This window comes from Dendrobates tinctorius, unplaced genomic scaffold (assembly GCF_039654945.1).
Source record: "Dendrobates tinctorius isolate UK_male_01 unplaced genomic scaffold, ASM3965494v1 ptg000136l, whole genome shotgun sequence".
NCBI lineage: Eukaryota > Metazoa > Chordata > Amphibia > Anura > Dendrobatidae > Dendrobates > Dendrobates tinctorius.
The window spans coordinates 6,596,247-6,668,335 of record NW_027361804.1 but is presented as its reverse complement, the minus strand read 5'-3'; the positions used below and the strand labels follow the sequence as shown (position 1 = coordinate 6,668,335).

General features: G+C 45.5%; 2 protein-coding genes across 2 annotated transcripts; one reads left to right on the top strand and one right to left on the bottom strand.

Moving 5' to 3' along the window:
* The first annotated feature begins 34,146 nt into the window (after positions 1 to 34,146).
* PTHLH (parathyroid hormone like hormone) lies at positions 34,147 to 43,744 on the top strand. Its single transcript, XM_073544286.1, has 5 exons — positions 34,147 to 34,441; positions 38,153 to 38,227; positions 38,743 to 38,861; positions 41,010 to 41,408; positions 43,234 to 43,744. The coding sequence occupies exons 3-5, from the start codon at positions 38,761 to 38,763 to the stop codon at positions 43,241 to 43,243; spliced, it is 510 nt and encodes a 169-aa protein (XP_073400387.1). The 5' UTR covers positions 34,147 to 34,441; positions 38,153 to 38,227; positions 38,743 to 38,760; the 3' UTR covers positions 43,244 to 43,744.
* A 12,312-nt stretch (positions 43,745 to 56,056) lies between these two features.
* On the bottom strand, positions 56,057 to 63,183 carry KLHL42 (kelch like family member 42). The gene is made up of 4 exons (XM_073544240.1): positions 63,061 to 63,183; positions 61,304 to 62,138; positions 58,703 to 58,896; positions 56,057 to 57,052 (listed from the first exon to the last, which is right to left on the bottom strand). Exons 2-4 carry the CDS (start codon positions 62,095 to 62,097, stop codon positions 56,616 to 56,618), a joined length of 1,425 nt encoding a protein of 474 aa, XP_073400341.1. The 5' UTR covers positions 62,098 to 62,138; positions 63,061 to 63,183; the 3' UTR covers positions 56,057 to 56,615.
* Positions 63,184 to 72,089: the final 8,906 nt, after the last annotated feature.

The following is a 72,089-nucleotide window of genomic DNA, read 5'->3' as shown; positions in this document are numbered from 1 at the left end:
ATGTTCTGCTGTGAACATAATATGGTTATAAGAGATTTCCAAATCATTGCATTTGTTTTCTTTACAGTTTTCATTGTTCCAACATTGTCTCAGGATATGTTCACACACTGCATTTTTGCCTCGTTTTCTGATGAAAAAATGCAACATTTTTCTGCACCAGTAAAGTCAATGAAATTTCTTAAATCTCATGCACATGATGTGTATTTTTTTCTTGCAGATTTGACGTGGTTTCAAATCTACAGCTTGTCAATTCTTTCCCTGTTTTTCCAGCTTTGAATGGGAAAAAAAAACAATTAAATACGCACTAAAAAAATGAGACAAAAAAATGAATATGTTATGGCTATGCGGGCATGTCTCCATGATTTTTGCCCTGACACAGATATGTGAACAGCCCTATATTGTGTACCTGTGCTAGTCGTTGCAATCATGAAGAGTGCAGGTATGTGACACACTGATGTCTGAACAAGGCCTTACCTAATAGATGAAGGATTGCATACTGTGACATCATTCTTATATTGCAGGAATGTCTACATCTCAGCACATTTTTATTATTCCAAATAATTTCCTTACACATTAGCCCTTCGTCTTCTCTCTCGATGCACAGAGCGTCCGAGACTTTCACACACTGTTCAAAGTGAAGGACACTGATAAAAAAAAAAGTTCAAGATAATAAAGTGTGGATAACCATATGTTTGTGTTACACTGATTATGCCATAAAACTAGTGATCCCACAGTGGCAGATAGGATTTTATTGTATGACATCATGTTGGTGACATTGGCGGGTAACAGACCAGACTCATTCCGGCTGGGACTTTGTGACGGAAACCTTTGCCATTACATATTCAGTGAATTTGATTCTTTGGACTACTTATGTCAATCAATTATTCTGCATCTTAAAAGAAGCAATCCCATCAAAGCTTTTATCCTCCTAATATATCGCTGTCACCATGTTATACAGCACTGCGTATTTACAATTGCTCATTTTGCCTTTCTACCCAGCTAATTCTTCTCTATCTACGTAGAAACAGGAAGTCTCTTGACCCTGCATTTATCATTCCCCTCTTCAACTCCTGACCCAGCTGCTCCTGGACTTTTGCAGTGACTCATGTCTTGTGCAGTGATAATTGACCTCCTGTTTCTACATAGAGCTTAGAAGGATTCAGCTCTTCAGTTATTAATCACGTGATGTCATAGACCTAATAGAAAACAGAAGAATTAGCTGGGTAGAAGAGAAAATGTAAGTACTCAGTGCCATATAATATGGTGACTACAATATATGCAATATATTAAGAGGATAAAACTTTGATGGGAGGAGTGCTTCTTTAAGTATTTGCTGCAGACATTTCTGCATAAAAAACGTGTCCCTTGGCTGGAAAAATGAAGCATAAAAAACACGTGTTGCATGCGTTTTTGCCTTTTTTATGCATTTTTTCCTCAATTAATTTGAAAAAATTAACAAGCTGCAGTATTGAAACTGCTTCAAATCTGCAAAGGAAAAAATAAGCAACATGTGCAGGAAATTTCAGAAATCTCATTCACTTTGGTGGTATAGTGAAAGAGTGTTTATTTTTTTCAAAGGGAGAAATGCAACATGTGCACATACCCTTAACCCCTTCACCCCCAAGGGTGGTTTGCACGTTCATGACCGGGCCAATTTTTACAATTCTGACCACTGTACCTTTATGAGGTCATAACTCTGGAACGCTTCCATGGATCCCGATGATTCTGACATTGTTTTCTCGTGACATATTGTACTTCATGTTAGTGGTAAAATTTCATTCAAATAACTTGCGTTTATTTGTGAGAAAAACGGAAATTTGGCGAAAATTTTGAAAATTTCGCAATTTTCCAACTTTGAATTTTTATGCCCTTAAATCACAGAGATACAGCACACAAAAAACTTGATAACTAACATTTCCCACATGTTTACTTTACATCAGCACAATTTTGGAACCAAAATTTTTTTTTGTTAGGAAGTTATAAGGGTTAAAAGTTGACCAGCGATTTCTCATTTTTACAACACCATTCTATTTTTAGGACCACATCACAATTGAGGTCACTTTGAGGGGTCTATATGATAGAAAATACCCAAAAGTGACACCATTCTAAAAAGTGCACCCCTTAAGGTGCTCAAAACCACATTCAAGAAGTTTATTAACCCTTTAGGTGCGTCACAGGAATTTTTTTGAATATTTAAAAAAAAATGAACATCTAACTTTTTTTCACAAAAAAAATACTTCAGGTTCAATTTTTTTTATTTTACCAAGGGTAACAGGAGAAATTGGACTGCAAAAGTTATTGTGCAATTTGTCCTGAGTACGCTGATACCTGATATGTGGGGGGGAACGACTGTTTCGGCGCATGGCAGAGCTCAGAATGGAAGGAGCGCCGTTTGACTTTTTCAATGCAAAATTGGCTGGAATTCAGATCGGACGCCATGTCACGTTTGGAGAGTCCCTGATGTACCTAAACAGTGGAAACCCCCTACAAGTGACCCCATTTTGGAAACTAGACCCCCCAAAGAACTTATCTAGATATGTGGTGAGAACTTTGAACCCACAAGGGCTTTACAGAAATTTATAACGTACAGCGGTACAATTAAAAAATCATATTTTTTCCACAAAAATGATCTTTTCACCCCAATTTTTATTTTCCCAAGGGTAACAGGACCCTAAAAGTTATTGTGCAATTTGTCCTGAGTACGCTGATACCCCACATGTGGGGGTAAACCACTATTTGGGCGCATGGCAGAGCTCGGAAGGGAAGCAGCGCCATTTGACGCTTTGGGCTGGAATTGAGATCGGACACCATGTCGCGATTGGAAAACCCCTGATGTACCAAAACAGTGGAAACCCCCCACAAATGACACCATTTTGGAAACTAGACCCCCTAAGGAACTTATCTAGATGTGTGGTGAGAACTTTGAACCCCCAAGGGCTTCACAGAAGTTTATAACATAAAGCCAAACAATTAAAAAATCATATTTTTTCCACGAAAATGATCTTTTCACCCTCAATTCTTATTTTTCCAAGGGTAACAGGACCCTAAAAGTTATTGTGCAATTTGTCCTGAGTACGCTGATACCCCACATATGGGGGTAAACCACTATTTGGGCGCATGGCAGAGCTCGGAAGGGAAGCAGCGCCATTTGACGTTTTTGGCTGGAATTGAGATCGGACACCATGTCGCGATTGGAAAACCCCTGATGTACCTAAACAGTGGAAACCCCCCACAAATGACACCATTTTGTAAGCTAGACCCCCCAAGGAACTTATCTAGATGTGTGGTGAGCACTTTGAACCCCCCAGTGCTTCACAGAAGTTTATAACGCCCGGGCGTGAAAATAAAAAATTCATATTTTTTCTACAAACATGATCTTTTAGTCACCATTTTTTTATTTTCCCAAGGGTACCAGGAGAAATTGGACCCCAAAAGTTGTTGTCCAATTTGTCCTGAGTATGCTGACGCCCCATATGTGGGAGAAAACTACTGTATGGGCACATGTCGGGGCTCGGAAGGGAAGTAGTGACGTTTTGGAATGCAGACTTTGATGGAATGGTCTGCGGGTGTCATGTTGCCTTTGGAGAGCCCCTAATGTACCTAAACAGTGGAAACCCCCCACAAATGACCCCATTTTGAAAACTAGACCCCCTAAGGAACTTATCTAGATGTGAGGTGAGCACTTTGAACCCCCAAAGGCTTCACAGAAGTTTATAATGCCAGGGCATGAAAATAAAAAAATCATATTTTTTCCACAAACATGATCAATTAGTCCCCAATTTTTTTATTTTCCCAAGGGTAACAGGAGAAATTGAACCCCAAAAGTTGTTGTCCAATTTGTCCTGAGTACGCTGACGCCCCATATGTGGGAGAAAACTACTGTATGGACACACGTCGGGGCTCGGAAGGGAAGTAGTGACGTTTTGGAATGCAGACTTTGATGGAATGGTCTGCGGGTGTCATGTTGCCTTTGGAGAGCCCCTAATGTACCTAAACAGTGGAAACCCCCACAAATGACCCCATTTTGGAAACGAGACCCCCTAAGGAACTTATCTAGATGTGTGGTGAGCACTTTGAACCCCCAAGGGCTTCACAGAAGTTTATAATGCCCGGGCATGAAAATAAAAAAATCATATTTTTTCCACATACATGATCAATTAGTCCCCAATTTTTTCATTTTCCCAAGGGTAACAGGAGAAATTGGAGCCCAAAAGTTGTTGTCCAATTTGTCATGAGTACGCTGACACCTCATATGTGGGAGAAAACTACTGTATGGACACACGTCAGGGCTCGGAAGGGAAGTAGTGACGTTTTGGAATGCAGACTTTGATGGAATGGTCTGCGGGTGTCATGTTGCCTTTGGAGAGCCTCTAATGTACCTAAACAGTGGAAACCCCCACAAATGACCCCATTTTGGAAGCGAGACCCCCTAAGGAACTTATCTAGATGTGTGGTGAGCACTTTGAACCCCCAAGGGCTTCACAGAAGTTTATAATGCCCGGGCATGAAAATAAAAAAAATCATATTTTTTCCACAAACATGATCAATTAGTCCCCAATTTTTTTATTTTTCCAAGGGTAACAGGAGAAATTGGACCCCAAAAGTTGTTGTCCAATTTGTCATGAGTACGCTGACACCCCATATGTGGGAGAAATCTACTGTATGGACACACGTCGGGGCTCGGAAGGGAAGCAGTGACATTTTGGAATGCAGACTTTGATGGAATGGTCTGCGGGTGTCATGTGCGTTTGGAGAGCCCCTGATGTACCTAAACTATTGAAACTCCCCACAAGTGACCCCATTTTCGACACTAGGCCCCCCACGGAACTTATCTAGATGTGTGGTGAGCACTTTGAACCCCCAAGTGCTTCACAGCACTTTATAACGCTCGGGCGTGAAAATAAAAAAATCATTTTTTTCCACAAAAATGATATTTTTGCCCCCAATGTTTTATTTTCCTAAGGGTAACAGGAGAAATTGGACCCCAAAAATTGTTTTGCAATTTGACCTGAGTAGGCTGATACCCTACATGTGGGGGTAAAACACTGTTTGGGCGCATGGCAGAGCTTGGAAGGGAAGGAGCACCATTTGACTTTTTCAACTCAGAATTGGCTGGAATTGAGATCAGATGCCATGTTGCATTTGGAGAGCCCCTGATGTGCCCAAACAGTGGAAACCCCCAATTCTAACTCCAACCCGAACCCCAACACACCCCTAACCCTAATCTCAGCCCTAACCCTAACCCTAGCCCTAACCCTAACCCTAACCCTACCCTAACCCTAGCCCTAACCCTAACCCTAATGGAAAAATGGAAATAAATACATTTTTTTTTTAATTTTATTATTTTTCCCTAACTAAGGGGGTGATAACGGGGGGTTTAATTTACTATTTATGGCGGTTTTTATGTTTGGCGGCTGTCACACGCTAAAAGACGCTTTTTATTGTAAAAATAGTCTTTGCATCACCACATATTGAGAGCTCTAATTTTTCCGTATTTTGACCCACCGAGTCATGTGAAGTCTTATTTTTTGCGGGACGAGTTGACGTTTTTATTGGTACCATTTTCGAGCGCGTGACATTGTTTGATCGCTTTTTATTCTGATTTTTGGGACGCAGAATGAACAAAAACCAGCGTTTCATGAATTTCTTTTGGGGGGGTGCGTTTACACCGTTCCGCGTGCGATAAAATTGATAAAGCGGTTTTATTCTTCGGGTCAGTACGCTTACAGAGATACCTCATTTAGGTCTTTTTTTATGTTTTGTCGGTTTTATGCAATGAAAACTATTTTATATAAAAAATTATTCTTTTTGCATCGCTTTATTCTGCGAGCTATAACTTTTTTATTTTTTTGCGGATGATGCTGTGTGGCAGCTTGTTTTTTGCGGGACAAGATGACGTTTTCAGTGGTACCATGGATATTTATATGCGTCATTTTGATCGCGCGTTATTACACTTTTTGTTTGGCGGTATGATAATAAATCATTATTTTTTGCTTCGTTTTTTATTTTTATTTTTTAAGGGGTTGGCGAAAGGGGTTAAATAATGGGACAGTTTTATAGGGTGGGTCGTTACGGACGCGGCAATACCTAATATGTGTACTTTTATTGTTTTTTTTTATTTCTAAAAAATGGATTTATTTGGGGGAATATATATTTTTTTTTTCTAATTTATTTGGCGATTTTTTTAAATTTATTTTAACACTTTTTTTTATTTATTTTTTTACTTTATTAAATAGTCCCAGGTGGGACATCACTGTCCTGTGACAGATCGCTGATCTGTCACATCACAGATCACTGTGACAGATCAGCAATCTGTCACAGGCACTGCAGAAGGTTTCCTCATGCCTGCGCTTTGCAGGCACTGAGGAAGCCAGCTTCCTGCAGGCCCCCGTCGCCATCTTGGATTCGGGGGCCTGCAGGAGAGGAGCCCCCGGCAGCAGCGCTGCACATTGCGCTGCCGTGGGGGGCTCAGGGAAGCACGGAGGGAGCCCCCTCCCTGCCGATGCTTCCCTTTAACCCCCGGTACACCGCGATCATGTTTGATCGCGGTGTGCAAGGGGTTAACGTGACGGGGGCGGTATGTGACCGCCCCTGACACATTGTGCCGGGTGTCAGCTGTAATAATCAGCTGACACCCGGCCGCGATCAGCGGCGCTCACCACGTGGGCGCCGCTGATCGCGGTAGACGTACTATCCCGTCCATGGGCATAGGGGCCCTGTCCCATGGACGGGATAGTACGTCTCATGTCAGGAAGGGGTTAATTGTAGATACCGTATGTTGAAACTCTTACGACGAGCAGGTATAGACTGGGCGTATTAATCATAACAGGCATCTGGGAAACCAGAAAATAACATAATGAGGAAAAGAGGTGCAAAACATAGTATTGTGAGGAACATAATTTGTCTTGAAATTTGAAACCGATAATAATGGGAAGAAGGTAGATAACAAAACCAGTGTTGGACTGAGGTGCCAAGGGCCCATCAGTAACCAGCTACAAGGCCCCACTTTTCAGCTACATGCGAATGTGACATTATCTTCAATCACAAATTGATATAACAATGAACGGGATAGATTGTTAAATTAATATGATGCTGCCTTTGTCTGTACATAGTGATTCAAGTATATACTGCCAAGTGCTGCTCATATAAGAGGGTGGTGGCCCACCGGAGGATTCTCCTGTTCTCCTGTGGGCCAGTCCAGGCCTGCTGGAGAGAGATGAACCCAATTTAATGATATTATAATTTGCTAATATTCATGATTTCCATCTCAACCTTTCATGATCAAGACAGGAATAATCCATCTACATCTGCCTGGAGTGGACCTATCGAAAGAGCACGGAGCAGCTGAGCGACTCTGATTTCCTAATGTTTTGTGCCCATGATAGGTGTTACTAGCGTTCTGCACACAGCGTATTTTCGCTACTTCCAAAGCACTGTGTGTTGTATAGTACAAGCACAGTGGATGGGATTAGTAGAAATCTCACGCCCATTGTGCTTCTTTTTTACGCTGCATACAATTACCCGCTGTGCGGGTATCTGAGCCACAGCAGGTCGACTTATCTTGCGGGAACGCTCAGTGCGGCATTTCCCCATAGACTTGCATTAGATGCATAAAATCCGCAGTTAAAAAAAGCATGTGTTGTAAGTGAGCTTATGCAGGTGTTTTTGGTGTGGTTTATCCTAATAAAGTATTTTTAAAAAATGACTTGGGGTCCCCCTATTTTTGATAACCAGCCAAGGTAAAGCAGACATCTGAAGGCTTATATTATCAGGCTGGGAAGGTCACTGGTTATTGGGTCCTTCCCCCAAATGAATGAATAAGAGTTATGGAAACAAGGTGACAGAGTTAGGTATGAAAACTGAAATATTGTAGTGTGATTTGGGAGATCTTTTACGAGATACTTCTTATCTTACTAACAGATATAAAAATATTACAATACAGTATTATCAATTGCTATATAATGTACAGTACATATACACTATGCATAAAAGAACGTTTTAACATATATGAGCAAAATATCTGTAAATGTATAAATGCTGTGTGAAGCGATAAAATGGTGGCAGTGTGACCTCAGGGTCGTTGTGCTCATCTGCCGCACTACCAGGTTTGATCTGCTCCTGTTCTTATCTTCTCACGTTATTCCATGTCACCGGAAATATGCTCTATAAATATCCCATTGTGTGTTATCGGTCACTGTACAGACTGTGGCGTGCAACAATTATCACCGAATCAACTGACATAAAAAAAAAATCACGTTTTATACATCTATACATTTATCTATCTACATATACATCACATATACTGTCATATATCTGAAATGGTAATACCCCTTTAATTCAGCCTCGTATATATTTAAATTAATCCATATGATATAGTAAATATTTGAGCCATATACTGTACAATTACCTCCTACGAGTTTGGCGAGAACCTGTCAACACCGAGCATCGCGGGTGTTCGAGTGACATGTTCGAGTCCCCGCGGCCGCACGTTTCACGGCTGTTAGACATACACAAAACATGCAGGAATTGCCTGACAAATACGGGAAACTGTCACGTGTTTTGTGACTGTGTAACAGGTGTGAAGCATGCAGTCGCGGGGACTCAAGCATGTCACTCGAGCGTGCGCGATACTTCATGTTGACAGGTTCTCGGCAAACTCGAGTAACGAGCACTTGCGCTCATCGCGACCTCCGATGTGTTTACTCCATGTATAATTATACCTTTACATCATAAAACTCACCTCAGCTACAGAGAAACTTCAGCCATTTTTTCCACATATACAATAAATTCATATTTAACTTACACCTATCTAACTCCGCCGTATTTACCTCAAGCATATTTTCCACACATACAGTGGGGAAAAAAAGTATTTAGTCAGTCAGCAATAGTGCAAGTTCCACCACTTAAAAAGATGAGAGGCGTCTGTAATTTACATCATAGGTAGACCTCAACTATGGGAGACAAACTGAGAAAAAAAAACCCAGAAAATCACATTGTCTGGTTTTTTTTCATTTTATTTGCATATTATGGTGGAAAATAAGTATTTGGTCAGAAACAAGCAATCAAGATTTCTGGCTCTCACAGACCTGTAACTTCTTCTTTAAGAGTCTCCTCTTTCCTCCACTCATTACCTGTAGTAATGGCACCTGTTTAAACTTGTTATCAGTATAAAAAGACACCTGTGCACACCCTCAAACAGTCTGACTCCAAACTCCACTATGGTGAAGACCAAAGAGCTGTCAAAGGACACCAGAAACAAAATTGTAGCCCTGCACCAGGCTGGGAAGACTGAATCTGCAATAGCCAACCAGCTTGGAGTGAAGAAATCAACTGTGGGAGCAATAATTAGAAAATGGAAGACATACAAGACCACTGATAATCTCCCTCGATCTGGTGCTCCACGCAAAATCCCACCCGGTGGGGTCAGAATGATCACAAGAACGGTGAGCAGAAATCCCAGAACCACGCGGGGGGACCTAGTGAATGAACTGCAGAGAGCTGGGACCAATGTAACAAGGCCTACCATAAGTAACACACTACGCCACCATGGACTCAGATCCTGCAGTGCCAGACGTGTCCCACTGCTTAAGCCTGTACATGTCCGGGCCCGTCTGAAGTTTGCTAGAGAGCATTTGGATGATCCAGAGGAGTTTTGGGAGAATGTCCTATGGTCTGATGAAACCAAACTGGAACTGTTTGGTAGAAACACAACTTGTCGTGTTTGGAGGAAAAAGAATACTGAGTTGCATCCATCAAACACCATACCTACTGTAAAGCATGGTGGTGGAAACATCATGCTTTGGGGCTGTTTCTCTGCAAAGGGGCCAGGACGACTGATCCGGGTACATGAAAGAATGAATGGGGCCATGTATCGTGAGATTTTGAGTGCAAACCTCCTTCCATCAGCAAGGGCATTGAAGATGAAACATGGCTGGGTCTTTCAACATGACAATGATCCAAAGCACACCACCAGGGCAATGAAGGAGTGGCTTCGTAAGAAGCATTTCAAGGTCCTGGAGTGGCCTAGCCAGTCTCCAGATCTCAACCCTATAGAAAACCTTTGGAGGGAGTTGAAAGTCCGTGTTGCCAAGCGAAAAGCCAAAAACATCACTGCTCTAGAGGAGATCTGCATGGAGGAATGGGCCAACATACCAACAACAGTGTGTGGCAACCTTGTGAAGACTTACAGAAAACGTTTGACCTCTGTCATTGCCAACAAAGGATATATCACAAAGTATTGAGATGAAATTTTGTTTCTGACCAAATACTTATTTTCCACCATAATATGCAAATAAAATGAAAAAAAAACAGACAATGTGATTTTCTGGATTTTTTTTTCTCAGTTTGTCTCCCATAGTTGAGGTCTACCTATGATGTAAATTACAGACGCCTCTCATCTTTTTAAGTGGTGGAACTTGCACTATTGCTGACTGACTAAATACTTTTTTTCCCCACTGTATTTTCCTTACATATGTACCTCATATACTGTACAACTAACTGAATTCACCCCTGGACTACATTCCCACAATGACATTTTTTGTGAGTTTTTTGCGATGCGTATTTTTAAAAACCACTTATCCTATCTGTATAATGGCCTCCAGAGTCATTATTTCATATACCCGTTACTCAGTTAAATTTACCTCACATGTACTTATACGTATATAATGGACACCAAAATATTTATATCAAATACACTTATCTTAGCTTTAGACACCTCACAGATTTACCGGGTATATTACCTCAGCTGTATTTCCATACATATATAGTGATAAAGTAAATGTTGACTTAGTATTCACTTTCCTAAATTTAAGCTTGTCCATATTCCTACACATATAACGATGACCTAAATGTTTACATCCTCTACACTTTCCTTAGCTCAATTTACCTCACACATAATTCTTACATAAAGACCATGTAAATGTTTACATCATATACACTTACCTCAGCTAGATTTACCTCAGCCTCACACATAATGCTACATACATAATGGCCGCCTAAATGTTTACATCATATACACTTACCTCAGCTAGATTTACCTCAGCCTCACACATATTCCTACATACATAAAGACCATGTAAATGTTTACATCATATACACTTACCTCAGCTAGATTTACCTCAGCCTCACACATATTCCTACATACATAAAGACCATGTAAATGTTTACATCATATACACTTACCTCAGCTAGATTTACCTCAGCCTCACACATATTCCTACATACATAAAGACCATGTAAATGTTTACATCATATACACTTACCTCAGCTAGATTTACCTCAGCCTCACACATATTCCTACATACATAATGGACGCCTAAATCTTTACATCATATACACTTACCTCAGCTAGATTTACCTCAGCCTCACACATAATGCTACATACATAATGGACGCCTAAATGTTTACATCATATACACTTACCTCAGCCTCACACATATTCCTACATACATAATGGCCGCCTAAATGTTTACATCATATACACTTACCTCAGCCTCACACATATTCATACACTTAATAATGGCCGCCTAAATGTTTACATCATATACACTAACCTCAGCTAGATTTACTTCAGCCTCACACATATTCCTACATACATAATGGACGCCTAAATCTTTACATCATATACACTTACCTCAGCTAGATTTACCTCAGCCTCACACATAATGCTACATACATAATGGACGCCTAAATGTTTACATCATATACACTTACCTCAGCCTCACACATATTCCTACATACATAATGGCCGCCTAAATGTTTACATCATATACACTTACCTCAGCCTCACACATATTCATACACTTAATAATGGCCGCCTAAATGTTTACATCATATACACTAACCTCAGCTAGATTTACCTCGGCCTCACACATATTTCTACATATATAATGGCCGCCTAAATGTTTAAGTGGCCCCCCTGAGGGTTCAGTCGCCACAGAGGTACCGCACCTCCTCCTGAGGTGTAGTATCTCATTCCTCAGGTAAGATGGGAACACCTGACCAGACTCCAGCACCTACATCCAGCACAGACACCTTAGAACAGCAGAGCACCCTTTACGGCAGCTGCTTTGGTTCATGAAGGGTGCTGGGTGGTGGGTGGAGCTTAGATTACACTAGAAGTGGAAAGCTGACAGGAAGTTAAGTCAGAATCCCCAGAGAGGGGGAAAAAGACAGAAGATCCCCAGAGGGGGATGGAGAGAGGACGTGTTTGCAGCAGCCTCCTGTGAGCTGGAGCTGTTGGCAAGGAAAGAGAGAGAAAGGAAAGATCAGTTCTTCAGAGGAAAAATAGAAAAGTACGGAACGTGTGGAGGAGAGATTAGGACTAGGGCGATAGCAGAGCCCTTTCCTAAGTTTAATGCGCCAAAGGCCGGGCGCTGGTATCTAAGGCTGTGTGATTCTAATGATCCTACAGCAGAAACCGGAGGAATAGAAGTTGAGACCACTTTATTCCCACCTAAGACTCAACGGCACAGCAGCAACGTGTGTGAGCCGGGACATGACTGTAAGGAGTCCCTGAAGTAGGCTACAGCTGCCTGTCATGTGAGTGGAGTTCTAAGTAACAGCAAGAAAGAGGAACTTGAGTGTAATTCATAACTAGTACTTCAGATTAGCGCTAGTAAGGAGACGTTGAGAAAAGGCACATTTGGAAGGGAGTGCTGGAAGGGTGTATTCCATCTGCCTGGGAGTTGGCTGAGCCCCTCACCTGAAGACCACGGCACTGAAGCGGGCATCTGCCTATGCCAGAAATGTGAGTAAAGCTTTGGAACTGCATTCAGCTGTGTCATTGCCTTCTTCCTGCTCCAAACCCTTCAGCACTGCTACATCTCTGTGCCTAACACTACACCAACTACCTCAACATCTACTACTGCTGCCCTGGGACTACAGCTCTGCCTGTGGAGAGCTATTACATCTTTGCTGCACCACACCATCCTTCCCAGTGGATCTGCACTGCAGCGCTGGTCCCCTTCTGACCAGATACCACAGGTGGCATCACGAACTTATCCATACATAAACTTTATTCAATCCACCTATCTTACATGGACACCCAGGGCCACGGACCGGGTCATTGCCACTGCGACACATCCCCTTTAAGAGACCGGCCCGGCCCGGTACCGAGTAAGTGTGAAACCAACCCCTCCATTTGCCCTGGGGGTGCTCCATTTACATCATATACACTTACCTCAGCTACATTTGCATAAGCCTCACACATATTCCTACATATAATGGCCACCTAAATGTTTGCCTCTTAGCTGGGATTTCAGACGACTCTTCTTACAAATTGCTCTAGGTCTCTCATATTTCGCCTTCTCCCAAAAGCAATTTTAAGATCTCTCGACAGGTGATCAAAGGGATTTAGGTCCGGTTTCATTGCTGCCACTTCAGAGCTCTCCACTCTCCAGCGCTTTGCTTCCATCTTTTCTGGGGGCTTCTTAAATTATGTTTGTAGGTCATTGTCCTTCTAGAATACCCATGACTTAGGATGCAAACCCAGCATTATGACACTGGACAAAACATTGCCACTCAAAATTCTTTGGTAAGTCAAGGAACCCAGTGCCATAGGCAGCAAATCAACCCCAAAACGTCTTTGAACCTCCACTATATTTGACTGTAGGTATTATGTTCTTTTCTTTGTAAACCTCATTCCATTTTCGGTAAACAGAAGAATGATGTGCTGTACCAAAAAGCTCTATCTTGGTCTCATCTGTCCACAAGACACTTTCCCAGAAGGATTTTGGCAAACTGCCGTGTAGTTTTTTATGTCTTTGTGTCAGCAGTGGGGTCCTCCTGGGTCTCCTGCCATAGCGTTTCATTTCATTCAAATGCGGACGGTTAGTTCGCACTGACAACCATGCACCATGAGCCTGTAGGACAGTTTGAATTTCTTTGGAACTTGAGTAGGGTTTCTTATCCACCATCTGGGTTATCCTGCGTTGCAATCTTTCATAAATTTTTCTCTGCCATCGATGTCCAGGGAGATTAGCTACAGTGTCATGGGTTGTAAACTTACTGATGGACAAAGGAACATCACGATCTCTGGAGATGGACTGGTAACCTTGAGATTGTTAATATTTTTCAACAATTTTGGTTCTCAAGCCCACAGACAGTTCTCTTCTCCTCTTTCTGTTCTTCATTCTTTGTGTGGCACACAGACACATAACGCAAAGATTGAGTCAACTTTTCCCTGGTTTCAGATGTGATTTTCATATTCCTCACACCTGTTAGTTTGAATTAGCATCACATGACTGAAACAAAGTTGTTTACTAACAATTTTTGTAAAGATGCCAACAATTTTGTGGGCCCATTTTATGGGTTTTGTGTGAAATTTTGTCCAATTTGCCTTTTTTTCTCTGCTTTTATGTGTTGTTCCAATACACACAAAGGAAATAAACATGTGTAGACTGTCAGCCCTCGCGGGCAGGGTCCTCTCTCCTTCTGTACTTGTGTTTTCCTTGTCTTACACATGTTTATTGTACTTGTCTATATTTCCCCTTTTCATATTATTATTATTATTATTTATTGTTATAGCGCCATTTATTCCATGGCGCTTTACATGTGAGGGGGGTATACATAAAAACAAGTACAATAATCTTAAACAATACAAGTCATAACTGGTACAGGAGGAGAGAGGACCCTGCCCGCGAGGGCTCACAATCTTCAAGGGATGGGTGATAATACAGTAGGCGAGGGTAGAGCTGGTCGTGCAGCGGTTTGGTCGATCGGTGGTTACTGCAGGTTATAGGCTTGTCGGAAGAGGTGGGTCTTCAGGCTCTTTTTGAAGGTTTCGATGGTAGGTGAGAGTCTGATATGTTGTGGTAGAGAGTTCCAGAGTAGGGGTGATGCGCGAGAGAAATCTTGTATGCGATTGTGGGAAGAGGAGATAAGAGGGGAGTAGAGAAGGAGATCTTGTGAGGATCGGAGGTTGCGTGCAGGAAAGTACCGGGAGACGAGGTCACAGATGTATGGAGGAGACAAGTTGTGGATGGCTTTGTATGTCATGGTTAGGGTTTTGTAATGGAGTCTCTGGGCAATTGGGAGCCAGTGAAGGGATTGACAGAGGGGAGAAGCTGGGGAATAGCGGGGGGACAGGTGGATTAGTCGGGCAGCAGAGTTTAGAATAGATTGGAGGGGTGCGAGAGTGTTTGAGGGGAGGCCGCAGAGCATGAGGTTGCAGTAGTCAAGGCGAGAGATGATGAGGGCATGGACTAGGGTTTTTGCAGATTCTTGGGTGAGGAATGAACGGATGCGTGAAATATTTTTGAGTTGAAGTCGGCAGGAAGTGGAAAGGGTTTGGATATGTGGTTTGAAGGAGAGATCAGCATCAAGGATTACTCCGAGGCAGCGAGCTTGTGGGACTGGGGAGAGTGGGCAGTCATTTACTGTAATTGATAGGTTCGTAGGGGGGGTCACGTGAGATGGGGGAAAGATGATGAATTCTGTTTTGTCCATGTTGAGTTTCAGATATCTAGTGGAGAAGAAGGATGAAATAGTGGACAGACATTGAGGGATTCTGGTTAGTAGGGAGGTGATATCTGGTCCAGAGATGTAGATCTGTGTGTCATCAGCATAAAGATGATACTGAAAGCCATGAGATTCTATGAGTTGTCCCAGGCCAAAGGTGTAAATAGAGAACAGCAGGGGCCCTAGGACTGAACCTTGTGGGACTCCGAAAGATAGGGGGCGAGGTGAGGAGGTGGTGTGTGAGTGGGAGACGCTGAATGTCCGGTCTGTTAGGTATGATGAGATCCAGGAGAGGGCCAAGTCTGTGATGCCGAGGGATGAGAGGGTCTGTAATAATAGGGAATGGTCCACTGTGTCAAAGGCAGCCGACAGGTCCAGGAGGAGGAGGACAGAGTAGTGTCGCTTGCTCTTGGCAGTTAAGAGGTCATTGGTGACCTTAGTAAGGGCAGTTTCAGTGGAGTGGTGTGACCGGAAGCCAGATTGTAAGCGGTCGAAGAGGGAGCAAGAAGAGAGATGGGAGGACAGTTCAAGGTAGACGTGTTGTTCCAGTAGCTTGGAGGCGTATGGGAGAAGTGATATAGGGCGATAGCTAGATACAGAGGATGGGTCAAGAGAGGGCTTTTTGAGGATAGGTGTGATGGAGGCATGTTTAAAGCTTGAGGGGAAAACACCAGTTGTTAGTGATAGGTTGAAGAGATGGGTTAGGGTTGGGATGAAGACTGTGGTGAGGTTTGGGATGAAGTGGGATGGGATCGGGTCGAGTGCACAGGTGGTGAGATGTGATGTGGTGAGATATGTAAAGCGCCATGGAATAAATGGCACTATATAAATATATAATAATAATGTGTATAACAAAACATGTGTAATTTCAATAATTTTCTGGGTGAAATATGTCATTTTCTGGAACAATATCAAGGGTGTCATCACTTTCAGCCATGACGGTATATAATAAAAATTTATGAGACACATTTTAGGTAGATATGAGATGTCAACCTTTTAAGCTGGCAATGCCCATTCGATTAAAAGGGTTATTAAGATCTGACAAATTGACCTACACGGCAAACTTCAGGCTGTTAAATTGACCGCTAATCGGCTAGCTATATACAAGCCCTTCGGCAGTGGTTTACTGGCCTGTTCACCAAGCTGATGAACCTTCTTTTTACACAGAATGATGATTGTTCTGGACCCATAGAATGGCATGATCCTGGCAGCACATGCCATATTTGAATGGGACTGTGCTGCTGATAATGGCTGTGTTTAATAAAGCTTAAAAAAAACCTCACCCGACGAACACATTTTTTGCTCATTCATTGTGAGTCAGTGCAAAATTTAGATAAGTCAGTAACTGTAAATGAGTTGGCCTACCAAACCTCGCTGCCAGATTGTTGGCTTGTCTAACTGAGCCATTAGCGTAGGTTATAACTATCAAGTTATCAGGGGCTGAATCAGAGGCGTAACTAGAGGGGTTGCGTGGAGGTTCGCAACCTGGGTGTACTTATTTCCTCCGTTGGTAGATCTCAATTTTTTCTATTGGCCGAGATCCATCTTGGCAAAGATAAGGTAGTCCTTTATGCCTTTCTGGACAGTGGTGTTGGGTTTAATTTGATCGACGCTATTCGTCCAGGCTTATGGCCTCAAACCACAAATATTGTCTAGATCAATACCCATTATCGCTTCTGACTGCACCCTTTAGAAAGGGGTATTTTACTTAGGTTGTTCATATTTTGCATTTACAGGTAGGGTCCATGCCCTCTAAATTCATAGAGTGTTATGTGCTAGAGGACTTGCCCTTTCCTGTGGTTCTCGGATTACCTTGGCTTACGCTACACAACCCTATGGTAGACTGGCAGACTTGGGAGGTGGTGACATGGAGCGAGTATTGCCAACACTGCTTGGGCACCCGACTAGCCAGGGTGGGTACCCAGTCTCTGCCTGGATACCTCTCTTACTTTGAGGATGTGTTTTCGGAACAGAGGTGTCAAGAACTTCCTCCACATCGTCCTTATGATTGGGGTGTTAATCTGATTACTGGGGCCAAGTTGACAAAGAGCAGGTTATACAATATCTCAGGTCCAGAGAGGAAGGCCATAAAGGACTGATCCGCTGAAAGTCTGGCAAACAGCCATGTCAAACCATCTTCATCTCCAGTTGCTTCAGAGTTTTTCTTCATCAAGAAAAAAGACAGGGGATTTACGCCTCCTGCCTAGACTTTCGTGAACACAATCACGGTCCGGGATCCATACCTTCTCTCTCTCATCCCTCTCTTTTATCCGATTGTGCAAGCCAAATGGTTTTCTAAACATGATTTCAGGGGGTGTATAATCTCATTTGCATCAAGCAAGGGGATGAGTGGAAGTCAGCCTTCAATACACCTGAGGAACGCTATGAAAACCTCATGATTCCATTTGAGTTGACTAATGCTCCCTGTTATGAATGGGTCACCGTGGAGAAAAAACCTAAACAAGCTAAGCCCCAGAAAAACCAGAGAGGTTGGTAACTATGCAGATTGCAGATCCCTGATCCTAACCACACAACTAGCAGCAGCCGTGTAGCGTACCTACAATGAACCTAGATGCCTCATCATGGCCGGAGGACTAAATAAGCCTAAAGCAAGAAAGGGGGAAAACTAACTGCCCCAGAGCAGACCCCAAAGGAATAGACAGCCCCCACACATGTATTGACAGTGAAACAAAATGAAAACACAAACATAGGCAGGAAAATAGGCTTAGCAAACGATGGGGCCCAAACTAACTAGAAAGGATAGGAAAGGAAAGACACTGTCTGCAATCTGCCAAAAACCCTACAAAAATAATGTCCAACACTTCTGATAACAATATTAACCCTGAAGTCTCTAGACTTCTCCCATTATATCAGCACTCTGAAATATTCTGAGGCAGAGCAAAAAGAGGCCAATCTAATAAGGGACAAAAAGCAAATTGGCAAATACAGATAAGTAAGAGTGGAAATTCAGCACAGCCCCAGCCGGGTCTGGCTGACCACACAAAAAACTGAATAGACCAACAAAATCAAGTGTGAACATTAGCAGAAAAACTTAGCTTGAGCTGACTGGAACAGAGCTGAGAACCAAGACTTGACAAGCCAGAAGGAATCACCAGCACCAGAATAGGGTGTCGGCTGTCTTAAATCCAGTCTGAGATTCCTGAGGTCCAATCGTCATCCTCCTTATCAGGTGGCAAATCTCTACTGATTAAATCAGCCTCACTACCTCCTGTTGCCACCAGAGGGAGCCTGGAAGGAGAACTCACAACTGGTAGACCAGAAAATGAACGCACAACAGTACCCCCCCTTGAGGAGGGGTCACCGAACCCTCATCCACGCTACCAGGCCGATCAGGATGGGCCCGGTGAAAAGCACAAACCAATCTATTGGCATGAATATCAGAGGCAGAGACCCAAGAATTATCCTCCTGGCCATAACCCTTCCATTTGACCAAATACTGGAGTCTCCATCTAACCAAACGAGAATCCAATATTTTCTCTACCCACTGGCTCAACAAATCTCTTCAACAGAGATTTGTGAAATACGTTATGGATCTTGAACGTAACTGGAAGAGCCAATCGAAATGAAACAGGATTAACCCCTTCACAACCCATGACGCCTACGTAGGCGTCATGAAAAGCCGTGCCCAAACGACCTATGACGCCTACGTAGGCGTCATGCTATAAATAGCCCCCCTGCGGGTCTGGTGACCGGGGTCACTGAAAGGTCACCCGACCCACACACAGAGGACACGCTACAGTTAATCCCTGGGGGCGTGGCTTAGCCCCCACGTGCCTACGATCGCTCTGATTGGCTGTTAAAAGTGAAACAGCCAATCAGAGCGATTTGTAATATTTCACCAATGAAATTTGGTGAAATATTACAATCCAGCCATGGCCAATGCTGCAATAGCATCGGACATGGCTGGACACCGACACCCGACCCCCCCACACACCGACTGGCGGGGCCGATCGGCCCCCGCCACCGATGGACGGCGGCGATCTGTCGCCGCCGTCATCATCTGCTCCCCCTCCCCTTCCTATTGCTCCCTCCCACCTTCCGATCCCCCCGGGACCTCCGATCGTGCTCCCGGTGTCCCGCCGTGGCTCCCAGCGTCCGGATCATGGGCGCCGCCATCTTGCAAAATGGCGGGCGCATTGTCCAAGATGGCGGCGCCCATGAATTTGCCGGTTGCCCGTTCATTTTTCATTTTGATCACTGTGATACACTCTCACAGTGATCAAAATGAAAAAAAAAGTAAATACACCCCCCTTTTATCACCCCCATAACCAGGCGCAAATAATAAAATAAAAAAAATATTTTTTTTTCCATTTAGGGTTCGAACTAGGGTTAGGGTTGGAATTAGGGTTACAGATAGGGTTAGGGTTAGAAATAGGGTTAGGGTTGGAATTAGGGTTAGGGTTAAAATTAGAGTTAGGGTTAAAATTAGGGTTAGGGTTAAAATTAGGGTTAGGGTTGGAATTAGGGTTAGGGCTGGAATTAGGGTTAGGGCTGGAATTAGGGTGAGGGCTGGAATTAGGGTGAGGGGTGGAATTAGGGTGAGGGGTGGAATTAGGGTGAGGGGTGGGTTGGGATTAGGGTTAGAGTTGGGATTAGGGTTAGGGGTGTGTTGGCGTTAGGGTTGTGGTTAGGGTTATTATTAGGGTTGGGTTAGGGGTGTGTTGGGGTTAGAGTTGGAGTTAGAATTGAGGGGTTTCCACTGTTTAGGCACATCACGGGGTCTCCGAACGCGACATGGCGCCACGATTTATTCCAGCCAATTTTGCGTTCAAAATGTCAAACAGCACTCTCTCCATTCCGAGCCCCGACGTGTGCCCAAACAGTGGTTTACCCCCACATATGGGGTATCAGCGTACTCAGGAAAAATTGCACAACAACTTTGGGAGTCTAATTTCTCCTGTTACCCTTGGGAAAATAAAAAATTGGGGGCTAAAAAAATGATTTTTGTGAAAAAAAATGATTTTTTTTGTTTTCACGGCTCTGAGTTATAAACTTCGGTGAAGCACTTGGGGGTTCAAAGTGCTCATCAAACATCTAGATAAGTTCCTTGGGGGGTCTAGTTTCCAAAATGGGGTCACTTGTGGGGGGTTTCCACTGTTTAGGTACATCAGGGGCTCTGCAAACGTAACATGACGCCCGCAGACCATTCCATCAAGTCGGTATTTCAAAACGTCACTACTTCCCTTCCGAGCCCCGATGTGTGCCCAAACAGTGGTCCCCCCCACATATGGGGTACCAGCGTACTCAGGACAAACTGGACAACAACTTTTGGGGTCGAATTTATCCTGTTAACCTTGCGAAAATAAAAAATTGCGGGCTAAAAAATCATTTTTTGAGGAAAAAAAAAGATTTTTTTATTTTCACGGTTCTGCGTTATAAACGTCTGTGAAGCACTTGGGGGTTCAAAATGCTCACCACATATCTAGATAAGTTCCTTGGGTGGTCTAGTTTCCAAAATGGGGTCATTTGTGGGGGGTTTCCACTGTTTAGGCACATCAGGGGCTCTGCAAACGTAACATGACGCCCGCAGACCATTCCATCAAGTCGGTATTTCAAAACGTCACTACTTCCCTTCCGAGCCCCGATGTGTGCCCAAACAGTGGTCCCCCCCCACATATGGGGTACCAGCGTACTCAGGACAAACTGGACAACAACTTTTGGGGTTGAATTTATCCTGTTAACCTTGTGAAAATAAAAAATTGCGGGCTAAAAAATCATTTTTTGAGGAAAAAAATAGATTTCTTATTTTCACGGCTCTGCGTTATAAACTTCTGTGAAGCACTTGGGGGTTCAAAGTGCTCACCACACATCTATATAAGTTCCTTGGGTGGTCTAGTTTCCAAAATGGGGTCACTTGTGGGGGGTTTCCACTGTTTAGGTACATCAGGAGCTCTGCAAACGTAACATGACGCCCGCAGACCATTCCATTAAGTCGATATTTCAAAACGTCACTACTTCCCTTCCGAGCCCCGACGTGTGCCCAAACAGTGGTCCCTCCCCACATATTGTGTACCAGCGTACTCAGGACAAACTGGACAACAACTTTTGGGGTCAAATTTCTCCTGTTACTATTGTGAAAATAAAAAATAGCGGGCTAAAAAAATCATTTTTTGAGGAAAAAAAAATATTTTTATTTTCACAGCTCTGCGTTATACACTTCTGTAAAGCACCTGGGGGATCAAAGTGCTCACTATGCATCTAGATAACTTCCTTAGGGGGTCTAGTTTCCAAAATGGGGTGATATGTGGGGGAGCTACAAAGTGTAGGCAGACAGGGCCTCTCCAAACACGACATGGTGTCCGCTAACGATTGGAGCTAATTTTCCATTCAAAAAGTCAAATGGCGCTCCTTCCCTTCTGAGCCCTGCCGTGCGCCCAAACAGTGGTTCCCCCCCACATATGGGGTGCCAGCGTACTCAGGACAAACTGAACAGCAACTTTAGGGGTCCAATTTATCCTGTTACCCTTGTGACAATAAAAAATAGCGGGCTAAAAAATAATTTTTGAGGAGAAAAAATTATTTTTTTATTTTCACTGCTCTGTGTCATAAACTTCTGTGAAGCACTTGGGGGTTCAAAGTCCTCACCACACATCTAGATAAGTTCCTTGGGTGGTCTAGTTTCCAAAATGGGGTCACTTGTGGGGGAGCTCCAATGTTTAGGCACACAGGGGCTCTCCAAACACGACATGGTGTCCACTAACGATTGGAGCTAATTTTCCATTCAAAAAGTCAAATGGTGCTCCTTCCCTTCGGGACCCTGCCGTGTGCCCAAACAGTGGTTTATGACCACATATGAGGTATCTGTGCACTCAGGAGAAATTTCCCAACAAATTTTAGGATCCATTTTATCCCATTGCCCATGTGAAAATGAAAAAACTGAGGCTAAATTAAAATTTTTGTGAAAAAAAAGTCCTTTTTTTTTTTTACGGATCAATTTGTGAAACACCTGGCAGTTCAAAGTGCTCACTATGCATCTAAATAAGTTCCTTGGAGGGTCTAGTTTCCAAAATGGGGTCACTTGTTGGGGAGCTCCAATGTTTAGACGCACAGGGACTCTCCAAACGCGACATGGCAACCGCTAAATATTCCAGCATATTTTCCATTCAAAAAGTCAAATGGCGCTCCTTCCCTTCTGAGCCCTGCCGTGCGCCCAAACAGTAGTTTATGACCACATATGAGGTATCGGTGTACTCAGGAGAAATTGCCCAACAAATTTTAGGATCCATTTTATCCTGTTGCCCATGTGAAAAATGAAAAAATTGATGCTAAAAGAAAATTTTTATTGGAAAAATTAAAATGTTCATTTTTTCCTTCCACATTGCTTTAGTTGCTGTGAAGCACCTGAAGGGTTAATAATCTTCTTGAATGTAGTTTTGAGTAGCTTGAGGGGTGCAGTTTTTAGAATAGTGTCACTTTTGGGTATTTTCTGCCATATAGACCCCTCAAAGTGACTTCAAATGTGAGGTGGTCCCTAAAAAAAATGGTTTTGTAAATTTTGTTGTAAAAATGAGAAATCGCTGGTCAACTTTTAACCCTTATAACTTCCCAACAAAAAAAATTTTTGTTTCCAAAATTGTGCTGATGTAAAGTAGACATGTGGGAAATGTTATTTATTAACTATTTTGTGTCGCATAACTCTCTGGTTTAACGGATTAAAAATTCAAAATGTGAAAATTGCGAAATTTTCAAAATTTTCGCCAAATTTCTGTTTTTTTCACAAATAAATGCAAACATTATTGACCTAAGTTTACCACTAACATGAAGCCAAATATGTCACGAAAAAACAATCTCAGAATCGCTAGGATCCGTTCCTGAGTTATTACCTCATAAAGGGACACTGGTCAATATTGCCAAAAATGGCCAGGTCATTAAGGTCAAAATAGGCTGGGTCATGAAGGGGTTAAGAATCTCCAAAATCTTATAAGGCCCAATAAATCTTGGCTTAAATTTTGGAGATGCAACCTTCATAGGAATATTCTTAGACGACAACCAAACCATATCACCCACTTTAAACCGGGGACCAATGGTCCTATGCCGGTTGGAAAATCGCTGGGCCTTTTCCTGAGAGAGTGACAACTTATCCACCACTTGGTCCCAAATCTGCTGCATTCTCTCTACCACGGTGTCCACACCTGGGCAGGACGAAGATTCCACTTGCCCTGAAGAGAATCGAGGATGAAATCCAAAATTACAGAAAAAGGGTGACATCAAAGTGACAGAACTAGCTCTATTATTCAGCGCGAATTCGGCCAAGGGCAAAAATGAGACCCAATCATCCTGATCAGCAGATATAAAACATCTTAAATAAGACTCCAAGGTCTGGTTTGTTCTCTCAGTCTGTCCATTGGTCTGGGGATGAAACGCGGAGGAGAAGGATAACTGAATTCCCAGATTGGAACAAAAGGCTTTCCAAAATCTGGAAACAAACTGGACTCCTCTGTCGGACACAATGTTCTCAGGAATCCCATGTAACCGAACCACCTGTTGAAAAAATAAGGGCACCAACTCAGCGGAAGATGGCAACTTTGGGAGTGGTACAAGATGGACCATCTTCGAAAATCTATCACAAATCACCCAGATAACAGTCATTCTCTGAGAGACAGGAAGATCAGACATAAAATCCATTGAGATATGGGTCCATGGCCTCTTGGGCACCGGCAGGGGCATCAGCAACCCACTAGAACGAGAACAAGGTTTAGACCGAGAACAAGTCCCACAGGACTGTACAAAATTCCTGACATCACGAGATAAGGCCGGCCACCAAAAAGACCGACTCGCCAAATCTCTGGTACCAAAAATACCTGGATGACCAGCCAATGCGGAGCAATGAATTTCAGACATCACTCTCTTTCTCCACTGGTCAGGAAAATACAATTTTCCCATAGGGCAACGCTCAGGTTTATCCTCCTGAAATTCCACCAGGGCGCGTCTCAAATTGGGCAAAATGGCAGAAAGAACTACCCCCTCACCTAGGATGGTAGTAGGCTCGGTCACACTAAGAGAATCGGCAAAGAAACTCCTAGAAAGGACGTCTGCCTTAACATTCTTAGTGCCCGGAAGAAAAGAGACCACAAAATTAAAACGCGTGAGAAACAAGGCCAATCTAGCCTGTCTAGGATTCAAGCATTTGGCCGACTCCAGATAAATCAAATTCTTGTGATCGGTGAGGACCACAACTTGATGTCTAGCTCCCTCCAACCAATGTCTCCACTCCTCAAATGCCCATTTCATGGCCAACAATTCCCGATTCCCCACATCATAGTTGCATTCAGATGGGGAGAACTTTCGAGAAAAGAAGTCACAGGGATTCATCTTAGAAGTCACAGGGTCTTTTTGGGACAAAACAGCTCCTGCACCAATCTCAGAAGCATCTACCTCCATCTGAAATGGAAGTGAGACATCAGGTTGCTGTAAAACTGGAGCTGAAGTAAATCTCTGCTTAAGCTCCTGAAATGCTGAGACAGCCTCAGGAGACCAATTCACCACATCAGCGCCTTTCTTGGTCAGATCAGTCAGTAGTTTGACAATACCAGAAAAATTACCAATACATTTACGATAGAAATTAGCAAAACCCAAAAACATCTGGGGGGCCTTCAAAGAAGTAGGCTGAGCCCAATCATAAATGGCCTGTACCTTGGCCGGGTCCATTTCAATAGTCGACGGAGACAAGATAAATCCCAAAAATGAAATTCTCTGTACACCAAAGAGGCATTTCGATCCCTTAACAAACGGAATTCTCCCTCAAAATCTGGAACACAGTCCGGACGTGTTCCACATGAGAATCCCAATCACTAGAAAAGATCAGAATATCATCCAGATAGATGATCAAAAACTTATCCACAAAGTCACAGAAAATATCATTCATAAAGGACTGGAAGACAGAAGGGGCATTAGTGAGCCCAAAAGGCATCACCAGGTACTCAAAATGTCCCTCCGGAGTATTAAACGCCGTCTTCCATTCATCCCCGTGCTTGATGCAAATAAGATTATACGCCCCCCTGAGGTCAAGCTTAGTAAACCAGCAGGCACTCTTAACTCTGGAGAATAAATCAGACATCAGAGGTAATGGGTACTGATATTTAACCGTCATCTTGTTAAGGGAACGATAATCAATACACGGTCTTAATGAACCATCTTTCTTGGCCACAAAAAAAAACCCAGCACCTAAAGGTGACGAGGATGGTCTAATATGACCCTTCTCCAACGACTCCTTAATATAGGATCGCATAGCATCATGTTCGGGTACTGATAAGTTGAAAAGCCGGCCCTTGGAAATTTACACCCAGGCATCAACTCAATTGCACAGTCATAACTCCTATGAGGAGGCAAAGATGCAGACTTACTCTCACTAAATACATCAGAAAAATCGGCCAGATAATCAGGAATATCATCAGACTGAAGAGAGGTGGAGGAAACAAGAGCATCCCTAAGAACACACTGACAACCCCAACTCACCACAGACCCAGATTTCCAATCCAAAACTGGATTATGAGTTTGCAACCAGGGAAAACCCAGAACAATAGTATCATGCAAATTATGCAGCACCAAAAATTTACAATTTTCTTGGTGGTCTGGGGCAACTCGCATTATCACCTGGGTCCAAAACTGAGGTTTATTCTCCGTCAAAGGAGTAGCATCAATACCCCTCAACGGAATAGGCGTCCGCAGAGGCGTCATAGAAAAACCACAACGTTTAGCAAGGTCCAAATCCGTCAGATTCAAAGCTGCTCCTGAATCCACAAAAGCCTTAGTGGAAAACGTGGATAAGGAGCAGATCAGAGTAATTGCCAAAAGGAACTTAGGTTGTACCCTGCCCACAGCAAATGTGTGTGCAAACCGTTTCTCTCGTTTAGGGCAGACAGAAATAGTATGAGAGGCGTCTCCACAAAAAAAACACAGCTTATTACGCCTTCTAAACTCCTGACGTTGCGCCCTAGACAAAACCCCATCACATTGCATAGGTTCAGACGTTTGTTCAAAAGTTGGCAGTGCCTCCCGTGTAGTTTTACGTTCACGTAAACGCCGATCAGCTTGAATGGCTAATGACATAGAATCATCCAGACCAGAGGGAACAGGAAATCCCACCATAACATCTTTTACGGTCTCTGATAAACCCTTCCGAAAGAGAGCTGCCAATGCACTATCATTCCATGTAGTAAGGACCGCCCACTTTCGGAATTTTTGACAGTGTAACTCTGCAGAATCCTGACCCTGGTTTAATGCCAACAGGGTTCTCTCAACTTGATCAACAGCATTAGGTTCATCATAAAACAACCCCAAGGCTTGAAAAAATGCATCCACATTAGTTAGAACAGGATTTTCAGGTGTCAGAGAAAAAGCCCAATCCTGGGGATCGCCCCGCAGCAAGGAGATGACAATTTTAACCTGCTGCGCAGAACTCCCCGATGAGTTAGGCTTCAAGGCAAGAAATAATTTACAATTATTCTTAAAATTCAGAAATTTAGCCCGATCCCCAGAAAACACATCAGGAGTAGGGATCTTAGGTTCAGCAGCATGTGACTGAATGAGGTAGGTGGAAATTCCCTGCACTTCAGCAGCAAGTTGCTCCACACGATCAGACAATTGCTTAATCTCCATTAGGGAAAAAAAAATCCTCCTACGGCCCCAGAGAAAAAGAGGAAAAAATACATTAAAAAAAAAAATTCTGACACTCTTTTTTTTTTCCTTTTTTAACAACCTTTTCCTGCTTTTGAGTACCCTAGAATCTGCGGTATGGCTGGTGATTCTGTTATGAATGGGTCACCGTGGAGAAAAAACCTAAACAAGCTAAGCCCCAGAAAAACCAGAGAGGTTGGTAACTATGCAGATTGCAGATCCCTGATCCTAACCACACAACTAGCAGCAGCCGTGGAGCGTACCTACGATGAACCTAGACGCCTTGTCACAGCCGGAGGACTAAATAAGCCTAAAGCAAGAAAAGGGGAAAACTAACTGCCCCAGAGCAGACCCCAAAGGAATAGACAGCCCCCACACATGTATTGACGGTGAAACAAGATGAAAACACAAACATAGGCAGGAAAATAGGCTGAGCAAACGATGGGGCCCAAACTAACTAGAAAGGATAGGAAAGGAAAGACACTGTCTGCAATCTGCCAAAAATCCTACAAAAATAATGTCCAACACTTCTGATAACAATATTAACCCTGAAGTCTCTAGACTTCTCCCACTATATCAGCACTCTGAAATATTCTGAGGCAGAGCAAAAAGAGGCCAATCTAATAAGGGACAAAAAGCAAATTGGCAAATACAGATAAGTAAGAGTGAAAATTCAGCACAGCCCCAGCCGAGGCTGGCTGACCACACAAAAAACTGAATAGACCAACAAAATCAAGTGTGAACATTAGCAGATAAACAGCTTGAGCTGACTGGAACAGAGCTGAGAACCAAGACTTGAGAAGTCAGAAGGAATCACCAGCACCAGAATAGGGCGTCGGCTGTCTTAAATCCAGTCTGAGATTCCTGACGTCCAATCGTCATCCTCCTTATCAGGTGGCAAATCTCTACTGATTAAATCAGCCTCACTACCTCCTGTTACTACCAGAGGGAGCCTGGAAGGAGAACTCACAACTGGTAGACCAGAAAATGAACTCACAACAGCTCCCGCCGTCTTTCAACAATTTGTCAATTACATTTTTAGTCACCTGGCAAGAAAATTTGTTGTGATCTACCTTGATGACATTTTGATTTATTCACCTGACCTCAAGTCACATCAGGTACATGTCAGCCAGGTCCTTCAGATACTCAAAGATAATAAATTATTTGTCAAACCAGAGAAATGTATGTTCTTGGTTCTGGAGTTCCCTTTTCTGGGTTATTTTTTATCATCCATCAGTTTTTCCATGGATCCGGCTAAAGTCCGGATGGGTGGATTGGGATCGTCCTAAAAGCCTTACAAAGGTTTTGGGGTTTTGCCAACTACTACCAAAAATTAATCAAAAACTTTTCGGTAGTGGCCAAACCCCTGACGCATGCGACAAGGAAAAGGACGGAGTTTTCCAAATGGTCCAGTACGACCCCGGAGGCTTTTGATATCCTGAAAAGATGTTTTGCAACTGCTCCAATCCTTGTACAACATGACATCACTGATTCATTTATTGTAGAAGTTGATGCGTCTGAAGTAGGGGTGGGGGCTGTAATATTGCAGGGTGCATCTCCAAGCAAATAGCGTCTGTGTGCATATTTTTCTAAGAAACTATTGTCCGCTATGAAAAACTATGACATTGGTAACAGGGAACTCTTGGCAATGAAGTTGGCTTTTGAAGAGTGGCATCATTTATTGGAATAAGCAGTTCATCCGGTCATGGTTAGCGCTGATCATAAAAATCTTTAATATTATATTTAGAATCGGCTAAGTGTCTGATGCCTAGACAGGCAAGGTGGTCTTTATTCTTCGCCAGATTCAACTTTTTTGTGACGTGTAGGTTCGGGAATAAGGGTGTTGAGGCGGATGCCTTATCTTGTTGTTTTCCTGGGGGTGAAGATAATTGTGAACCTGTTCCTACAGAAAGGGGTAGTTATTGTGTCTATAAGTTCAGATCTTGAGAAAGAGGTTGTAGAGGCTCAGGGGGACGCCCCTGCTGCCTGTCCTTTAGGTAAACTGTTCCTACCTGTGAATCTCTGTCTTAAAGTTATAAATGAACATCATGATTCGGTCTTGGCAGGACAGCCTGGTAGTAAAGCCACCACAGATCTCATTACCCGGCGTTTTGGTGGTCTGGGAAGCATCAGGGTGTTCGGGAGTATGTAGCTGCCTACAGTGTCTATGCGCATTCTAAGACCCCTCATACTCATCCATCTGGGTCTCACCAACCATTGGCGATTCCCAGTAGACCATGGACTCATTTGTCAGTAGATTTCATTACTGATTTACCTGTATCTGCAGATAATGCAGTCATTTTGGTGACAGGTTCATCAAGATGTCTCATTTCATTACACTATTCGCCTTATCCAACACCAAGTCCTTGGTACAAATTTTCATAAAAGAAATTGTGAAATTAATGGGATTCCTACCGATATTGTTTCTGACTGGAGAGTACAATATATTTCCAAATTTTGGAAAGCAATTTGTTCTCATTTGGGGTCCATCTAACATGTTCTTCGGCCTTTCATCCACTGTCTAATGGGCAAACTGAACATGTTAGCCAGAATCTCAAGACTTTTCTTAGATGTTTTGTGTTTGAGAATCAGGAGAATTGGGTTACTTACTCACCACTAGCTGAATTCACTGTGAATAACAATTGTCATGAGTCTATTGGTCCCTTCTTGGAAACTGGCTCCCAGGTTCATCGGTCCTTATAAAATTGTGGCCGTCGTCAATCCTGTAGCATTCCGCCCTCAAATGCCACCTACTTTTAGGAATCATGTGTTTCACCGACTCTTCTCAACAAATATGTTGCTTCCACTGAACCATCACCACCTCCTCCATCTCTGATCTGGTTGCTAAGATCATTGAGTCTTGCTTGGCTCGCCTGTCTCTTCGGTATATGGTACACTGGAAGGGTTACCGAAGAAAGAATGTAGGTGCCAGCATCTGGTGTCCATATGGCCAGGCTGAGCCGGTTTTTCACGTGGCACACTCTGATAGACCCGACCCTGAGGTTCTGGAGTTCCCTCATAGAAAGGGAGTACTGTCACAGGTTTGCCGTGACAGAGAGACTGCAGCGTCTGATTTCCTACACTCCTACACCGTTTAGAAGCACCTCACCATCTTATTAGAAGGTGCAGGCTTTTGCTAGCAGTGCAAGGGTTTAACTGTTCATTTGAGAGCTCCTGGTAGATTTTCAGTCTTGATGGTCTGAGCTGTTTAGCGTTAGCCACTTCCCTCTCTTATGTGTACTCATCTCTGGCTATCAGGGATGTCAGTGTTAGTCTTAAACTGCCTGGTGTCGAGTGAAGGGCTTGGTTGTTGGTAGAGGCGTTAGGAATGTTGATCTGTGACTGTTCCTTGGTGTTTCGGCTGTGTGCAAAATCCTCATTCTCTCCTATTTTGTTTTCCTTCATTTTATCCCCGTTGTACCCCTCGTTTGTCTGTGAGTGCATATTTGTATGACTGGTATTTTTCTTTATCCCAATACGTCCTCCCTTCCTAGGTAAAAAAAGAAAATTTTTTCAGCTCACCCCAAAGAAGACAGCTATAAGTCCGATCGGTGCACGGAATGTGGAAACAGGATCCCTCTGCAGCAAAGCGTAATATGGAAAAAAATTCCAGCATCCAGATCAGTAATTAGATAAAAAAAATTTTTATTCCTTTATTCCAAAATTTAAAAAAATCATAAGATTCTCCATCATGATAAGAGACGCATCAGGACGTGTAGTTGGACGCGTTTCGGACAAAAAACCAGTCCTTATTCTAAGTCTTAGAATAAGGACTGGTTTTTTGTCCGAAACGCGTCCAACTACACGTCCTGATGCGTCTCTTATCATGATGGAGAATCTTATGATTTTTTTACATTTTGGAATAAAGGAATAAAAAAAATTTTAATCTAATTACTGATCTGGATGCTGGAATTTTTTTCCATATTACGTCCTCCCTTCCTAGTCTGGTTTGTGTTTATACATACTTTGTTACTCTTCATTTCCCTGGGTGGGGAAGGGAAACAAATATATGGCTGATTCATTAGTTCAGCAAGGTACATGGCCCTAAACGTCTTCACCATCAGAAGTAATCCGGGGAGCAGGGATAGCTAGGGCTCCCCTAGCATTATGGACAGGGAAGGAGCCCGTGCCTCCTAGTATTCTGTCAACAGAGTTAAGGCAGTCATTATCTAATCTCTTTACTAATATACCTTAATTAAAAAAATAATTAAAAAGTTCCCACGGTTCCCTCACTACTCTATCTAGCCGCTTTATTATTTTTTTACTACTTCCTCTTTGGTGACACTTTGAGAATCCCAGTGCATGCTGGAATAGTTAAATGAGTCATCATCATGGGGCAGAGGCTGCGGTGAATGCCACAGCCTCTGCCCCTCTTTAAATCAAAACGTCATAAGTGACATCAGTTTTAGGGTCTGGGCTACTCTCTGCTCTACTTGCCATACATTGGTGGTCAATTCCGATGTATGTTTAATTGATTCTTGTCACTGGGCAATATGCACAGTGACAGTGCGCTCGCTCGCCGGTTCTGATCTGAAGTAATTATCTGGTAAGAGAGCGTACTGTGAGTGCGTGTTGTAAGAAGAATATCCGGCATGCAGGAAAAGCAGAGACCAGTGCTGCCCCACAAGTGACTTTAGGTTTCACATTACAAACTGCATACATTAGTATATAAATCTTAAACCATATGATGATGGTGTACTTACTTTGAAAATGCATGTTAGAATGAGAGTATACTCCTCAAATTAAGCTGTGCATTTCATCAGTCCAGCTATAACTGGACATATAAAACGTTCATTTTAGGTAAGAGAAGTACACTGTCATTCTGACATGTATTTTCAAAGTAAGTGCACCAGGTTCACCAAGCCTGATCTATTCAATAATGTATGCAATTTGTATTGTGAAATCTGGTGACATACTTTAATCTGTAGGTTATATGTACATTGTAAGTGCTGGTTATATGCCTAAAGTTCATTTCATGATGTTGTATTATAAAACATGTGAACATTCAAAATAAATAAAGTAACTACGTAAAGTAACAAACTATAAAATGTCCTGTAACTTGGAGTATAGTGCGTGGCTTCTTGCCAGTATATATTGTTATTATTTCTGTTAATATTTAGTTGTGTTTTTTTTTCACATTTTTATAGAGTTGTGATCACAGTCTTGAAGCTGTGTAAGATTATTGATTCTTTTTAATTTTTTAGTTTTTCATTTTCCATCTCCTGTATTAGAAAAGTGTCCTGTGTTCTAAAGAATACAACATTCATGTATAGGAACAGCCTAGAATAAGGCACTCTGCAGACTTAAAGAGTAACCGTCGACAAGTGACAATTTTCCATCTCCTGTATTAGAAAAGTGTCCTGTGTTCTAAAGAATACAACATTCATGTATAGGAACAGCCTAGAATAAGGCATTCTGCAGACTTAAAGAGTAACCGTCGACAAGTGACAAGTCCTATCAGTAGTGTAAAAATCTGTGTTCACCGAAGACAAATTTTTACCTCTGAATTTGGAATCTAAGGGGGAATGTTTCTTCTTGAGCAGAGTGCCAGAGAGGAGACTTATAGGCCATGTAAGCACTTGAGGGAAATTAAATTTGCAAATATCATCTACAAAAAGGATAGAGGATAGGAACTCTACAAGGAGAAACGTTCCTACCTAGCCCCCAGTCAGAGGCCTCTCACCAAGCCAAATCAGACTTCCTGCTTTGCACTGATGAGGGGCAACAACCCCGAAACATATGTCTGAACATTACGTTTCTGGTTTGGCTTCTTATCCTAAGTCATGTGGCAAGGCTCGATATTGACTTTTAGGATTGCTAGATCCAATAGCTGGGGAAAAAAAGTTCAAGTCCTCTTCCTTGCTAAAGAGACAATTTTCAGACCTCGAAATTGAAAACGGTCCTAGAGGAGAAAGAAGCAGATTTCACTGATAAGATATAATACAAAGTTTCTTACTTTCACGTGTACGATTGATTTGTGAAATACAAATTAAAATGAAGGTTAATGAGCTCCCAACCGTACCTGCTTCTTCATAATCAGCTCTTTTTAGGACCTTTTTTGGGAGACCGATCTATAGAGATCAGATGATCCAGATTGATTTTGTATTGTATGCGATTATTGTATTGTAAACCGCCCCAGTCTGTTTTTACTGTGCCCCCTTCATAGGAAAGTGCAGTAGACTATACTTTCCTATGTAGTAAAAAAAAAATAAACTATATTAAAAAAAAGTTTTGGGGGTATAGATGAGGTACAGAGGGCAAAGTATAAAACCAAGACGAAAGCAAACCAAAACTTATCACAAATACGAAATCTTTTTAGAAATTATTTATTTTTTTCATTTCTAATAGTTTTTTTTTTCACAAATATTCCATTCCCTGCTGATTTTTATTTACTTGCTGACTACTACAAAAGCGAGAAATCTAGAAAGCAGCCATGGCTGTAAGTATTACCAGAAAGGAAATTCGCCACTCATTTTTGCCTAATCCCTATAAATCCACCCACACCAAAAATTCCGATGTATCCAGCGTGTCGGAGGCAATCTTCAGATACCAGACTCACACTAGACTAAAAATTCTCAGATACCTTTATCGGGGGTCAATGGAATAATCCGTAAAGGCTCAGCCGTCCCCGTCCCTGGCGGCCGTGCGACGCTCTTATAATGGAATGTCACTTATGTCTCTTTTTCCCCTCTTCTTCCTAATACACATTCTCCACATCACAAGAAACCTTTATTGAAGCGCACGCTCTTTTTAAGGAAAAGAGGGGGGGGGAATGTCGTTAAAAAAAAAAATAACCCTTTAACACTCCTTGTATATGGTTAGGCTCTTTGAAGACCTGTGGTACAGTGGTTATATTGTTGGTCTTAAGAACACACGCTTGTGGTTGGGTTCTATCCCCAGCCACTTTGCAGCGTGACCACCCATCTGCCACAGGCAGCAAGTTTGTGGGAAGTTCTGCAAAGTACTTGTGGAGGCAGGGCTGGCTGTAAGAAAAAAAACCCAACTCTCTCCCTCTAGTGAAGACCCACCTAAATGAGACAGTTACCAAGGAGGGTGTAGAAGTGACAGGTGAGGCTCCTGCACGCTCCTCCTGCTCCCTACACTTGGTAGGTCACATGTCCCAACATCAATGAACCAAACATGACTGTTTAGCTCGAAAAGGGGAATGTGGCTTATGATGTCACAGTTTTGTCTTTATTAAGAGCTCACTGAGAAGGAATCCAGTTCCCCTCATACACAGCCAAAGGACACAGCTCCTTCCTGGAGTCCTGCACTGCTACATCACATCAGGACTGGGATTACTACACACAGGACTGAGAGCACCAAGAGGAGCAGAGCAGCAGAAGTAAGTGCAAAGGCTTTACCCTTCTTGTAGGGGGGATTATTAAAGGAGAGCTACCCCTGCAGATAGGGGATTACTGGAGCAGTACTAAGCCTGTACCTGGGTGAAGTAGTGTGAAGGAGAGCTACCCCTGCACCTGGGTGAAGTAGTGGAGGAGAGCTACCCCTGCACCTGGGTGAAGTAGTGGAGGAGAGCTACCCCTGCACCTGGGTGAAGTAGTGGAGGAGAGCTATCCCTGCACCTGGGTGAAGTAGTGGAGGAGAGCTATCCCTGCACCTGGGTGAAGAAGTGAAGGAGAGTTATCCTTGCACCTGGGTGAAGTAGTGGAGGAGAGCTACTCCTGCACCTGGGTGAAGTAGTGGAGGAGAGCTATCCTTGCACCTGAGTGAAGTAGTGAAGGAGAGTTATCCTTGCACCTGGGTGAAGTAGAGGAGAGCTACTCCTGCACCTGGGTGAAGTAGTGGAGGAGAGCTACTCCTGCACCTGGGTGAAGTAGTGAAGGAGAGCTACCCCTGCACCTGGGTGAAGTAGTGGAGGAGAGCTACCCCTGCATCTGGGTGAAGGAGAGTTATCCCTGCACCTGGGTGAAGTAGTGGAGGAGAGCGACCCGTGCATCTGGGTGAAGAAGTGAAGGAGAGTTATCCCTGCACCTGGGTGAAGTAGTGGAGGAGAGCTACCCCTGCACCTGGGTGAAGTAGTGGAGGAGAGTTACCCCTGCACCTGGGTGAAGTAGTGAAGAGTTACTCCTGCATCTGGGTGAAGTAGTGGAGGAGAGCTACCCCTGCAGATAGGGGGATTAGTGGAGCAGTACTATCGTTGTACCTGGGTGAAGTAGTGGAGGAAAGCTACCCCTGCACCTGGGTGAAGTAGTGGAAGAGAATTACACCTGCAACTGGGTGAAGCAGTGGAGGAGAGCTACGCCTGCACCTGGGTGAAGTAGTGGAAGAGAATTACACCTGAAACTGGGTGAAGTGGTGGAGGAGTTACCCCTGCACCTAGGTTAAGTAGTGAAGAGTTACTCCTGCACCTGGGTCAAGTAATGGAGGAAAGCTACCCCTTCACCTGGGTGATATACTGGAAGAGAGCTACCCCTGTAGTTTAGGGTGGTAATGGAGCAGTACCCTGCACCTGGGAGAAGTAGTGGAGGAGAGCAACGCCTGTAGCTAAGGGGATCCTAGTTGGAGAGCACTGTCCCTGCACCTTGGAGAAGTTGTGGAGGAGAGCAACCCCTGCACCTGGGTGAAGTGGTGGAGGAAAGCTAATCCTGTAACTAGGGGGAGTAGCGCACCTGGGGGAAGTAGTGGATGAGAGCTACCCCTGCACGTGGGGGAGTAGTGGATGAGAGCTATCTCTGCACCTGGGGGAGTAGTGGGGGGAGTAGTGGATGAGAGCTACCACTGCACCTGGGAGAGTATTGGATGAGAGCTATCACTGCACCTGGGGGAGTAGTGGATGAGAGCTACCTCTGTACAAGGGGGAGTAGTGGATGAAACCTACCTCTGCACCTGGGGGAGTAGTGGATGAGAGCTATCACTGCACCTGGGGGAGTAGTGGATGAGAGCTATCACTGCACCTGGGGGAGTAGTGGATGAGAGCTACCTCTGTACAAGGGGGAGAAGTGGATGAAACCTACCTCTGCACCTGGGGGAGTAGTGGATGAGAGCTACCTCTGCACCTGGGGGAGTAGTGGATGAGAGCTACCTCTGCACCTGGGGGAGTAGTGGATGAGAGCTACCTCTGCACCTGGGGGAGAAGTGGATGAGAGCTACCTCTGCACCTGAGGGAGTAGTGGATGAGAGCTACCACTGCACCTGGGGGAGTAGTGGATGAGAGCCACCTCTGCACCTGGGGGGAGTAGTGGCGAGAGTTACCTCTGTAACTGGGGTAGTAGTGGATGAGAGATGAGAGCTACCTCTGCACATGGGGTAGTAGTGGATGAGAAATACCTCTGCATCTAGGGGAGTAGTGGATCAGACCTACCTCTGCAACTGGGGTAGTAGTGGATGAGAACTACCTCTGCATCTGGGGGAATAGTGGATCAGACCTACCTCTGCAACTGGGGTAGTAGTGGATAAGAACTATCTCTGCAATTGGGGTAGTAGTGGATGAGAAATACCTCTGCATCTAGGGGAGTAGTGGATCAGACCTACCTCTGCAACTGGGGTAGTAGTGGATGAGAACTACCTCTGCAACTGGGGTAGAAGTGGATGAGAATTACCTCTGCATCTGGGGCAGTAGTGGATCAGACCTACCTCTGCATCTGGGGGAGTAGAGGATCAGACCTACCTCTGCAACTGGGGTAGTAGTGGATGACAACTACCTCTGCATCTGGGGGAGTAGTGGATCAGACCTACCTCTGCAACTGGGGTAGTAGTGGATGACAACTACCTCTGCAACTGGGGGAGTAGTGGATGAGAGCTACCTCTGCACGTGGGGGAGTAGTGGATGAGAACTACCTTTGCACTTGGGGGTGCAGAATAGAATAGAAGAGCTAAACCTGCCTTTGGGGAATCAGTTGATGTAAGTTACCCCTGCAGCCAAGAGGAGGAGTGGAGGAAAGCTACCCCTGCTGCAGGAGTGAAAAGTGGAGATAAGTTACCTCTGCAGATAGGTGACACAGTGGGGAAGAACCAACCTGTGAGCTACAGGTAGTGAATACTGTAGACTAGCAAAAATAAAAATGTGACCAAACTTATATTGGCATTCATGGGAAGTGCTTATAATTGTTCCAGTAATTTCAGTGTATTTTGTGTCCTTCAGTGATAGAAAGTAATTAGTAACAATAGAGACATATATTATTACAGGGTCATGGCAGAGATGAGTAGACAAGTGTGAACATCGGCAATGTTTGGTTTATACCTAATGAGTGTTTTTTTTTATTAATTTATCTCATATCTTTTTTTTTGTTTTATTTGACTACTTTATTTCTTTCCTTTCTTTCCTTTTTTCATCTCCTCTGCTGTCATACAGTCGACACTCAGGTGCCGCGGTTCTTCCTGTAGTGTATTTGGGGTGGGAAATTGATCCGTCTGCCCCCTCTCACCTCCCCGTGGAACGAGTACAAACCTCAGTCTGATCCCGTTCCATATGTAGTCAGCATCCAAAACCCACCAGTTTTCCGACCTAAAATAATCATTGTTTTTCATGCAGAGATTTTAGAAATATTTCACTCTACTCCCCCACAAGTCTAACTCCCCGAGGCGCGCTACCGCAATTTCTCAAGCTTCCATACATAGTTTAGGAAAATGAGAATTGTAGGAGATCATCAATAAGGAATTGGTCGGTTTATGTTTGCAACTGCGAGCGTCATCCGATTGGGACCGGTACGGGGCGACATGATGGGAGGCAATGGGATTAACTGGACGTGGCATTGATGGAGCACCGGTCGCCCCTATGATGGTGGCCGGCGGGGACGTCATTTAGGCAGGTTAGCATATAAAGGTTCCAGTACAGTAGAGCATAAGAATGAAGCTCTCTTTGTCTCTGCCCAGTGGGAGGAAAAACGTGCTACAAGGGCGCCCCCTATGGGCAATAAATCAGACCATCCTAAGAGAGCACTGATTGAAGTATGCTGCAAAATTGTCAAAATGCGAGTATTGGCCGACTACACCTCAACTCACAATGCGTCTAGATGTATTCTGGGAGTTATAGTGCCCAGATATACGAGGGGATATAATACAGATTATATTAATATCATCTTTTCTTTCTTTTCAGGTTCATTCTATTTATTCTGGAGAAAAAAAAATAAAGAATATCCGGTAGATAGGAAGTGCTGGAAATATTTGACACGTAAGTGCTTGACCATATTGGTCGTCTTATGCACTTTGTAAGAAAGCTTTTGCTCTCTGTTGTCACCTCATTCATTAATGTTCTTCAATGGGGCGATTGAGAAGAAGTGTAGAAAACATCCCGGTATCTGTGCGGTCACTTGTTCTTATGGCGCGGTCACTTGTTCATGCGGCGCAGCGACTTCTTCATGAGGATATATAGTATGGGATATCAGAACCTTCATAAGGTTTCATGATGAAGTTCTCGGTTCTATAGTATTAACCCTTTCGGGTCGGTCCGTTAATTGGAATAATTGCCCCTATTTATCAGTAGACAGGTAACGTGGCGTCTTGGGTCATCGACCTGTTTTAATGTGGGAGATCTGGGTTTTCCCAGATTAGGACTGTCGTCTTCTTAGTACTTCCGTAATCTTTCACTTCTGATGTGGTTTTCGGTGTGCCAGCTTGTCTGGTTCACACGCCGGCGGAGGGTACTACCGATGTGATCACTGATCGGCCTTTTCTCTATCCTCGCAGGTTTTGGTTACGCTCAGGATGTTACGGAGCCTCCTTCCACATTGCAGTTTGGCGGTCTTTATCTTAAGCTGTTCCTTCCCCGCTTACGGGAGACCGACGCAAGGGATCAACAGTAGAGTGTAAGCGACTGGCTCTGTCTTCATTAACTCGGCAGTGTATGTGTACATATAAAGTATACGTACGTGTGCCTGCGAAAAGTGCAATAGTCCGAGAGATAATTCACCATCAGTTTGCATAGTCGGCTGGTGATTCAATTGAGCAGATTAAACCCTCTTATGTAATGTGGAGTTTTGCTAGATTCACATGCACCAGGTTGCTTTGGCGACCTGCACATGGATTTCTGCAAACTCCATCCATTAAGTTGAATAGTACAGTGGTGGAAAAATCTGCCATGTATGAATGTAGTCAGAGCTAGGATCCTTTATTTCAGGAGAGGAGAGAGGTTTGTGCTGCTGATGTGTTTGGCTCAGAGAGGATTGTCTGCCCTGATACATTGTAACAAACCAAAAAGAATAGTTTTCGGCTGTAACATTCACTGAGAGAAAGCAGAGATCTTGAAAACGAACATCTTTCTTATACAACAATGAGGTCATTCGGGCCACAGCCTTTTTTTTTTTTTTTACATGTGAACATGTTTTATAGTGGGGGGGGGGGCACGTATGATTATCGACACGTGTCCATATCTGCTCACACATTAATATCAAACGCAGCCTTCTGGCAAAATCAAAGTGACACCAAGAGAAAGGGATTAATTCTGCGAGACGGATCCGACGGCAGAAGAAGCACGAGAATCAAGTGAGCACATGTAACTTTTATGGGAGAGTGTAATTATATCTGCACGGGAGAGAACCTCGCAGGAGCCGGAGCCCTGCAGGCAAAGCGCTCGGATAAATGCTGAATTGTGTTTCCAGGCTGGTTAGTAGAGAGGGAATCAGACAACTTATTAACGCTGCCCCAAAATAAAAGAAAAAAAAATTGTGTGTCCCATCAGATTGATTAAAAATAGTTTGGAGGGAGTATAAGTGGTGCAGTGAAGTTCCAAGAAGGTGAAAAACCTAATTGTTAACAATAACTTGTAGGAAGTGTTAAATCCCATGTTACCTAGTATAACATTCGGGAGACAAGGGCACTTTCCAAACTAGCGGAACATCTCAAACAGAAAACTGCTCATTCATTGGATGCGATAATTTTTAAGCCAGCCTAAAAATTATTATTATTATCAACAGCACATTGTCTTGTGCTGCCGAGAACCAAGGTTTCTGGCTTTGGAAACAATACGTGCTCATTCCTGACTGTCGACCCATCTCAAACAGCAGAATGCTCATTCATTGGATGTGATAATTTTTAAGCCGGCCTAAAAATTATTATTATTACAGGCAGCACATTGTCTTGTGCTGCAGAGAACCAAGGTTTATGGCTTTGAAAGCAATAACAATTTGTCCAGTTTTTCTTTTTGGACCATAGAGGTCAGTACTCTTAGGTGATTTGGGTTACAATGGTCATGTAGGGGTATATATGGGGCACACATAGTAGGGTACTCTGAGGTTGGCCGACGCGACTTTTCGGGTATTCCTTTTCAAGATGTTGCTTATCAAATGTGAAAACACATCTGGACAGCACGACTCCAGGAACTGCCGCTATATTTATTGTAAACCGATACCTTTGGATCACTCCGATTACTTAAAGGGCTAATCTGTTCTTATCTAAATAACACTTATAGGGACTGTTGAGCACCAAAGCAACCTTCTGACACCCGGCATTTATCATACACGTGTCCAATTAACTGGAATAGGACACGTGTGTGATAACTGCCAGGCGTCAGTCGGTTGCTTTAGCAACTCTCCCACCCAACATGCCGCAGCGTCTCTGAGACAACCCCTTTAATTATGGTATAAAGTTCTGCACCTTTCTTATATAGCTTATGTTTCAATTTATCACCTTTTTTTATCTCCGCTTGCTGTCAGTGAATGAAACCAATAATTTTAGCTCTAGCTATCCTAATGGAGGCCAGGACCACATTGTGACAGCCTGCAGATGTGTGTGCAGGACTGCGTCAGGGTGGGCTTCTATGTCTGAATGGAAAAAATGAGTGACAAATTCTGAAAATATTGAGATTCAACGCAAGAAAAGATATAGGAAACGTAAAACAATATTTTTATTTATGCATTTGAGTCTTTTCAATGAGGACACTATGAGTTGCCAGTTATAGATAATTCCACACTAGGTCGGCCATTTCTCTAATGACACTTCGCTTTCCCTTACCTTAGGCGGCGAGCCGTTTCGGAACATCAGCTCCTCCATGATAAAGGCAGATCCCTCCAAGATCTACGCCGCAGAATCTTCCTACAGAGCCTCATAGATGGGGTGAACACGGCAGAAATACGAGCAGCGCCCGATGAATTGCCGCGCCCGATCCCCAGCGTCAAGAACTACAACACCCTACGGTTGGTGGGCGAGGAGGAGGCAGTCACAAGTCACTTGACTCAGGAGACACACAAATCTCTCAGCTTCAAGGATCCCCCACCTAAGATTCCTGGCAAAAAGAAGAAGGGAAAACCTGGAAAGAGGAAGGAACAGGAAAAGAGGAAAAGGAGAGAGCGGTCGGCGTTAGAAAGTCTTCAGGACCCGCCTGGATTGGACCTTTGGTGGGAAGACCTGGGTATCAGGTTAGTAGAGAACGTTGGGAAAAATTAGCTCTTGTCTATTTAATGCTTTCTAGAGTAGTGCGAAGTTGAGGGCCCCCTCTAATATTCCTTGCTGGATCCAAAAAGTTGGATCTCCACCTATAGGATCGACGCAGAAGTGGCGCCAGGAGTTTCTGCCAAGAGATTGTGCCCGTTTATGGGGCAGATAGTTGTTGGTCAAATTGTGGAATATGGTCACCTTAAAGGGGTATTCCAGGAGAAGAAAAAAAAAACATGGCTGCTTTTGGAGTCTAGGTGTAAGACCACCAGGGAGAAGCCCTGATCTGTGTCAACCCCTTTAAGACTTTGATTAAAGCCTCTTCCTAAAAGAAGTATAAAGAGCACACGAGAATCCTAAATTCATATAGCGTGATCCTTTTTCGGCCTGAGCACTCGATCCTCCTTCTTATCCCCTCCCCCTCCGATGCGTGGGCCAACGCGTTTTGTGACTTTCCAAACAAACTGCAAATTTTACTGCAAGACGGTGAAATTTAAGTGCACTCTGGACGGGCGTCCTCCGGAAAAAAACACGACTAATACAGATATTTATCCACTAGAGTTTAGTGTAAGGGAGATACAGTTTCTAGGGAGAGCGGAGACATTCCATCCATCCCCCAAATATGTCGGCAACAACAAATTTACATCTCCGTATAATGGAAGATGTTCTGCTCACCTCCCACTCCCTCCATTCAGGAAATGGCTCCGGTTTATTTTTCTTAGGCCAGTGGCAGTATAGTTGTGTCTTTCTTACAGCAGGAAATGTTTCCTGAGACCTCGAGTGACCAAACGCTTTATAGGATTGTTTGGATCCAAATTTAGTTTTATTAAACAATCATTTTAAAATCAAATTATATTTTACAGAGCAATTTTTAACCCCAAATTTTACTTTTTTTTAGTTTTTTTTGGTCTCAATTGGTATGAAAACAAGTACAAAAAAAAAAAAAAAATATATAAATAAAATTAAAAATGATTTAAAATGAATTAATTATAAATTAAAATGATAAAATAATTGATTAATTATTAATTAGTTAAATACATACATTAAAGGGGTTGTCCATTCAGAAGCATTTATGGCAATTTTCAGAGCTCCTCTACAAAGCAAGCATCATGGTCATAGTTATAAAAGATAGGTCCTACATGATAATTGTCTTTCTTTATTTTCATTATTTTTTTTATATTGTTTATTTTGGGTTTTTTTTTCAGCTTGTTTTTTTATAAAAATATTTTTTAAATATAAATGGCTTTTTTTATTAATATTTTAATATATTTGTTATCTTATTTTTATTTATTTACATTTTAATAAAAATATTGCACATAATAACTGGCTTTATTTTTCATTAGTATTTATTTTTTAGCTTAATTTTTTAAATATTTTTTATAAAAATATTTACATAATTAAAAAAAAGTTCTGTACATATTTAATAAAATTAATATAAAAAAACACAAAATAAATAAAAATATTAATATAAAAGTTACTAATATTTTTATTTTTAAGTTATCTACATAATAGCTGGCTTTCTTTTTGGTAATCATTTTTTTTTTAGTTAGTTTTATTTTTTATATTTCTTCTTCATGATAAACAATATTTTTCATTTTGATATATATATATATATATATATATATATATAATTTTTATATAATGATTGGATTTTTTCATTAATATTTTATTTTTAGTTTAGATATTTTTTCTATTTTCTTTTTTTATAAAAATATTTCTACTTTTTTATGTTGTTTTTTTTTATATTACTTTCATTAGTTGCATTTTGACAAATAGTTAACCCCTTGTTTGTTTGTTTTTTCTCCACAGCACGCAATGAGAATTCAACTGGAGCTTCCACTTCTATTGAAGAGACATTACAAAAAACAACAAAAAAAAAAAAAATACAAAGAAGAGGGGGAGTGCAGCGGAAACAGAAAATTCTGGACTTATGCACATTTGTTAAATATTTATTTCCTGTAAATACCTATTGATCGGAGACTGCCCCGGACCCCACGTGCGCTGTTCTTCCCCCCGCCGTCTGTAATACTGCACAGCCGCTCGCCCTCGCGGCCCCCTCCCCTTATTTATTGGTTGAATTCTGTATTTATTGCGTTATTTTTTTATTCCTTGTGCTGCTGGCGTCCCGTTTCATGTTGCACTTTACATCCAGAACTCGCCAAGATCTTATGTGTTTTTGTTTTTTGTTTTTATATTGAATTGAACATTATTATTATTATTATTATTTTATTTGATTTTTTTTCTCTTTTGTGCATGAAATGTGGCGACTGGTGGAATTTGTACAGAATGTGTAATAAATCCAGTGTCCAAAGTAAGCAAAGCGATGTCTGGTGCTGAACCCCCGATTATTGGGGCAAAATTTTACAACCCACGTCCTCAAAAACACTCCGCATTAAAGGAAAAAGACATTTATAGGAAGAAAGGACTCAGCTTAAAGGGGCGGCGCTCATTAGTGCTTGTGTGGCGCCCCTGAGGGTTCAGTTGCCACAGAGGTACTGCACCTCCTGAGGTGTGGTGCCCCACCATCCAGGTAAGTTGGAGGCTCCTGACCACATTCCAACACCTGCACCCATCATCACAAAGTAGTGTAGCAAAGACACATTGCGGCTCCCTGCTTGGAGTGTAGCAGAGCACCTTTGGTGGCTCCCTGCTTGGAACACGAAACGTGCTGGGAGGCGGGTGGAGTTAGAATACATAAAAGAGCGGGAAGGTTTAGAAGTTCAGTCAGTCAGTTCAGTTGAGTGGAGAGAGTGAGGAGTGAAGATCCCTGGGAGAGGGATGGAGGAAGGAGGTGCTGCAGCAGATCTCAGTGACCTGGGTCTGCTGGCACGGGAAGGGAAAGAAAAAGAAAGACATTGAACAGAAACCTGATCTTCCATGGGACGGAAAGACTAGTACGGAACGTAGGAGTAAAAGGGAACAGAGGACGTGGGTTAGAAGAGAACCCTGCCTAGAAGTTCTAAGCGCAAGGCCGGGGCCTGGTCCCCGAGGTTGTATGGATACTAAGGGTCCTACAGCAGACACCGGTGGAGTAGTGGGCTGTAAATGCACTACTCCCATCTAAGACTTGGGGGCACAACAGCAACTTGGATAGTGAGCCGGGACTCAGGAGTAAGGAGTCCCCGAGGCAGGCTACAGCTGTCTGCCGTACAAGTATAGTTCTTGGGAACATCTGTCAGGAGGAACTCCAGTGTAACTCAGTACTAGGAGTACTTCACACCAAAGGCGCTATAAGAGGAGACGTTCAGAAAGGCACATGTTGGCAGAGTGTTGGAAGGGAGCATTCCATCTGACCTGGAGGTTGACTGAGTTCCTGACCAGGAGGATACGGCACGGAGGCAGACACCTGTGTGTACTACAGACTGTGAGTAAAGCTTTGGAACTACAAGCCCCGGTGTCCTCCATTCCTGCGCCAACACACCCGGTACCGCTACATCTGGGTACCCGCTTCTACACTGCCTGCGCCTCGCCTCTACCCATACATCTACACTGCCCTGGGACTACAGCTCCACCTGTGGGGAGCTTCACCATCTTGGCTGCAACACACCACCAGCCCCAGAGGATCTGCATGCAGCGTCGGCTTAACATCTCACTTGCCGAACACCACAGGTGGCGTCACGAACTATTCATTCAAACAATTATATTTCACCATTTCCATTCCCCCATTACTTGGGCGCCCAGGGCCACGGACCGGGTCACCGCTGCTGTGACACATCCCGCTGATACCGGCCCGGTACCGAGTACCCCACAGCCCTGGGAGGGCGACCCACTTGTGTTAGGTGATAAGTACTAGATGGGTGGGGGTCTGTCCTCCGGATAGGTGATAAGTACTAGATGGGTGGGGGGTCTGTCCTCCGGATAGGTGAAAAGTAATAGATGGGTGGGGGTCTGTCCCCCGAATATGTGATAAGTACTAGATGGATGGGGGTCTGCCCTCCAGATAGGTAATAAGTCATAGATGGGTGGGGGTCTGTCCTCCAGATAGGTGATAAGTACTAGATGGGTGGGGATCTGTCCTCCGGATAGATGATAAGGGCTAGATGGGTGGTGGTCTGTCCTCCAGATAGGTGATAAGTAATAGATGGGTGGGGGTCTGTCCTCTGTATAGGTGATAAGTAATAGATGGGTGGGGGTCTGTCCTCTGTATAGGTAATAAGTACTAGATGGGTGGGGGTCTGTCCTTCGGATAGTTGATGAGTACTAGATGGGTGAGGGTCTATCCTCCGGATAGGTAATAAGTGATAGATGGGTGGGGGTCTGCTCTCCGGATAGGTGATAAGAAATAGATGGGTGGAAAGTATTTCTTATCCCCCATTATGTGGCTCAGTGATTAGGATTCTGGACAGAACACACCTCTGGAATATCCCTTCCAATATATGAAATTGTGGAAAATGTCCTTCCATGCCAAAAAAACGGTGACATGACATCAAACGTGATGATGTCACATTCAGACTAGGGAGTCTTAAATTAGAGCACTTTCTAACAGTTGTGGTGTCAAATTTAGAGATATATAATAAGATCCTGTCTGCAGCCACCACTAGGGGGAGCTCCCTGTATAAAGAGATACATGATAAGATCCTGTCTGCAGCTACCATTAGGGGGAGCTCCCTGTATACAGAGATACATGATAAGATCCTGTCTGCAGTCACCACTAGAAGGAGCTCCCTGTACACAGAGATACATGATAAGATCCTGTCTGCAGTCACCACTAGGAGGAGCTCCCTGTATATAGAGATACACGATAAGATTCTTCCTGAAGCCACCACTAAGGGGAGCTCCCTCTATACAAATACAGTCATATGTAAAAGTTTGGGCACCCCTATTAATGTTAACCTTTTTTCTTTATAACAATTTTGGTTTTTGCAACAGCAATTTCAGTTTCATATATCTAATAACTGATGGACTCAGTTATATTTCTGGATTCAAATGAGGTTTATTGTACTAACAGAAAATGTGCAATCTGCATTTAAACAAAATTTGACCGGTGCAAAAGTATGGGCACCCTTATCATTTTCTTGATTTGAACACTCCTAACTACTTTTTACTGACTTCCTGAAGCACTAAATTGGTTTTGTAACCTCATTGAGCTTTGAACTTCATAGCCAGGTGTATCAAATCATGAGAAAAGGTATTTAAGGTGGCCACTTGCATGTAGCTCTCCTATTTGATTCTCCTATGAAGAGTGGCATCATGGGCTCCTCAAAACAACTCTCAAATGATCTGAAAACAAAGATTATTCAACATAACTTTCCAGGGGAAGGATACAAAAAGTTGTCTCAGAGATTTAACCTGTCAGTTTCCACTGTGAGGAACATAGTAAGGAAATGGAAGAACACAGGTACAGTTCTTGTTAAGCCCAGAAGTGGCAGGCCAAGAAAAATATCAGAAAGGCAGAGAAGAAGAATGGTGAGAACAGTCAAGGACAATCCACAGACCACCTCCAAAGACCTGCAGCCTCATCTTGCTGCAGATGGTGTCACTGTGCATCGGTCAACAATACAGCACATGCATAACGCCTTTTTGTATGACCAAACAACTCAATCTTTGTTTCATCAGTCCACAGGACCTTCTTCCAAAATGTAACTGGCTTGTCCAAATGTGCTTTTGCATACCTCAGGCGACTCTGTTTGTGGCGTGCTTGCAGAAACGGCTTCTTTCGCATCACTCTCCCATACAGCTTCTCCTTGTGCAAAGTGCGCTGTATTGTTGACCGATGCACAGTGACACCATCTGCAGCAAGATGATGCTGCCGGTCTTTGGAGGTGGTCTGTGGATTGTCCTTGACTGTTCTCACCATTCTTCTTTTCTGCCTTTCTGATATTTTTCTTGGCCTGCCACTTCTGGGCTTAATAAGAACTGTACCTGTGTTCTTCCATTTCCTTACTATGTTCCTCACAGTGGAAACTGACAGGTTAAATCTCTGAGACAACTTTTTGCATCCTTCCCCTGAAAAGCTATGTTGAATAATCTTTGTTTTCAGATCATTTGAGAGTTGTTTTGAGGAGCCCATGATGCCACTCTTCATAGGAGAATCAAATAGGAGAACTACTTGCAAGTGGCCACTTTAAATACCTTTTCTCATGATTTGATACACGTGGCTATGAAGTTCAAAGCTCAATGAGGTTACAAAACCAATTTAGTGCTTCAGGAAGTCAGTAAAAAGTAGTTAGGAGTGTTCAAATCAAGAAAATGATAAGGGTGCCCATACTTTTGCAACGGTCAAATTTTGTTTAAATGCAGATTGCACATTTTCTGTTAGTACAATAAACCTCATTTGAATCCAGAAATATAACTGAGTCCATCAGTTATTAGATATATGAAACTGAAATACCTGTTGCAAAAACCAAAATTGTTATAACGAAAAAAGGTTAACATTAATAGGGGTGCCCAAACTTTTACATATGACTGTACATGATAAGATCCTGTCTGCAGTCACCACTAGGGGGAGCTCCCTGTATACAGAGATACATGATAAGATCCTTTCTGCAGTGACCTCTAGGGGGAGCTCCCTGTATGCAAAAATACATGATAAGATCCTGTCTGCAGACACCACTAGGGGGAGCTCCCTGTATACAGAGATACAGGATTAGATTCTGTCTGCAGCCACCACTAGGGGGAGCTCCCTGGATACAGAGATACATGATAAGTTCCTGTCTGCAGTCACCATTAGGGGGAGCTTCCTGTATATAGAGATACATGATAACATCCTGTCTGCAGTCACCACTAGGGGGAGCTCCCTGTATACAGATATACAGGATTAGATTCTGTCTGCAGCCACCACTAGGGGGAGCTCCCTGGATACAGAGATACATGATAAGTTCCTGTCTGCAGCCACCACTAGGGGGAGCTCCCTGTATACAGAGATACATGATAAGATCCTGTCTGCAGTCACCACTAGGGGGAGTTCCCTGTATACAGAGATAAATGATAAGATCCTGTCTGCAGTCACCTCTAAGGGGAGCTCCCTGGATACAGAGATACATAAGATCCTGTCTGCAGTCACCACTAGGGGGAGCTCCCAGTATACAGAGATACATGATAAGATCCTGTCTGCAGTCACCACTAGGGCAGCTCCCTGTATACAGAGATACATGATAAGATCCTGTCTGCAGTCACCACTAGGGGGAGCTCCCTGTATACAGAGATACATATTCTGTCTTCAGCCACCACTAGGGGGAGCTCCCTGTATACAGAGATACATGATAAGATCCTGTCTGCAGTCACCACTAGGGGGAGCTTCACTAGTTGGACCCTAACCCCCACCCATCTCATTTAGATTAATAGTTTCTCATAACTTTTGAGTAACCACAACTCCCATCATGCCCTAACAGCCACTAGTTCTAGCTCATGGACCTGTAAGAACCTGTCCTGGCCTCTCCATCTGTTGTTTAACTCCTCCGCTGCAGCCCACCCAGATAGCCTTGGGTGGGATTTCCATAGATGTTTTCACAGGTGCCTCCTGGAGGTCTGTAGAAGACGGAGCAGTGAGAGAGGTTTTCTTTCTGAATGGTCTTGCACACAGTTCAGACGTAACGTGCAGATCAGGGTCCGGCAGGGTCAGTACCGGCTCTTTCCACAAGGTTCTATCCTTGTTATTGTTCCTATTTTTACAGATTGCTGCACGAAAACCATCAGCAAGCTACGGTGTCCATTCCAAGTTACTCGTGGAAACCATCAGTGAATGTCATGACTTTTTTGGCGTTTTCATTTAGTACCTTGTTTCTCGAAGGTCTGATGGTCTCCCAGCCATCTTCGTAGCCATTCTAATAACCATCGTCCTATAAGGGCCTCATAGAGTTAACTCGCCCCGCCTGGGTGTTCTATCCAGAATATATGAAGTTTTCACTTTGTTAACCGCTGATAATATTTGCCTGTGGATTTCACTTGCAGCCAAGAGGATTGGGCGACCTCCTGATTTACTCAATTATTTCGAGCAGATAATGAAATTGATTGTACCACAGCTCCCCCTGGTGCTCACATACAAAACTGCAATGCAACATTCTTCATTCAACAGACTTTTGAGAGATTTTGGGGTTTTCCATGGTGTCCACACTTCTTATATGTCCAAGCTACGATACTATGACACACTAGCTCCAGGCAAAAAAATCAATGAAAGATATGACATTGCTGTGTACCAGAGACGAGCACGTGATACATAGAAATCAGCAAAATGAAGACTATTATACAGCATAACTGAGCAGTGTAGCTTTGAACCAGGTTGAAGTAAACACTTACTACAAAGCAGCAGCATGTACGACATTTTACAGCATTACTCAGCAGCGTAGCTGTGAACCCAGAATTAAAGTTAGGTAAACACTTATTACATATCAGTAAAATGGAGGATATTATAGAGCATAAGTGAGCAGTGTAGTTGTGAATTCAGCTCTGGTGAGAGATAAAACACTTGCTAGAGAGCAGAGGTCAGGGAGCACAATCAACTGATGACTGGTTGCTCTTAATAATTTTTGCACGGACAAGCTCTTTGCTAGCCACTCTATCTAGTAGTCACCAAGAGAGGGTGGGGTGCTCTCGCCTTTAACCTTTGTACAAGGATCTAGACTTACACAGGGATCTCTGGGGCAACAGACCGGCTGCTGGAGTAAGCTGGAAGAAGGTGGCTATGAAGCCATGGCAATAGAATCATAGAATCGTAGATTTGGAAGGGACCTCCTGGGCCATCTGGTCCCACCCCCTGCTCAAAGCAGGATTCGCTAAATCATCCCAGTCAGATGTCTGTCGAGCCTCTGTTTGAAGACTTCCATTGAAGGAGAACTCACCACTTCTCGTGGCAGCCTGTTCCACTCATTGATCACTCTGTCAAAAAGTTTTTTCTAATATCTAATCTGTGTCTCCTCCCATTCAGTTTCATCCCATTGCTTCTAGTCCCAATAGTTTAGGGACAGGCAAAATTCAGGCAGAAGGATAGTCTAAACACGGCCTAAAGATAGAAATGAGAAGCAATCAGGCAGAACAAGAGCTGATAAGTAGGAGTGAACCAAAGCAAGTATAAACTGTAACTGGCAGCAACTAACAGTTGTACTTTTCACACAATAGCCTCAGAGTGGGAGCTTTACCCTTCGCCACCTTGAGTTTTTTCATCTTTGCATTTTCATTTTTTGTCTCCCCTGTCTGCCCAGAGTCATAACTTTGTTTTTGTATTTTTCATCAATATGGCCACATGAGGGCTTGCTTCTGGCGGTACGAGTTTTACTTTTGAATGATACCATTGATTTTACCATATAATGTTCTTGAAAATGGGAGAAAATTCAAAGTGAGGTGAAATTGCAAAAAAAGTGCAACTCCACAATTGCTTTTTTTACGATGTTCACTCGGGACCTGGGGCCGGGTGAGGGCTAATTTTTTGTGCACAGAGCTGTCGTTTATATTGATACCATTTTCGGGTAGATATGATGTTTTGATCGCCCGTTATTAGAATTTATTGCAATGCTGCAGCGCCCAAACAATGTAATTCTGGAGTTTTTATTTTTTCTCTTGTTACACCATGCACCGATCGGATTCTTTTTATTTTTTTATAGATTGAGCGATTCTAAACACGCAAATACCAGGGCGATTGACACGCTTCTCAAGCTGGCATGTTAAATGCCGCTGTCAGAGATTGACAGCGGCATTTAACATGTTAACAGCCATGGGTGGATCGCAATTCCACTTGCGACTGTTAGAGGCATATGATATCAAACCAGCTGTCATGTGCCGGAAAACATGCAGACTCAGCGCTGGAGCCTGCAGCAGAGGGGGAGGCGACCTATAAAGTACCTATATGTCATAGGTGATGAATGGGTTAAGGTGTGGTGCTGTCCCATTGGCCACAGAAAGGAGCCCATTATATAGTACACAATCTCATACTGCCCAGCTAGTCTAGTATCTTAGGTTAAACAAAGCCTGTGCCACCCAGAGTCATGATGTCTCGTCCATCACCAGTGCTGCCCATAGAATGAATATGGTGGGACTTAGTGACGGGAGCAGATGTAGCACAAGCAGCTCCAGGTGGAGATGTGACAGCATGGAGGACAATATACTGGACTGAACACTGTAACTGTGAATCCAGCTTTGGAGAGGGATAAAATATTTAGTATCAATCTGTAGAATCATGGAGGACATTATACAGCAGTACTAAATAGTGTTGTCAAGAATCCAGCTTTGGAGTGGAATAAAATATTTACCAGAGAGTTGTAGTTGCATAGGGAACATTATACAGCAGTAATGAGCCAAGGAGCAATTAATCCAGCTAAGGAGTGGGATAAAATACTTACTACAAAACTGTGGCATCATGAAGGAATATATACAACAGTACTGAGCAGTATAGCTGTGAATCCAACTCTGGAGTGGGATAAAATACTTGCTAGTACGCTGTAGCAGCAGAGAGGATATTATTCAACAGTACAGAACAGTGTAGCTGTGAAGTCAGTATAGGAGTGTGATAAAATAATTACTTGACAGCTGTAGCCGCATGGAGGATGATGAACGGTAGTACTCAGCGAGGTAGCTGAGTTCAACTCTGAATCCAACTCTGGCATTGGATCAAAAGCTTACTAGAACGCAACAACATGGAGGACATTATACAGCATGTTTGAGCACTGTAGCTTTGAATCCAGTTCAGGAGTGTGATAAAATACCTACTAGAAAGCAGCAGCATGAAGGACAACATACAACAGTACTGAGCAGTGTAGCTATGAATCTAGCTGTTGATTGGGATATTTACTTATTAGAAAGCAGCAATATGGAGGACATTATACAGCAGTACTGAGCAGTGTAGATGTGAGTACAGTATTGGAGCGTGATAAAATATGTACTAGAAAGCTGTAACAGAATGGAAAACAATATATAAATCAGAAGAGATGGGCAAATCCACCGAACACCTACTACTCATGCATGGACCCCAACTTCACCAAGAAGTCTGTTACTGTTCTGATTCAGCCCCCAAAACACCGAGTGTTTGTCACGCTGTCATGTGATTGACAACACGGCAAACACTGCTTCTGATAGGCAGTAAAATCAATATCGCCAGTCTGACAGCTGCGGTTCCCACGCTGTCAAGTTACAGCTGTGATCGGAGGTAAAAAGTTTACCTCCGGTCACTGGTGTTAGCTGATAGGTCTGCTGCCGCTAATAAGAGCAGGCGGCGGCTGATGGGAGTATTCATCAGCCAGCACCTGCTCTCTAAATAAATAGCGAAATGCAAAAAAAAAAAAAAAAAGAGAGAGTGGCTTCCCCTGTATTTTTCATAACCTGCCAGGCAAAACTGACAGATGGGGCCTGCAGTCCTCAGCTGTTAGCATTAGCTTGGATGGTTATCAAGAATAGAAGGATCCCCACATTGCTTTCATTATAATTTAGAAAAACTGGTGTGGCGTTTCCCTCCATTTTTGACAACCAGACAAGCTAAAGCACACAGCTGGGGGCTGATATTCTAAGGCTGGTAAGGGCCAATGGATATTGGCTCCACACAACCTAAAATTAGCAGCCCACAGCCACCCAGAAAAGGCACATCTATTAGATGTGGCAATTCTGCCACTTTGCCTGACTCTTCCCACTTGCCCTGTAGTGGTGGCAAGTGGGGTTCATATTTGTGGGGTTGATGTCACCTTTGTATTGTCAGGTGTCATCAGCCCAAGGATTAGTAATGGAGAGGTATCTATAAGACACCTATCCATTACTAATTCTATAGTTGTATTGTAACTAAACACAGACAGAATAAAGTCCTTTATTTGAAATAAAAACAAAACATACTTTTCATTTTATATTTAAAAATAACAATAGTTATACTCACCTAATGCCCATTCCAATGAAGCCCTCGTCTCCTGTAATAAAACTAAAATAAAAAACAATATCCCTCACCTGTCCGTTGTTCTGTCCCATGCTGTAATCCATGTCTGAGGATAAACCGTTTCCAACCTGGATGGTGCCAAGACGCGACCGTCCAGGCTGAGAACCACTGAGGAATGAGCTGTGGCGAGCTCAGCATCAGTGAGCAGCGGTGACCTCATTGTCAATGAGGCTGCGTGGGATGGCTGGCTGGTTGAGGGGTGGATGGATGTTTGGCTGGATGTATGAGGAATGGATAGATGACTGAGGGATGGCTGAAATCCATAGTGACCTATGCGGTAATCCATCGGTGCAACATAGGCTCTTCAGCATGAACGGTGGCATCATGCGACCGTTCATGCTGAGAAGGAAGAATGAGCTGCAGCGAGCGGGCCCCTGAACTACGGTGATTACCACTAGCACAATGATAGTCTCACTGTACTAGTGGTGATCTCATTGAGGTCAAATCATAAAAAATTGTCCCCTAAAATGATACTTTATTAAATTAAAATAACCGAAAAATTGGTTATGCACCAAAATCCAAAAAAAGTGACAAAAACCAAACAAAGTGTTCAAACAAAAACCCCAATAAGGGAACAGCTAGAAATCCCTATAAATGTCCTGAGCGGCCAGGCAGGAAAAAGCTCAGGACATTTATAGGGATTCCTAGCTGTTCCCTTATTGGGGTTCTTGTTTGAACACTTATTTTGTTTGGTTTTTGTCACTTTTTTTGGTTTTTGGTGCATAACCAATTTTTTGGTTATTTTAATTTAATAAAGTATCATTTTAGGGGACAATTTTTTATGATTATACTCTAGACCCTTGTGCATTGAAATTTGAGATTGATCTCATTGAGGTCACCGAAGTTCAGGGGCCCGGCTGAAAATGCAGCCTCAGTGACCTGCGGTAACCTCGATGACGTCACAGCAGGTCACTGATGTTGCATTTACAGCACCTCATTCATCGGTGGTTCTCAGCCTGGACGGTCACATCCTGGCTGAAAACTGTTTATCCCCCAGACTTGGATTAGAATGACTGACAGGTCAGGGATATTGTTGTTTTTTTTTCTTTTATTACAGGAGGGATTCAATGGAATAGGCGTTTGGTCAGTTATACGCACCAAACGCCTATTCCATTGAATCCCTCCAGTAATAAAAAAAACAAACAACAACAATATCCCTGACCTGTCAGTCATTCTAATCCATGTCTGGGGGATAAAGTTTTCAGTTTTGCTGAGAGTGCAACATCAGTGACCAGCTGTGACGTCATCGAGGTTACCGCAGGTCATTGAGGCTGCATTATCAGCCGGGCCCCTGAACTCTGGTGACCTCAATGAGATCACCACTAGCAGAGTGAGACTATCATTGTGCTAGTGGTGATCACCGTAGTTCAGGGGCCCGCTCGCTGCAGCTCATTCTTCCTTCTCAGCATGAACGGTCGCTTGTTATTTTTAAATAAAAAACAAAAAATGTGTTTTGTTTTTATTTCAACTAAAATACTTTATTCTGGCTGTGTCTTTATTTACTATATAACTATAGGATTAGTAATGGGGGTGTCTTATAGACGCCTCTCCAATACTAAGCTGTGGGCTTGATGTCACCCACTTTTCACCGCTACAAGGCAAGTGGGAAGACACGGGCAAAGCGCCAGAATTGTTGCATCTAATAGATGCACCTTTCCTGGGTGACTGCGGGCTGCTGTTTTTAGGCTGGGGGGTGTTCAATATCTATGGCCCCTTACCAGACTGAGAATACCAGCCCCCAGCTGTCTGCTTTAGCTTGTCTGGTTGTCAAAAAAAAAAAAAAAAAAAAATAATATAGGGGGGACCCCCACACCAGGTTTTTAAAATTTATTTAAATAATTTTTAAAAAAACGTGGGAACCCCTCTATTCTTTACTAACCAGCCTTGCTAACTCTAACAGCTGAGGGCTGCAGTCCCACCTGTCAGTTTTTTTAATTTAATTATATATTTAGAGCTCAGGCACCCACTGATGAATACTCCCATCAACCGCTCCTGCTCTCCCCGTTATTAGCAGCAGCAGGTGTCGGCTAATGGGAGTAGTAGTCCTATCAGCCGACACCATTAAACTTTATACCTCCCATCACAGCTGCGCGCTCATGCTTTCATTTGACAATGTGGGAACAGTTGCTGTCCGTCCGGCTGTGATAACTTAACCTTCGATCAGAAGCAGCGTTTGCCACGCTGTCATACACATGACAGCAAGGCAAACACTGGCTGTTCGGGCCCCCCATTCAAGTGAAAAGGGTCCGGGTTCGGGTACTGTTCTGGTACCTGAACTTATTAACTGTTCAGCCGAACCTGCCAGACCCGAACATCCAGGGGTCCGTCCATCTTTATACATCAGTACAGAGCAGTGTGACTGTGAATCCAAAAAAGGATTGTGATAAAAAAAACCTCACTGAATAGCTGCAGCAGCAACTAGAACAATATTTTGCAGTACTAAACAGTGTAGCTGTGAATCCAGCTCTGGAATGGGATAAAACACTTAGAAAGCAGCAGTATGGGGGACATTCTACAGCAGTACAGAGCAGTGTAGCCATAAAACCAGCTTTGGTGAGGGATAAAACACTTAATAAAGAAACAGCATAATGAAGGGCAATATACAGCAGTTCTGAGCAGTGTAGATCTGAATCCAGCACTGGAGTGGGATAATACTTAATAGAAAGCTGCAGCACTATCTATGTCTCTCAGCAATCCTTTGTCTTCTTTTCGCCTCTCAATACTGCTTTCACCAAGATGGATTTTAACAATTTTACTGAGTAAAATGATAAATTCAGGAAGTCGGGGCAGGGTGGTGGTGGTGGTGGTGTGTAATAAATTACCAAATTTATTAGTCACGTGCAGCATTGATTTATGCAAAGTTTGTTAAAACGACCATTTAAAGGGCAACGTCATCATTCTGCGATCCCCAGGAACAGAGATCAAATTGCAACATATGGCATTCATTCATTTCAATTGCCTTTATTGACATAGTTCTAACTCTTAAAGGGGCGGTACACTTTAGGCAACCCCCTTTTCAGTGGGCAGGTGCCAATCGGCTTTCATCATCTGCAGAACAGCACAGTGAAGGGCAAAGTGACACATTGCTCATTGACAAGGAATGTCGGTGTGTGCCCCTTTAATGGACCACAGGGGTCACACTCTGTTTTTGCTTACAGATGGACATCCCGATTGGGTGGTAACGGAGCACCACCTATAGCTTATCAGGGCACATGGAATGTGGGCGTCCGCTGTGGACAATCCCTTTAATAAGACTGTTGTAGTGATAGCTGTCTCCGGTGTGTGTGTGGGGGGGAAACGGTCGCAGTCTACATGTGGGGGCTGCAGATTCTGGTAGCTTTGCCCCTCAGCCGCTATGGAGGGTGAGGTACATAGAGAAGAGTTGCATATTGTTCCCCTCGCTCGGGGGTCCACGTACATACTCGCAGACCCCTGTAAACACACAATATTTGAGGAATATGCGGTGTCGCCCCACAGTGTTGGGGTTCACGTCCCGGCTCAGGATGTAGATCCCGTCGTTGTGTAGGGAGCAGCTGACGCTCAGGCCGGACTTGGACGTATTGACCTTCAGACAGTTCCACTCTCTGCTGCTGGTACTATAGGAGTGCACGCTCAGCGAGTCCTCACTCAGTCCGGACAGGGGGTCCCGTCTAAAGCCCCCAACCACGAACAAGGTCTCCTCTATGGACACCATCTGCTGCTTCCGCACGTGCTCCCGGCAGAGGTCAAACACCGACCACTCGTCCAATGACGGACAGTAACGAAGGACGCTCATATTCCGGCCTGTGCAGAGAAAGTACAGAAAAATTTACATCCTGTATTATACTCCAGAGCTGCACTCACTATTCTGCTGGTGCAGTCACTGTGTACATACATTACATTACTGATCCTGAGTTATATCCTGTATTATACACCAGAGCTGCACTCACTATTCTGCTGGTGCAGTCACTGTGTACATACATTATATTACTGATCCTGAGTTACCTCCTGTATTATACCCCAGAGCTGCACTCACTATTCTGCTGGTGCAGTCACTGTGTACATACATTACATTACTGATCCTGAGTTACATCCTGTATTATACTCCAGAACTGCACTCACTATTCTGCTGGTGCAGTCACTGTGTACATACATTACTGATCCTGAGTTACCTCCTGTATTATACCCCAGATCTGCACTCACTATTCTGCTGGTGCAGTCACTGTGTACATACATTACATTACTGATCCTGAGTTATATCCTGTATTATACTCCAGAGCTGCACTCACTATTCTGCTGGTGCAGTCACTGTGTACATACATTACATTACTGATCCTGAGTTATATCCTGTATTATACTCCAGAGCTGCACTCACTATTCTGCTGGTGCAGTCACTGTGTACATACATTACATTACTGATCCTGAGTTATATCCTGTATTATACACCAGAGCTGCACTCACTATTCTGCTGGTGCAGTCACTGTGTACATACATTATATTACTGATCCTGAGTTACCTCCTGTATTATACCCCAGAGCTGCACTCACTATTCTGTTGGTGCAGTCACTGTGTACATACATTACATTACTGATCCTGAGTTACATCCTGTATTATACTCCAGAACTGCACTCACTATTCTGCTGGTGCAGTCACTGTGTACATACATTACATTACTGATCCTGAGTTACCTCCTGTATTATACCCCAGATCTGCACTCACTATTCTGCTGGTGCAGTCACTGTGTACATACATTACATTACTGATCCTGAGTTACCTCCTGTATTATACCCCAGAGCTGCACTCACTATTCTGCTGGTGCAGTCACTGTGTACATACATTACATTACTGATCCTGAGTTACCTCCTGTATTATACTCCAGAGCTGCACTCACTATTCTGCTGGTGCAGTCACTGTGTACATACATTACATTACTGATCCTGAGTTACATCCTGTATTATACTCCAGAGCTGCACTCACTATTCTGCTGGTGCAGTCACTGTGTACATACATTACATTACTGATCCTGAGTTACCTCCTGTATTATACTCCAGAGCTGCACTCACTATTCTGCTGGTGCAGTCACTGTGTACATACATTATATTACTGATCCTGAGTTACCTCCTGTATTATACCCCAGAGCTGCACTCACTATTCTGCTGGTGCAGTCACTGTGTACATACATTACTGATCCTGAGTTACATCCTGTATTATACCCCAGAGCTGCACTCACTATTCTGCTGGTGCAGTCACTGTGTACATACATTACATTACTGTTCCTGAGTTACATCCTGTATTATACTCCAGAGCTGCACTCACTATTCTGCTGGTGCAGTCACTGTGTCCATACATTACATTACTGATCCTGAGTTACCTCCTGTATTATACCCCAGAGCTGCACTCACTATTCTGTCAGATCTGGGCTATAGTGTAAGAAGGTGTGCTGTGAGTACAGACCCCGTGGTGTGTAGCCTCCGACAACGTAGATCCTCCCCAGACTTTCGCAGGCTGAGAACTCCACCAGTGTGTCTGGGAGGGGGGCCGCGAGCGTCCACGTGTTCTGCGCAGGGTTGTAAGACTCCATGGTCTGCAGGGAATGGCCGCCGACTGCGTACAGAGCCCCATTCACTGCCAGCAAGCGGAAGTTGTACCTGGAGAGAGGAACAGAAATGAGCAGATGTCAGTGACTCCTCGCCCGGCCACCTCGTTGCCTGCATTGTGCTCCTATTCTCCACATCTCCGCTTGCTGTCAGTGAATGGAGCCGGGGCTGACAGCGCGCGTCGGGGTTTCCATGTCCCTATTACTCATGTCCTGTGACTAGAAGGGAGAACGTCTCTATTCCCTGACAGCCAGCAGTGGTACCGCCGGGCGATGAGGTGCAATCGAAGCTGCGGGACTTCTCATTCTGCAGTGGGATCCCCCATTATCTGGCTGCTCCGCAGGTGACGGCCCCATAAATCCCCCACAGATGAGGCGCACAGGGGGTCCTTGTATGGAGATGTGGTGGTGGTGGCCCGGGGGGAACATAAAGGAGACCTCCACCGCTCCACCTCTCTGCACAGACCAGGGAGGATGATGAGAGTCTCCTCAGTGCAGAACTCCAAATAAGGGAGCGGGATGGCACCGCACATTAACCCCTTATGGACCGGCACCCGGATGTAGCAGAGCCGAACGGGCATCGATTATGAGGCTAAAAGGGCTGTAATTAATGAAGCTGTGGATGACACTGACCCAGGGGGCACGGCGGGCACTGACGCAGGGGGACGCGGGGGCGCGCACTGACGCAGGGGGACGCGGGGGGGCGCACTGACGCAGGGGGACGCGGGGGGGCGCACTGACGCAGGGGGACGCGGGGGGGCGCACTGACGCAGGGGGGGCACGGCGGCTCGCACTGACGCAGGGGGACGCGGGGGCGCGCAATGACGCAGGGGGACGCGGGGGCGCGCAATGACGCAGGGGGGCACGGCGGCTCGCACTGACGCAGGGGGACCCGGCGGCTCGCACTGACGCAGGGGGACCCGGCGGCTCGCACTGACGCAGGGGGACCCGGCGGCTCGCACTGACGCAGGGGGACACGGCACCTCGCACTGACGCAGGGGGACACGGCACCTCGCACTGACGCAGGGGGACACGGCACCTCGCACTGACGCAGGGGGACACGGCACCTCGCACTGACGCAGGGGGACACGGCACCTCGCACTGACGCAGGGGGACACGGCGGCTCGCACTGACGCAGGGGGACACGGCGGCTCGCACTGACGCAGGGGGACACGGCGGCTCGCACTGACGCAGGGGGACCGGGCGGCTCGCACTGACGCAGGGGGACACGGGCGGCTCGCACTGACGCAGGGGGACACGGGCGGCTCGCACTGACGCAGGGGGACACGGGCGGCTCGCACTGACGCAGGGGGACACGGGCGGCTCGCACTGACGCAGGGGGACACGGGCGGCTCGCACTGACGCAGGGGGACACGGGCGGCTCGCACTGACGCAGGGGGACACGGGCGGCTCGCACTGACGCAGGGGGACACGGGCGGCTCGCACTGACGCAGGGGGACACGGGCGGCTCGCACTGACGCAGGGGGACACGGGCGGCTCGCACTGACGCAGGGGGACACGGGCGGCTCGCACTGACGCAGGGGGACACGGGCGGCTCGCACTGACGCAGGGGGACACGGGCGGCTCGCACTGACGCAGGGGGACACGGGCGGCTCGCACTGACGCAGGGGGACACGGGCGGCTCGCACTGACGCAGGGGGACACGGGCGGCTCGCACTGACGCAGGGGGACACGGGCGGCTCGCACTGACGCAGGGGGACACGGGCGGCTCGCACTGACGCAGGGGGACACGGGCGGCTCGCACTGACGCAGGGGGACACGGGCGGCTCGCACTGACGCAGGGGGACACGGGCGGCTCGCACTGACGCAGGGGGACACGGGCGGCTCGCACTGACGCAGGGGGACACGGGCGGCTCGCACTGACGCAGGGGGACACGGGCGGCTCGCACTGACGCAGGGGGACACGGGCGGCTCGCACTGACGCATGGGGACACGGGCGGCTCGCACTGACGCATGGGGACACGGGCGGCTCGCACTGACGCATGGGGACACGGGCGGCTCGCACTGACGCATGGGGACACGGGCGGCTCGCACTGACGCAGGGGGACACGGGCGGCTCGCACTGACGCAGGGGGACACGGCGGCTCGCACTGACGCAGGGGGACACGGCACCTCGCACTGACGCAGGGGGACACGGCACCTCGCACTGACGCAGGGGGACACGGCGGCTCACACTGACGCAGGGGGACACCGGGGCTCGCACTGACGCAGGGGGCATGTTCTTATGGGGGCACTGTGATGGCACTGATAACGGGGGCACTATGGTTGGTAATGCTGTAGGGCACTGATGTGTTTTCTTGAGGTCTTCGCTGGGGTTGTGCTATCTCTATATTAAGGGGTAGAGTTCAGCGTCCCGCAGTCGATCCCCCCAGCACCCACTACAAAGAGGTGACATCCCCTTTAATAGCGGCCATCCTGGTGACCACACTGGGGGTTACCTCTTCTGGTTCATGGCCGCCTCCTCGCTCCAGCTCCCGGTGCTTGGATTGTAGGCGTGCATGGCGCTGACCTCCTGCCCATTGTCCCGGGAGCCTCCAGCCACGTACAGGTAATTATTCAGGACGGTGGCGCCGTATCCCTGCACCCGCAGCATACTGGGAGGGACGGTCCCGGGCATCACCTGCCACCCGCCAGCTTCCTCCACGTAGCGGAGCAGCACCCAGGAGTCGGTGCCATGCTGGGACAGCACCAGCAGTGCCGGGGCCCCCCGGAGCCGCTCCTCCAGCACCCGCTCCTTCAGAGACTCGGGGCTGTCCTGGAAGTCTGACCTCTGCAGCATGGAGTGGTAGTGAGCCGCCATATACCGGAGCGCGGCGGACGCCAGATCCCACTGACCGTGTAGCTGGGAGACGTCCAGGAGGTCCAGGCAGGTGTCCGCTGACAGCGAGGTCTGCAGGAGGGACAGGAGGCCGTGCACCTGGAGGTAGCAGGCGGCCTCCACCAGCGCCTGCAGAGGGGCCGCCTCGTCCCCTGGCTCCTCCGCACTCGGCCTCTTACGTCTGGTCTCTGCGGGGGGGATGCAGTCTTGGAGGGGGCTCCCCATGATGTGGCGGAGGACCCCCTCTAATCCCTCCTGGCTCAGCCCGTGGAGTGTCACCGCGGCTCCGCTGCTCTCACGCATCCCAGAACGGAAGAGGGCCTGGAAGAAGCCGCTCTGCGCCTCCAGCCGCTCGCGGGGCACGCGGTACGACCGGGCGCCCAGGAGGATCTGCACCTGGTCCGGCGAGGACATCACACCGCGCACCGACACCGCTCGGGAGGGACATCACACACCTGTCAATCAAAGCAAAGTCAGCTGATACAGACCCTCAATAATCTACACGCTGCAGGTGACCCCAAAGGGCAGAGGGTGCCCCCTACAGGGAAGAGACCTGTCATACCCAGGAGAAGATCGCCCATCACTCAGCGCCCTGCAGACCCTCACCCATTCTCTATAGGGGGCACTGACCACTCACTATACAGTAATGGGGGAAACACAGCCGAGACCCCGACCCCTATATACAGTAATAGGGGAGACACAACAGAGACCCCGACCTCTATATACAGTAATAGGGGAGACACAACAGAGACCCCGACCCCTATATACAGTAATAGGGGAGACACAACAGAGACCCCGACCCCTATATACAGTAATGGGGGAGACATAGCCGAGACCCCGACCCCTATATACAGTAATAGGGAGACACAGCCGAGACCCCGACCCCTATATACAGTAATAGGGGAGACACAACAGAGACCCCGACCCCTATATACAGTAATGGGGGAGACACAACAGAGACCCCGACCCCTATATACAGTAATGGGGGAGACACAGCCGAGACCCCGACCCCTATATACAGTAATAGGGGAGACACAACAGAGACCCCGACCCCTATATACAGTTATAGGGAGACACAGCCGAGACCCCGACCCCTATATACAGTAATAGGGAGACACAGCCGAGACCCCGACCCCTATATACAGTAATAGGGAGACACAGCCGAGACCCCGACCCCTATATACAGTAATAGGGAGACACAGCCGAGACCCCGACCCCTATATACAGTAATAGGGAGACACAGCCGAGACCCCGACCCCTATATACAGTAATGTGGGAGACACAGCCGAGACCCCAACCCCTATATACAGTAATGTGGGAGACACATGAGACCCCAAAGTACAGTGCAGGAGAGAAGCACATGAGACATCCCCTTACCTGATGTCTGGTCCTGGATTTGGGGGGACAGCAGACATCCCCCTCCTCCCTGCACACACAACCCCCCCGCTCTCCTCCGCACTTCCTGCAATGTACAGACCCCGCCCCCTCCCCACACAGGACTCTCAGCCCCAGACACCTCCCCCATCTGCGGCACCGCAGGCCCCTCCACCTGCAGGGGGGTCAGGTCACAACTGGAAACAGCATTTAGTCACTTATATTAAAAGTGTGGGTCGCCCTCCCAGGGCAGCGGGGTACTCGGTAACGGGCGGGATGTGTCACAGCAGCAGTGACCCGGACCGTGGCCCCGGGCGCCCAAGTAATAGGAAGATGTGGATGGTGGAATGTAGTTAGATGAATAGTTCGTGACGCCACCTGTGGTGTTCGGCAATGAAGATGTTAAGCCGACGCTGCAGACAGATCCTCTGGGACAGATGGTGTGGTGCAGCAATGATGTTATAGCCCTCCACAGGCAGGGCTGTAATCCCAGGGCAGAGTAGATGTGGAGACATTAAGATGGTGTAGTGTCCGGCGCAGGGGATGTAGCAGTGCTGGGCAGGTTGGCGCAGGAATGAGTGGAGGACACCAGGGCATGTAGTTCCAAAGCTTTACTCACAGTCTGTAGTACACACAGGTGCCCGCTTCTGTGCCGTGTCCTCCGGGTCAGGGACTCAGTCAACCTCCAGGTCAGATGGAATGCTCCCTTCCAACACTCCGCCAACATGTGCCTTTCTGAACGTCTCCTCTATAGCGCCTTTAAGTGTGAAGATCTCCTAGTACTGAGTTACACTGGGGTGCCTCCTGTCCGATGTTCCCAAGAACTCTACTTGTACGGCAGACAGCTGTAGCCTGCTTCAGTGACTCTCTACTCCTGAGTCCCGGCTCACTATCAATGTTGCTGTTGTGCCCTCAAGTCTTAGATGGGAGTAGTGCATTTACAGCCAACTACTCCACCGGTGTCTGCTGCAGAACCATTAGTATCCATACAACCTCGGGGACCGGGCCCTGGCCTTGCACTTACAACTTCTAGGCAGGGTTCTTCCTCTAACCCACGTCCTCTGTGTTCCCTTTCACTCCTACGTTCCGTACTTGTCTTTCCCTCCTATGGAAGCTCAGGCTTCAATGTCTCTCTCCTTCTTTCCTTTCCCGTGCCAGCTGGCTCAGGTCACTGAGGCAGCTGCAGCACTCCTTCCTCCATCCCTCCTTCCAGGGATCCCCACTCCTCCCGAGTGGCTTCCTTCCTCACTGACCTCCTGTCAGACTGACCTGTCATCCTAAACCATCCCGCTCATATATATATTCTGAACTCCACCCACCTCCCAGCACGTCTAGTGTTCCAAGCAGGGAACCACCAAAGGTGCTCTGCTTCTCTCTAAGCAAGGACCCGCAATGTGGCTTTGCTGAACTACTCTATTGTGTGGGATGCAGGTGTTGGAGTGTGGTCTGGAGCCTCCAACTTACCTGGATAGTGGGGCACCACACCTCAGGAGGAGGTGCAGTACCTCTGTGGCGACTGAACCCTCAGGGGCGCCACAAGTGCACCAAAGAATAAGACCCCGAATAATCCACAGAATAAGACCCTGAACATCACTTGTCCGCACATCACAGGGGGTCCGGTGATCACAATGGGAGATGAGAGCAGGGACCCTGAATATCCCAGCAGGTCACTGAGACCCTGGATAATACGCCGGGGTGGTCCTGCCCAACCAGGGAAGGTGGCACTTCACACATACGATGATGATCCTCCACTCGTCCTTGTCTCAGCGTCACTCACCATCACTCATCCTCAGGCTTGGACTGGTCCATGGGAGAACCGTAGAATCCTCCGGTGGGCCACCACCCTCTTACATGAGCAGTACCTGGCACTATATACATGAATCACTATGTACAGTCAGTCAGCATCTTATTCATGTAATAATCTGCCCCGATCATCGTTATCTACATCTGTGACTGAGGAGAAGGTCCCATTCACATGTAGCTGAAAAGTGCGGCCCGGAGCTGGTTACTGGTGGGCTCCTAGCATCCCAGTCCGACACTACTCAGTCTCACCCCCACTCACCCTCACTCACCCTCACTCTCGCTACTCATACCTTTTCACATTACACTGATAAACACAAATATATTAAATAAGTAACAAGTGGAGGAGCCAAAGAGATTCCAGGAATGGAAAACGTGACGTCTGAGTGAATCCTTAGAGTGGTCTCCTCCTGTCCCCCCCGCTCCTCCATTATAGCATCCATGTGGAATTTGATGATAATAAATCATAATGTATCTAATATAATCTCCAGCTGCATAGAGGATCGCAGAAAAGGTGTGATACCGATTGCTGAGCCGTGTATCTAATCCTCTCCTGTGTGATACCGATTGCTGAGCCGTGTATCTAATCCTCTCCTGTGTGATACTGACTGCTGAGCCGTGTATCTAATCCTCTCCTGTGTGATACTGACTACGGAGCCGTGTATCTAATCCTCTCCTGTGTGATACTGACTGCTGAGCCGTGTATCTAATCCTCTCCTGTGTGATACTGACTGCTGAGCCGTGTATCTAATCCTCTCCTGTGTGATACTGACTGCTGAGCCGTGTATCTAATCCTCTCCTGTGTGATACTGACTACGGAGCCGTGTATCTAATCCTCTCCTGTGTGATACTGACTGCTGAGCCGTGTATCTAATCCTCTCCTGTGTGATATTGACAGCTGAGCCGTGTATCTAATCCTCTCCTGTGTGATACTGACTGCTGAGCCGTGTATCTAATCCTCTCCTGTGTGATACTGACTGCTGAGCCGTGTATCTAATCCTCTCCTGTGTGATACTGACTGCTGAGCCGTGTATCTAATCCTCTCCTGTGTGATACTGTCTGCTGAGCCGTGTATCTAATCCTATCCTGTGTGATACTGTCTGCTGAGCCGTGTATCTAATCCTATCCTGTGTGATACTGTCTGCTGAGCCGTGTATCTAATCCTCTCCTGTGTGATACTGACTACGGAGCCGTGTATCTAATCCTATCCTGTGTGATACTGTCTGCTGAGCCATGTATCTAATCCTATCCTGTGTGATACTGACTACGGAGCCGTGTATCTAATCCTATCCTGTGTGATACTGACTACGGAGCCGTGTATCTAATCCTCTCCTGTGTGATACTGACTGCTGAGCCGTGTATCTAATCCTATCCTGTGTGATACTGACTGCTGAGCCATGTATCTAATCCTCTCCTGTGTGATACTGACTGCTGAGCCGTGTACCTAATCCTATCCTGTGGAATACTGTCTGCTGAGCCGTGTATCTAATCCTCTCCTGTGTGATACTAACTGCTGAGCCGTGTATCTAATCCTATCCTGTGTGATACTGTCTGCTGAGCCGTGTATCTAATCCTATCCTGTGTGATACTGACTGCTGAGCCGTGTATCTAATCCTCTCCTGTGTGATACTGACTGCTGAGCCGTGTATCTAATCCTCTCCTGTGTGATACTGACTGCTGAGTCGTGTATCTAATCCTCTACTATGTGATACTGACTGCTGAGCCTTGTATCTAATCCTATCCTGTGGGATACTGACTGCTGAGCAGTGTATCTAATCCTCTCCTGTGTGATACTGACTGCTGAGCCGTGTATCTAATCCTATCCTGTGTGATAGTGACAGCTGAGCCGTGTATCTAATCCGCTCCGGTGTGATACTGACTGCTGAGCCGTGTATCCAATCCTCTCCTGTGTGATACTGACTGCTGAGCCGTGTATCCAATCCTCTCCTGTGTGATACTGACTGCTGAGCCGTGTATCTAATCCTCTCCTGTGTGATACTGACTGCTGAGCCGTGTATCTAATCATCTCCTGTGTGATACTGACTGCTGAGCCGTGTATCTAATCCTATCCTGTGTGATACTGACTGCTGAGCCATGTACCTAATCCTATCCTGTGTGATACAGACTGCTGAGCTGTGTATCTAATCCTCTACTGTGTGATACTGACTGCTGAGCCGTGTATCTAATCCTCTACTGTGTGATACTGTCGGCTGAGCCGTGTATCTAATCCTATCCTGTGTGATACTGTCTGCTTAGCCGTGTATCTAATCCTATCCTGTGTGATACTGACTGCTGAGCTGTGTATCCAATCCTATCCTGTGTGATACTGACTGCTGAGCTGTGTATCTAATCCTCTACTGTGTGATACTGACTGCTGAGCCGTGTATCTAATCCTCTACTGTGTGATACTGTCGGCTGAGCCGTGTATCTAATCCTATCCTGTGTGATACTGTCTGCTTAGCCGTGTATCTAATCCTATCCTGTGTGATACTGACTGCTGAGCTGTGTATCCAATCCTATCCTGTGTGATACTGACTGCTGAGCTGTGTATCTAATCCTCTACTGTGTGATACTGACTGCTGAGCCGTGTATCTAATCCTATCCTGTGTGTTACTGACTGCTGAGCCGTGTATCTAATCCTCTCCTGTGTGATACTGACTGCTGAGCTGTGTATCTAATCCTCTCCTGTGTGCTACTGACGGCTAAGCCGTGTATCTAATCCTCTCCTGTGTGTTACTGACTGCTGAGCCGTGTATCTAATCCTCTCCTGTGTGTTACTGACTGCTGAGCCGTGTATCTAATCCTATCCTGTGTGTTACTGACTGCTGAGCCGTGTATCTAATCCTCTCCTGTGTGATACTGACTGCTGAGCCGTGTATCTAATCCTATCCTGTGTGATACTGACTGCTGAGCCGTGTATCTAATCCTCTCCTGTGTGATACTGTCTGCTTAGCCGTGTATCTAATCCTCTACTGTGTGATACTGACTGCTGAGCTGTGTATCTAATCCTCTACTGTGTGATACTGACTGCTGAGCCATGTATCTAATCCTCTACTGTGTGATACTGTCGGCTGAGCCGTGTATCTAATCCTATCCTGTGTGACACTGTCTGCTGAGCCGTGTATCTAATCCTATCCTGTGTGATACTGACTGCTGAGCTGTGTATCTAATCCTCTCCTGTGTGATACTGTCTGCTGAGCCGTGTATCTAATCCTATCCTGTGTGATACTGTCTGCTGAGCCGTGTATCTAATCCTATCCTGTGTGATACTGACTGCTGAGCTGTGTATCTAATCCTCTACTGTGTGATACTGACTGCTGAGCCGTGTATCTAATCCTCTACTGTGTGATACTGACTGCTGAGCCGTGTATCTAATTCTATCCTGTGTGATAATGTCTTCTGAGCCATGTATCTAATCCTCTTCTGTGTGATACTGACTGCTGAGGGGTGTATCTAATCCTCTCCTGTGTGATACTGACTGCTGAGCTGTGCATCTAATCCTTTCCTGTGTGATACTGACTGCAGAGCTGTGTATCTAATCCTCTACTGTGTGATACTGACTGCAAAGCCGTGTATCTAATCCTCTCCTGTGTGATTCTGACTGCTGAGCCGTGTATCTAATCCTATCCTGTGTGATATTGTCTGTTGAGCCGTGTATCTAATCCTATCGTGTGTGATACTGACTGCTGAGCCGTGTATCTAATCCTATCCTGTGTGATACTGACTGCTGAGCCATGTATCTAATCCTCTCCTGTTTGATACTGACGGCTAAGCAGTGTATCTAATCCTATCCTGTGTGATATTGTATGCTGAGCCATGTATCTAATCCTAACGTGTGTGATACTGACTGCTGAGCCGTGTATCTAATCCAATCCTGTGTGATACTGACTGCTGAGCCGTGTATCTAATCCTCTCCTGTGTGATACTGACGGCTAATCCGTGTATCTAATCCTATCCTGTGTGATATTGTCTGCTGAGCCGTGTATCTAATCCTATCCTGTGTGATACTGACTGCTGAGCCGTGTATCTAATCCTCTCCTGTGTGATGCTGACGGCTAAGCAGTGTATCTAATCCTATCCTGTGTGATATTGTCTGCTGAGCCGTGTATCTAATCCTGTCCTGTGTGATACTGACTGCTGAGCTGTGTATCTAATCCTCTCCTGTGTGATACTGACTGCTGAGCCGTGTATCTAATCCTCTCCTGTGTGAAACTGTCTGCTGAGCCGTGTATCTAATCCTATCCTGTGTGACACTGTCTGCTGAGCCGTGTATCTAATCCTATCCTGTGTGATACTGTCTACTGAGCTGTGTATCTAATCCTCTCCTGTGTGATACTGTCTGCTGAGCCGTGTATCTAATCCTATCCTGTGTGATACTGACTGCTGAGCCATGTATCTAATCCTCTCCTGTGTGATACTGACTGCTGAGCTGTGTATCTAATCCTCTCCTGTGTGCTACTGACGGCTAAGCCGTGTATCTAATCCTCTCCTGTGTGTTACTGACTGCTGAGCCGTGTATCTAATCCTATCCTGTGTGTTACTGACTGCTGAGCTGTGTATCTAATTCTATCCTGTGTGTTACTGACTGCTGAGCCGTGTATCTAATCCTCTCCTGTGTGATACTGACTGCTGAGCCGTGTATCTAATCCTATCCTGTGTGATACTGACTGCTGAGCCGTGTATCTAATCCTCTCCTGTGTGATACTGTCTGCTGAATCGTGTATCTAATCCTATCCTATGTGATACTGACTGCTGAGCCATGTATCTAATCCTCTATTGTGTGATACTGACTGCTGAGCCGTGTATCTAATCCTCTCCTGTGTGACACTGACTGCTAAGCCGTGTATCTAATCCTATCTTGTGTGATACTGACTGCTGAGCCATGTATCTAATCCTCTCTTGTGTGATACTGACTGCTGAGCTGTGTATCTAGTCCTATCCTGTGTGATACTGACTGCTGAGCCGTGTATCTAATCCTCTCCTGTGTGATACTGACTGCTGAGCCGTGTATCTAATCCTATCCTGTGTGATACTGTCTGCTGAGCCGTGTATCTAATCCTCTCCTGTGTGATACAGACTGCTGAGCCGTGTATCTAATCCCATCCTGTGTGATACTGTCTGCTGAGCCGTGTATCTAATCCTATTCTGTGTGATACTGACTGCTGAGCCGTGTATTTAATCCTCTCCTGTGTGATACTGACTGCTGAGCCATGTATCTAATCCCATCCTGTGTGATACTGACTGCTGAGCCGTGTATCTAATCCTCTCCTGTGTGATACTGACCGCTGAGTTGTGTATACTCTTTTTTGGCTGCTGTTTAACCATTTTTGACCAGCAGGGGGCGCCTGGTATTATGCCTGTTAAACAGTGTGCTCTGTCTGTAGTCCTATGACTTATGACAAAAATAACAGGCGCCACCTGCTGGTCACCGGTGATAGCACTGCCGTCAGAGGACACTGTGCTACAGGCATAATACCAGGCGCCTCCTGCAGGTCACAGGTGATAGCACTGCGGACAGAGGACACTGCGCTAAAGACATAATACCAGGCGCCACCTGCTGATCACAGGTGATAGCACTGCGGACAGAGGACACTGTGCTACAGACATTATGCCAGGCACCATCTGCTGGTCACAGGTGATAGCACTGCGGGCAGAGGACACTGTGCTACAGGCATAATACCAGGCGCCACCTGCTGGTCACAGGTGATCGCACTGCGGACTGAGGACACTGTGCAACAGGGATTGTACCAGGCGCCACCTGCTGGTCACAAGTGATAGCACTGCGGACAGAGGACAGAGGAAACTGTGCTACAGGCATAATACCAGGTGCCACCTGCTGGTCACAGGTGTTAGCACTGCGGACTGAGGACACTGTGCTACAGGGATTATACAAGGCGCCACCTGCTGGTCACAGGTGATAGCACTGAGGACAGAGGACACTGCGCTACAGGCATAATACCAGGCGCCACCTTCTGGTCACAGGTGATAGCACTGCGGACCGAGGACACTGTGCTACAGACATAATACCAGGCGCCATTTGCTGGTCACAGGTGATAGCACTGCGGGCAGAGGAGACTGTGCTACAGGCATAATACCAGGCGCCACCTGCTGGTCACAGGTGATCGCACTGCGGACTGAGGACACTGCGCTACAGGCATCATACCAGGCGCCACCTGCTGGTCACAGGTGATAGCACTGCGGACAGAGGACACTGTGCTACAGGCATAAAACCAGGCGCCACCTGCTGGTCACAGGTGATAGCCCTGCGAACAGAGAACACTGTGCTACAGGGATAATACCACGCGCCATCTGCTGGTCACAGGTGATAGCACTGAGGACTCAGGACACTGTGCTACAGGCTACAGGCATAATACTCTGTCCGCAGTGCTATCACCTGTGACCAGCAGGAGGCGCCTGGTATTATGCCTGTAGTGCAGCGTCCTCTGTCCGTAGTGCTGTCACCTGTGACCAGCAGGTGGTGCCTGGTATTATGCCTGTTGCACAGTGTCCTCTGTCCGCAGTGCTATCACCTGTGACTAGCAGGTGGCACCTGGTATTATGCCTGTAGCACAGTTTCCTCTGTCCGCAGTGCTATCACTTGTGACCAGCAGATGGCGCCTGGTATTATGCCTGTAGCACAGTGTCCTCTGTCCGCAGTGCTATCACCTGTGACCAGCAGGTGGAGCCTGGTATTATGCCTGTAACACAGTGTCCTCTGTCCGCAGTGCTATCACCTGTGACCAGCAGGTGGTGCCTGGTATTATGCCTGTAGCACAGTGTCCTCTGTCCGCAGTGCTATCACCTGTGACCAGCATGTGGCGTCTGGTATTATGCCTGTAGCGCAGTGTCCTCTGTCTGCAGTGCTATCACCTGTGACCAGCAGGAGGCGCCTGGTATTATGCCTGTAGCACAGTGTCCTCTGTCCGCAGTGCTATCACCTGTGACCAGCAGGAGGCGCCTGGTATTATGCCTGTAGCACAGTGTCCTCTGTCTGCAGTGCTATCACCTGTGACCAGCAGGTGGCGTCTGGTATTATGCGTGTAGGGCAGTGTCCTCTGTCCGCAGTGCTATCAACTGTGACCAGCAGGTGGCGCCTGGTATTATGCCTGTAGCACAGTGTCCTCTGTCCGCAGTGCTATCACCTGTGACCAGCAGTAGGCGCCTTGTATTACGCCTGTAGCACAGTGTTCTCTGTCCGCAGTGCTATCACTTGTGACCAGCAGGTGGCGCCT

Bases quoted from the DNA above. Each gene is read 5' to 3' on its own strand.
- KLHL42 (XM_073544240.1), bottom strand. From the start codon at position 62,097: ATGTCCTCGCCGGACCAGGTGCAGATCCTCCTGGGCGCCCGGTCGTAC. The intron at 58,897-61,303 runs GTAACCCCCAGT...TCCTCTCTCCAG, and splicing joins GCGGCCATGAACCAGAAGAG to GTACAACTTCCGCTTGCTGG. The intron at 57,053-58,702 runs GTCTGTACTCAC...TTCTCTGCACAG, and splicing joins CGGAGGCTACACACCACGGG to GCCGGAATATGAGCGTCCTT.
- PTHLH (XM_073544286.1), top strand. From the start codon at position 38,761: ATGTTACGGAGCCTCCTTCCACATTGCAGTTTGGCGGTCTTTATCTTA. The intron at 38,862-41,009 runs GTAAGCGACTGG...CCCTTACCTTAG, and splicing joins CAAGGGATCAACAGTAGAGT to GCGGCGAGCCGTTTCGGAAC.